At 41.6% G+C, this 72,089-nt stretch overlaps 1 protein-coding gene across 1 annotated transcript; it reads right to left on the bottom strand.

Annotated features, from left to right (window-relative positions):
* Positions 1 to 52,882: 52,882 nt before the first annotated feature.
* LOC138762941 (troponin T, cardiac muscle-like) lies at positions 52,883 to 61,854 on the bottom strand. The gene is made up of 8 exons (XM_069936448.1): positions 61,801 to 61,854; positions 61,266 to 61,382; positions 59,810 to 59,887; positions 59,610 to 59,723; positions 57,350 to 57,462; positions 55,974 to 56,064; positions 54,010 to 54,050; positions 52,883 to 53,173 (listed from the first exon to the last, which is right to left on the bottom strand). Exons 2-8 carry the CDS (start codon positions 61,362 to 61,364, stop codon positions 53,125 to 53,127), a joined length of 585 nt encoding a protein of 194 aa, XP_069792549.1. The 5' UTR covers positions 61,365 to 61,382; positions 61,801 to 61,854; the 3' UTR covers positions 52,883 to 53,124.
* Between the last annotated feature and the right edge of the window lie 10,235 nt (positions 61,855 to 72,089).

The raw sequence follows: 72,089 nt of genomic DNA, 5'->3' as shown, positions 1-72,089 counted from the left end.
ATAGATATGTTTTAAAGGAGATAAATTGTGGCAGGTGTTTTAGTGTACAAACACTTCAAAACAGATCTCATTTAAAATGCCAGAGCTCTGCTCAAGCCAGACAGTCCAGGCTCCGAGTGCCTTTGAAAAAACTTTGAAGAATGCCTATAAGGTCTTCACAAGTACGTGTTAATTGGACATGCTGTGGAGTAAAGGATTATTGTTTTGGAAATCAACAGATGAATGAACTCAAAAGATTAGGTCCGGAAGCAGTCTGTCTGAGTGCAGTTGGCTGTTCTAAGAGGGTAATGTGGTTTGCTCTGAGTGAGAGAGAGAATTCAGATCTACAGTTCAGTAACAGCAGCTGGGACTGGAACATGAGAAGCTAGCAAGCTTGTGGAAAACCCCCATTTTGAAGACAAGTTTTGAGTTCTTCGTTCAGCCTGGTCAAAGTCCTTGTGGTCCATAAAAGAGGAGATGGCTGGCTGTATAATGTTTCACTTGAAATAAAAGAAACAGAAAAGGAACTCTGTGGTGACCTGAAAGAAAGAGGTTCTCATCTGGAAAACCCTGACGGGGAAAGTTTCTTCGCCAAGATACTGAAGCGGCTGATCAACAGGGATTAGTTGTGGGTGTCCAACAAGCAACAAATCTCTCTCTGAAAACCAACAAAACCTTCCTGGTAAAATTCATAAATGTAAAATTCTGTGCACAGTAGAAGAATTGCCTGCAACCAGTGAACTTGGAGGAGTGATAAATGAGATTGGACTGTGAATTAAAGAACTTTTCTGAACTTTTCTGAATATGCACATTACTTTAGTTTAAGTAACAATTTGTTGGGGGAGGCGGAGACGTGGCATCATGACGTAGGAGGAAGACGTGGAAAATGCCTCTCCTGGCAGAATTAATTAATACCCGACCTTTAAAAAAATCTTTTTAAATTTTATTGTTTTTAAGTAACCATCTGTCTTGGTGAATTTCTATTGCTGCTGGGTTTTGGGGTCCTCTGGGCCTGTAACAGTGCAAGCTGTGAGAAGTGGCTGTGAGCCTTACAATTGCAAGGAAGAGGTGGAGCATTTGAACATTAGGTGTACTGATGGACAATTCTAGTTGAATGCCTTAATCCTGGAAATGATTGCCAACACCCAGCAGCCATGATGCCTACCGTGTACTCAACGGGCAAAAATGTATTCCTATATCACCACCTCCACACCATTTACAGGAGCACTTCAGTCAAACCTTCCAGGTCCTTCTATAGAGACCAATAGAGATTGGTTAAAAAGCCAGATAACTAGGATAACTAGGATGGGTGACAAGTGTAAATTTTAAAAAGATGCTAGCTGTTCAAAAAATATGGTTCAATCCCACTGATAGTTGAACCCATGTGGAAAATATTGAGATGGATATATATATATATATATATATCTATATATGTCTAAATTGTTAACATTTAAATCCCGAGTTTCATACAGGTCTATAATATTTTTTTTTGTATCATTGAAGCAGTAATTCCACCCTCCCCTCCCAAGATCTGACATGACATGTTAGTGAAACCTGTTTAGTTTGTTAATTGTTTTTTGGCACTTGCACACCTGATGTGTCATGCTTCCAGCTTCTAAAACAAAAAGTTCATTCTTTCAGCTGTGACTCATCCAGCATTTCTGGGTGTGGCACAGACAGTGGCTGATTAGAAGATGTCTGTTTTGATATAAAGCTGATTCTTGATGGGCATATGACTTTAATCTAAAGAAATATAATTCTCAATCCAAAGTTATTGTGCAACTCTTCCCGACCTCAACATCATAACCCTGCTCTTATATTCTATGCCTCATGAAACAAAAGCCAGCATTGCAATTGTTTTCTTCACCACAGTCTCAACAAGCAAGATTACCTTCAGGCTACCATACACGAGGGCTTCCAGGTCCTTTTGCAATTGGGTATTCTCCATTTAAAAAATAATCTGCTCATTTATTTTTTTCTACTGAAGTGCATGACCATACACTTTCTGACATATTTCATTTGCCGCATCTCTGCCCATTCTTCTAATCTGTCTCAGTCCATCTGCAGCCTCTGTGCTTACTTTACATTACCTGCTCCTCCACCTATAGAGAATTTAGGTTAAAATGGCTTAAGTTAAAATGTGATGATTAATCATAAAAAGGGAAGCCAGAACAGACAGGGAGCTTACTAGCAGCCAAGGACAAAAGGTTCAGCTGGATATGTTTTTTTAAACATATCTTTTCATGGTCATAGTGAGAGACATGCAGGAGACAAAAGATTGATAAGAAGGGTGAGAAACAGAATTTAGTGTATGTAGAGTTCGCAGCGTACGTAACGAACGTGATAATTAAAAATGCAGTTGTACTTAGGATGCTTTTGCAATACTAACCAATTAAAACAGTATTAATAAGAAGGGGAAGGGCAAACAATAAGGGTATAAAAATCAATGCACTGTATGTATCGGGGCTTAACTGGTGAGAAGCCAGTTGAGTCTGTTAGAAATTAAAGTACCTTTAAAGAAATTGCTCGAGACAAAAATTGAGAACAAAGAACATTTATTACTACAACAATGCAAAGTTGGGTGCTTCCCCTTACCCTGGGAATACACACACATACTGGGGCTCACCCAACTTTTATACAGTCAATTTCAGTATCAGAATGCCCTCCCCCTTACATTCTTCTGCCCCCTGGATGGGTTTGGCATAGGTAATCCTTCCTGCCTACGTGCAGTTTCAGTATACTTGGAGAACCAGGGGGGGTATCCTGTCGGTGTCCCTTCATGTCATTGTCCTTATTCACACCTTCCTGATTCTCGGGGCTACAATCTCTTGGTATGCGGAGTTGACTCATTCTATCTAGGGTTGGCTAATTTCATATGTATAAATCTGTGTATGGTTAGCTAATTAGAAATGTATGACTTGGTACTTCTGTCCAGGGCTAGGAGACCCTTATCTGATCCAGACTACCTCAACTTCCTACATTCTATTGTACCTTACCATTCCTTATCTTAGTCTTATGGTCTTGTCACAAAGACTAGAAGATTCTTATGTTAATCGTGCTGACTCTGCTTTCCTGCATCCGAAGCCCCAAGCTTATCCTGTTTGAACTGGTTACAGCCATTTACTGATGAACTTTAGTTTCTGCCATGTTCATAATTTTAGATCAATTTTCCCATCTCTCACAATCCTCACTTTTCTTTTAGATCAGTAATACTGATCTTTCACCATGATCAGTGTTACTGATCTTTGGCTACTAGTGTCAGTGTGACTGATCCCCCCCCCCCTTCCTCACTTTTCTTTTAGATCAGTAATACTGATCTTTCAAGTGTAAGGTGTAGTTTTACCCAGCTGGTCAATAACCGAATTGTAATCTCTGTGTAAAGTCTTTAGGTAGGGGAGCACCATGAAGGTCAGAGTAGCGAGTCCAGCTGCTTATTTGGGTTGCGAGTATCAGGCTCCAGTTCTCAGTAAAGAGTCTAGTCCATCCCACATCAGTCCGAAGTTGCCACGTCTGAACATGGGCATGGGCAGATTCACGTTGAAACATTGAAGCAGTGTCTTTTAACCACCCGACTTTTGTAAGCATTGTCCTGACGAAGTCTGTGAGAGACGCTGCCTTCAGCAGCGAACAAGTAGCAGTAGTCAGGCGGTTCCGTTGAATTGTGGCTAGTATCTGATGTCCTCTTCAGCCCCGAACCCTAGGGCCAGCGATCTCCGAAGGTTGTCTGGAGCCTGATATTAAAGTGTCAAGCAGCGCACGTTGTTGGTAACTGGTGCTCCCCTTCACGGGGTGATGAAAAGAGACCAAGCTGGGGGGGGGGATTGTTTCTTGTGATTTAACTGTGTGTTGCAGCTTGTCTGCTAACATTAGCATATATATCATTGAACTTGTGAGATGCAGCCTGTCTGTGTACATTAGCATATGTATTAACTCTCTCTCTCTCTGTTACATGTACAATCCTGACTACCATTCTGTCTGTCTTTGTCCCACCATGTCCTTTGTGCTATCGCTTCAAAACTCCTGTCTTTAATACCTGTGTAGGCTAAGATACAAATTAGATGTACTCCACTAAAGCTGTTCAGTTCCCCTGGTCCGTATTGGAATCCCTTGTTAACCCATATTCCACTATGACTATACATTAAATCCATGCCCTGTCTACATTCTAAAGGAGCACAATTGTAACCTCTGCTGCCCCTATTCCAGGGGGACTTAAAACATAGCGAGTACTGAAGTGACATATCCATTTAACGAACAATATTCCAAAAAAATGAATAAACAACAATAAAAGTAAAACCCATTGAAAACAGCAATAAAATACAACAATAACTGAATAAACAACGATAAATGTAAAACCCATTAAAATACGGCAATAAAAATACAACAATAACTGTATAAACCATTAAAATATGACAATAAAAAATACAACAATAACTGTATAAACCATTAAAATACGACAATAAAAATACAACAATAACTGTATAAACCATTAAAATAGGACAATAAATGTAACATTACGGCACTTTGTCACGGCGCAGTGTAAGTTTCAGGTCTGAAGGATGAGGGACTGCACGCCAGGTTGAGGGTTGAATCTGTGTGTCGTGATGTTGTGGTTCAGAAGCTGGTTTAATTCTTTGAATGTGGGTCCAGCCTTTCTCTCTTGTTCTTACTGCGGTGTCTGTAATTAAAAGTACACAGAAGGGACCATCCCAGGCAGGTTTTAGTTGATCCTCTTGCCATGCTTTTACATATAACCAATCACTAGATTTTAATAAAATGAATAACAATCTGACTTTCCTTTGTGTTAGTGTAAAAATTGTAAAATGAAACACAAACCATATTTCCATGGGTTTTGAATATGTTAGACCTTATTAAAATGCAGTTGGAGCTGCTTGTCTGTATGGGGCACAACCCTCCAATTTGTTAGAGTACATAACAGACATTGTAGCACAAGAGCCTCTGCAAGAGAACTTGAAACATATTCAACCTTTAGTTCTGCCTTAAGTAAAATGCCTTGTGCCACAGCTCACAGGAGCTGGCCTTATTTAAAACAGTCTGTAAAACAGGCACCAAAAAAAGTGAAAAGATGTTCTTATGAAGATTGCACACACAATCATTTAAGTACAGGCTAGTTTCTATTATATTCCACTTAAAAGTTCTGCTGCATGAATCCTGGAGCTTGTGGAGTCATTATTGAATCAAGAAATATTGGTGCCATGCCAATCTCATTCTAACATGCCAATTTCTCCAGTCCTTAAGTCAAGATGTACTGAATAGCATCTGATACAAGATCTGTGAGTTCTTAATGATATTATTATTCTTATGCACCCAATTGTTCTGAACTATGCCACCAATGTAAATCATATTCCACCTATTGCAGTACTCACACAGCACCATAGACCAGTTCGCAGGTTTATTTCTCCATTAAGCTGAATCCAGTTGCGCAGGGTTTACCTCCGAGATTATTTACAATGTAACTTCCGCACTACCGGATTTAAATATAAACCTGATGAATGGGGGAAAGTTATCATGAATTAAATAACAGCGGCAATACAGAGAAATTGTGCTGAGGCATTAATTTCACTCCGGAGGAAAATGCACCAGAGAAATGAATGATTAAACTTATAGGAATCCCCATAGGAATCCCCAGAGGTATCTTTATTCTCCAGAGGTGGGTGATCTTTAAACTCACGGACCTTGACTGCTGAATGTGTAGAAGAAATACCTCTAACTGCAAGACAAGAGCCTGAAGCCTCAATTTCAAGTGCCACAGTGCACTTAAAGGGACATGCACACTCCTGCTTCAACTGGCTGAACCAGCCACTTTACACATCAGATCCTTTCTTTATCTTACATACACTTAAAATAAGACGTGTAGAACTCACCCTATTTGCGCAAACATTTCTCCCTGCAAATGTTATAACATCACAACTCTCAGGTACTCCCTGTGCAAAATCACATTTGAATACAATTTATTTCATAAATTGGAATTAACTGGTAGTTAAATTTGCTAATTCTACAGTATTGAAAAACAATCATTTATGACATTTAATTTTTAGCATGAATTTTAATCAATATTGGTCAGTGACTGAAGTGGGAAGTCGTGATTTATGAAATTATCTCTGGTCTCTACTCTCTCACTCCCGACGCTTCTCCCAACATTCAGGAGCTGGCACACAGTCCCTGCCTTTTCCATGTTACTCATCTACTATTACTTTAACTGCTTGCATCAAAATGTTAGCCTTTGCTTTCTGCTTATCCTCAGATGTCTGGACAAATGCTTTTTGTGTGATCTGTAGAAGCTGGGTTATTCCCTGCTCATGCCAATTTTCTGTCTTTTGTAATTTTCTCCTAATGTCTTGGGCTGAGTTGGTAACAAAACCTGTTAGTACCAATTGTTCCCCTGCTGGGGATTCTATGTCGAGACCCCCATATTGTATATATATTTGGTCCCAAAAATTGGTCTAACTGTTCGGCACATCCCTGGGGATCTTCTATCAGGGAGGTCAGTTCTTTCTTAAAGTTACGCACTTCAGTACTGGTTAGGGGCACATTTACGAAACCGAGACCCTCTCCCATGGGAACTTCCCGCAGTGGTCTCATCCAATTGGTTTCTGGCTTATTAGGTCTGGGTTCCTGCTCCCTGGGAAATGAATCAAAGGGTTCTGCCCTTTCTTCCTGAAGAGTCTCACGCTGTTCTGAATTAAAGTTACCTCTCTCTCCTGTCAACAGAGGTGGTAATCGAGTGCTTTGTGAGCAAGTTATCATACCACTCCTGCTCTCTTCTCTCTTCTCTAGTGGTGGGGGAGGTGGGGAAGGTGCAGAAGGGTAGGTCATAGGAGGGGAAGGAAAGATAGGAGCCGGCATAGGAGGAACATAAGGTGGAGGGAGGGAATGTAACACATCCCAACCCTGTGATTCAGGGACAAAAGGTTCCTCCTCTCTCTTATCCCTGAATTCTTTCTCATTCAAAACCAGCTGTTCAATGGATCCCTTGAGCCAGCAGGCTGCATATTCCCTGCTCTCAACATTGTTTTTCTGGTTTTGATAGAGCCATAGGTTCAAAGCTTTACACATCCATTCATCCTCGGATCCGAATTTTGGCCAGCACACGGAGCTCCCTTTAACCGGGTATTTAACCCATTCAATACAACAATACCTGACCATCGTCAGTTTGTCTTTACCACGGGTCTTTCCTGTGCCCCACTCAGATAACATCAACCCAAGCGGGCTGTACGTAGCTATCTGGTGGTCACGTCCTGTGTCAGGACTCTCCTCTTTACTGCCCGTTATTCCCATGCTTAGAAACAAGTAAAATACTCTTACCGAGTTCTAGTAGTACTACTCTAGCGCGCTTCCTTCCGCCGTTTGTTCTCAATGCCTCTTCTCGGATATCACTCGCTTCTTCCACTGACCAGCCACCCGTCGCCCGTGAGTCCAGCTGAATCAGCCGGGGTGCACCTACTCTCGTCGTCGGGGTACTCTGTCAGTGGAGGGAGTGTGATCCCGGACGAAGCCCCATTTGTTAGAAATTAAAATACCTTTGTGAGAGATGGGAAAATTGATCTAAAATTATGAACATGGAAGAAACTAAAGTTCATCAGTAAAATGGCTGAAACCAGTTCAAACAGGATAAGTTTGGGGCTTAGGATGCAGGAAAGCAGAGTCAGCACGATTAACATAAGAATCTTCTATCCTTTGTGACAAGACCATAGGACTAAGATAAGGAATGGTAAGGTACAATAGAATGTAGGAAGTTGAGGTAGTCTGGATCAGATAAGGGTCTCCTAGCCCTGGACAGAAGTACCAAGTCATACATTTCTAATTAGCTAACCATACACAGATTTATACATATGAAATTAGCCAACCCTAGATAGAATGAGTCAACTCTGCATATTAAGAGACTGTAGCCCAGAGAATCAGGAAGGTGTGAATAAGGACAATGACATGATGGGGCACCCACAGGATACCCCCTGGTCCTCCAAGTGTACTGAAACTGCACGTAGGCAGGAAGAATTACCTATGCCAAACCCATCCAGGGGGCAGAAGAATGTAAGGGGGAGGGCATTCTGATACTGAAATTGACTGTATAAAAGTTGGGTGAGCCCCAGTATGTGTGTGTATTCCCAGGGTAAGGGGAAGCACCCAACTTTGCATTGTTGTAGTAATAAATGTTCTTTGTTCTCAATTTTTGTCTCGAGCAATTTCTTTAAAGGTACTTTAATTCCTAACAAATGGGGGCTCGTCCGGGATCACACTCCCTCCACTGACAGAGTACCCCGACGACGAGAGTAGGTGCACCCCGGCTGATTCAGCTGGACTCACGGGCGACGGGTGGCTGGTCAGTGGAAGAAGCGAGTGATATCCGAGAAGAGGCATTGAGAACAAACGGCGGAAGGACGCGCGCTAGAGCAGTACTGCCAGAACTCGGTAAGAGTATTTTACTTGTTCCTAAGTATGGGAATAGCGGGCAGTAGAGATGAGAGTCCTGACACAGGACGTGACCACCAGATAGCTACGTACAGCCCGCTTGGGATGATGTTATCTGAGTGGGGCACAGGAAAGACCCGCGGTAAAGACAAACTGACGACGGTCAGGTATTGTTGTAATGAATGGGTGGGATACCCGGTTAAACGGAGCTCCGTGTACTGGCCAAAATTCGGATCCGAGGATGAATGGATGTGTGAAGCTTTGAACTTATGGCTCTATCAAAACCAGAAAGACAATGTTGAGAGCAGGGAATATGCAGCCTGCTGGCTCAAGGGATCCATTGAACAGCTGGTTTTGAATGAGAAAGAATCCAGGGATAAGAGAGAGGAGGAACCTCTTGTCCCTGAATCACAGGGTTGGGATGTGTTACATTCCCTCCCTCCACCCTATGTTCCTCCTATGCCGGCTCCTATCTTTCCTTCCCCTCCTATGACCTACCCTTCTGCACCTTCCCCACCTCCCCCACCACTAGAGAAGAGAGAAGAGAGCAGGAGTGGTATGATAACTTGCTCACAAAGCACTCGATTACCACCTCTGTTGGCAGGAGAGAGAGGTAACTTTAATTCAGAACAGCGTGAGACTCTTCAGGAAGAAAGGGCAGAACCCTTTGATTCATTTCCCAGGGAGCAGGAACCCAGACCTAATAAGCCAGAAACCAATTGGATGAGACCACTGCGGGAAGTTCCCATGGGAGAGGGTCTCGGTTTCGTAAATGTGCCCCTGACCAGTACTGAAGTGTGTAACTTTAAGAAAGAACTGACCTCCCTGATAGAAGATCCCCAGGGATGTGCCGAACAGTTAGACCAATTTTTGGGACCATATATATATATACAATATGGGGGTCTCGACATAGAATCCCCAGCAGGGGAACAATTGGTACTAACAGGTTTTGTTACCAACTCAGCCCCAGACATTAAGAGAAAATTACAAAAGACAGAAAATTGGCATGAGCAGGGAATAACCCAGCTTCTACAGATCACACAAAAAGCATTTGTCCAGACATCTGAGGATAAGCAGAAAGCAAAGGCTAACATTTTGATGCAAGCAGTTAAAGGAATAGTAGATGAGTAACATGAAAAAAGGCAGGGACTGTGTGCCAGCTCCTGAATGTTGGGAGAAGTGCAGGGAGTGGGAGAGTAGAGACCAGAGATAATTTCATAAATCACGACTTCCCACTTCAGTCACTGACCAATATTGATTAAAATTCATGCTAAAAATTAAATGTCATAAATGATCGTTTTTCAATACTGTAGAATTAGCGAATTTAACTAGCAGTTAATTCCAATTTATGAAATAAATTGTATTTAAATGTGATTTTGCACAGGGAGTACCTGAGAGTTGAGTGATGTTATAACATTTGCAGGGAGAAATGTTTGCGCAAATAGGGTGAGTTCTATACATCTTAACTTTAAGTGTATGTGAGATAAAGAAAGGATCTGATGTGTAAAGTGGCTGAATCAGCCAGTTGAAGGGGGAGTGTGCATGTCCCTTTAAGTGCACTGTGGCACTTGAAATTGAGGCTTCAGGCTCTTGTCTTGCAGTTAGAGGTATGGAGCCCTATCAACACATTTAATACATTTCTTCTACACATTCAGCAGTCAAGGTCCGTGAGTTTAAAGATCACCCACCTCTGGAGAATAAAGATACCTCTGGGGATTCCTATGGGGATTCCTATAAGTTTAATCATTCATTTCTCTGGTGCATTTTCCTCTGGAGTGAAATTAATGCCTCAGCACAATTTCTCTGTATTGCCGCTGTTATTTAATTCATGATAACTTTCCCCCATTCATCAGGTTTATATTTAAATCCGGTAGTGCGGAAGTTACATTGTAAATAATCACGGAGGTAAATCCTGCGCAACTGGATTCAGCTTAATGGAGAAATAAACCTGCGAACTGGTCTATGGTGGTGTGTGAGTACTGCAATAGGTGGAATATGATTTAAATTGGTGGCATTGTTCAGAACAATTGGGTGCATAAGAATAATAATATCATTAAGAACTCACAGATCTTGTACCAGATGCTATTCAGTACATCTTGACTTAAGGACTGGAGAAATTGGCATGTTAGAATGAGATTGGCATGGTACCAATATTTCTTGATTCAATAATGACTCCACAAGCTCCAGGATTCATGCAGCAGAACTTTTAAGTGGAATATAATAGAAACTAGCCTGTACTTAAATTATTGTGTGTGCAATCTTCATAAGAACATCTTTTAACTTTTTTTTGGTGCCTGTTTTACAGACTGTTTTAAATAAGGCCAGCTCCTGTGAGCTGTGGCACAAGGCATTTTACTTAAGGCAGAACTAAAGGTTGAATATGTTTCAAGTTCTCTTGCAGGGGCTCTTGTGCTGCAATGTCTGTTATGTACTCACTCTAACAAATTGGAGGGTTGTGCCCCATACAGACAAGCAGCTCCAACTGCATTTTAATAAGGTCTAACATATTCAAAACCCATGCAAATATGGTTTGTGTTTCATTTTACAATTTTTACACTAACACAAAGGAAAGTCAGATTGTTACAAAGTGCCGTAATTTAACATTTTTTTTCGTTTCTTTAATGGTTTATTCAGTTATTGTTGTATTTTACTTGTCTTTTGATTATTCAGTTATTGTTGTATTTTATTGCAGTTTTCAATGAGCTTGACATTTATTGTGGTTTTATTCAGTTCTTATTGTATTTTATTGCAGTTTTCAATGAGCTTTACATTTATTGTGTTTTATTCAGTTCTTATTGTATTTTATTGCAGTTTTCAATGAGCTTTACATTTATTGTGTTTTATTCAGTTCTTATTGTATTTTATTGCAGTTTTCAATGAGCTTTACATTTATTGTGCTTTATTCAGTTCTTATTGTATTTTAATGCTGTTTTTAATGAGCTTTACATGTATTGTTCATTGTTGTTTACTAATTTCTTTGGAATATTGTTCGTTAATGTTTTAAGTCCCCCTGGAATAGGGGCAGCAGAGGTTACAATTGTGCTCCTTTAGAATGTAGACAGGGCATAGATTTAATGTATAGTCATAATGGGATATAAGGGATCCCAATACGGACCAGGGGAATTAAACAGCTTTAGTGGAGTACATCTAATTTGTATCATAGCCTACACAGGTATTAAAGACAGGAGTTTTGAAGCGATAGCACAAAGGACATGGTGGGACAAAGACAGACAGAATGGTAGTCAGGATTGTACATGTAACAGAGAGAGAGAGTTAATACATATGCTAATGTACACAGACAGGCTGCAACTCACAAGTTCAATGATACATATGCTAATGTTAGCAGACAAGCTGCAACACACAGTTAAATCACAAGAAACAATCCCCCCCCAGCTTGGTCACTTTTCATCACCCCATGAAAGGGAGCACCAGTTTCCAACAACGTGAGCTGCTTGACACTTTAATATCAGGCTCCAAACAGCCTTCGGAGATCGGTGGCCCTAGGGTTCGGGGCTGAAGAGGACATCAGATACGAGCCACAATCAAACGGAACCGCCTGACTACTGCTACTCGTTCGCTGCTGAAGGCAGCGCTTCTCATAGACTGCTACTCGTTCGCTGCTGAAGGCAGCGCTTCTCATAGACTGCTACTCGTTCGCTGCTGAAGGCAGCGCTTCTCATAGACTGCTACTCGTTCGCTGCTGAAGGCAGCGCTTCTCATAGACTGCTACTCGTTCGCTGCTGAAGGCAGCGCCTCTCACAGACTTCGTCGGGACAACACTTACAAAGGTCGTGTGCTTCAAATTTTTAATTCCTAACACCTTTAAAGAAATTGCTCGAGACAAAAATTGAGAACAAAGAACATTTATTACTACAACAATGCAAAGTTGGGTGCTTCCCCTTACCCTGGGAATACACACACATACTGGGGCTCACCCAACTTTTATACAGTCAATTTCAGTATCAGAATGCCCTCCCCCTTACATTCTTCTGCCCCCTGGATGGGTTTGGCATAGGTAATCCTTCCTGCCTACGTGCAGTTTCAGTATACTTGGAGAACCAGGGGGGGTATCCTGTCGGTGTCCCTTCATGTCATTGTCCTTATTCACACCTTCCTGATTCTCGGGGCTACAATCTCTTGGTATGCGGAGTTGACTCATTCTATCTAGGGTTGGCTAATTTCATATGTATAAATCTGTGTATGGTTAGCTAATTAGAAATGTATGACTTGGTACTTCTGTCCAGGGCTAGGAGACCCTTATCTGATCCAGACTACCTCAACTTCCTACATTCTATTGTACCTTACCATTCCTTATCTTAGTCTTATGGTCTTGTCACAAAGACTAGAAGATTCTTATGTTAATCGTGCTGACTCTGCTTTCCTGCATCCGAAGCCCCAAGCTTATCCTGTTTGAACTGGTTACAGCCATTTACTGATGAACTTTAGTTTCTTCCATGTTCATAATTTTAGATCAATTTTCCCATCTCTCACAAGTCCAACTCTGCAGACTTGTAAATAAAGCTTGTCGTGTCATCAGTTTTAAAGAGACTCATGTGTGAGAAGTTTTATTTCTGACAAATGGGGGCTCGTCCGGGATCTACATTCCAGCCGTGAGGGGAGGCGAGAAGAGGGACATCGGAGGTGGTGCACCCCGCTGAGTTCAGCGGCTCCTAGTCCCTTGCTCGTCGCTTCGGGCGGCTTGAGCGAGTGGTATCCGGACAAGGTGACACGACAAGACGGAGAGGAGAAGGGTGACAGTTCAATCCCCGAGAAGACACCGGTAAGTGACGACTTACGATTGTGGTGTGGGGATTGGGTAACAGGTGTAACGGGATACACCTGTTTGGATAAAAAAAAACCTAACGTAATAGATCAGGTATAGAGCTTTTGTCGTGGCGTGAGGACCCTGTCGTGGGACTCTAGGATAGACCCCAGGGAAACCTCAGCGGTAACCGAAGGAGGGACAGTACCTCCGACGAGGTGTCTGAGAAGAAGGGAGTAGGGTCCAGAACGAGAGGGTCCTCAGCAACGATAAACGGATCTAGGTGGGAAAATGGGAGGATCAAAATCTAAGGGCTCGTCTGAAAATTCAGGACAATTCCTGGGAGTTCCCCTTGACAGCCCTTTGGGGAGAATGTTTGAAAATTGGGATAGTAAAAGATATCGAGACAAAAACAAGAAAAAGATGGTTCAATATTGTCTCCTTTGGTCGAAACAACCTATTAAAGGTTCCTCGGTCTGGTGGCCGAAATTTGGATCTGATGAGGATTGGGTTAGACAAGCATTAAACATATATGTAAATTCAAGACCAAAGGTGAATCAAGAAGAGTCAGCGTATGCATTTTGTTGGGTTCCCTGGCCAGGATCCTTAACAAAATGTTTTAAATTGAGGGTAGCGGGAGAAAAGAAGTGGGAACCTCTGGACAACCTTCCCCCTCCTTATATTCCCCCGGTGCCTACTGCGCCCGAGGAAAGCTCATTACCGGAGGGGAAAGGTGATGAATCTGATTGCCCCGAAAGGGGCCGGGAAAAAAAGAATGAATTAAGGGAGTCGGACCCTAAACTTCCACCGGTAAACCGACCCTGGACAAGATCCCAGACTGGTCCAGGACCATCAAAGTTTTCAATAAGCCTAAATCCCCTGAGGGAAGTTCCTATGGGAGGACCGGGAGGGGGAATGGGATATGTGAATGTTCCCCTAACTAGTACAGAGGTGCGGGGATTTAAGAAAGAAATGAAAAAGTTATTGGAAGATCCTATAGGACTGGCCGAACAGCTCGACCAATTCCTGGGACCAAACACATATACGTGGGAAGAGATGCAGGCAATAATGGGAACATTATTCTCACCCCAGGAGAGGCAGATGATTCGACGGGCTGCCCTCCTCATGTGGGAATATGAACAACCTGCGGACCCCAGACCCCATGAACAAAAATATCCCTTAAATGAACCCAGGTGGGACAAACGAACACCCGAGGGATTGGCAAGTATGAGACAATATAGAGAGTGGACAATTAAAGGGATACGGGAGGCTGTGCCAAAGGGTCACAATTTCACCAAGGCATTTGGGAACCACCAGGGGAAAGACGAGTCCCCTACTGATTTCTTGGAGAGGGTGAGAAAGAATGTCCAACAGTATGCGGGCGTGGACCCTAGTACACCAATGGGTGAACAGCTTATTCGAATTGAATTTGTTTCCAAATCATGGCAGGACATTAGAAAGAAACTAGAAAAGGAGGACGACTGGAGCGAAAAACCCCTAAGCGACCTGTTAAAAAGGCGCAAAAAGTATATGTGCAGAGAGAAGAAGAAGATCAAAAGAGGGCGACAAAGGTTATGGTACAGACTATCCGACAGATGAATGCCGAATCCAGAGGGGAAAGAAAACAAAACCTTCCTCTAAACAATCCAAGATATCCAAGAGAGGGAAGACCCCAGAGGTTCGTTAAGTGCTATTACTGCAATGAGGAAGGACACTTTAAGAGGGAATGCCCCCGATACAAGAGGGAATTGCGTGCCCTCAAACTTATGGAAGAAGATTAGGGGGGTCAGGGGTTCCAAATGTTAGGGACCAAGTATAAGAGGGAACCCCTGGTAAAACTAAAAATTGGTCCCAAGGGAGAAGAGGTGGTGTTTATGGTGGACACAGGAGCGGAACGAAGTAGTGTAATAACTGTGCCAATCGGGACTGAACCTGTAAAAAGTAATTTGACAATTTCTGGGATAGAAGGGGCTCCCAGAATGGTATCAATAATTCCCCAAGTAACAGTGAAACTGGAAGAAAGAGAAGGGGTACAAGACCTCTTGTTGTTACCGTCGGCTGGATTTAACCTCCTAGGAAGGGACTTACAGGCTCTCCTAGGTTTGGGTGCTCTCCCTGTGGACGGAGAAGTGCGAGTCCACCTCTGTGCTCTAAAGGAAGAGGATGAACGGCAGATTGACGAGAGAGTCTGGTATAAGGAGGGAAATCGAGGAGGTCTGGACATCCCACCTTTACATGTCACATTAATACCAGGTCATCAGCCGGTAAGGAAACGTCAGTATCCTATTTCTTTGGAAGGGAGAAAAGGGCTACAGCCGGTAATTGAGACTCTAATACGAGACGGACTATTAGAAGAATGCATGTCACCTTATAACACCCCTATACTCCCAGTGAAAAAGTCAGATGGATCCTATCGCCTAGTTCAGGATCTAAGAAGTTTGAATGCTATTGTTCAGACCCGCCACCCAGTGGTGCCTAATCCCTATACTATTATGAGTCGGATTCCCCCAGACCATGAGTGGTTTAGTGTTATCGACTTGAAGGATGCCTTCTGGACGTGTCCATTAGAAGAGGAAAGTAGAGATATGTTCGCGTTTGAATTGGAAAATCCATGGACAGGTAGACGGAGACAGCTTCGGTGGACTGTATTGCCCCAACGGTTCACTGAATCTCCGAACCTGTTTGGCTATATACCAGGCCATCAGAGGGGAGATACCCCGACAGCAATTGGAAACACACTGGCTGATGAAGAAGCTAAAAGGGCAGCCATGCAACAAGAAGTCCGTTTGGTGACCTTAATCCCAATAAGACAAGGCATAAAGAAGGCTCCCATTTTCACTGCTAAGGAAGAAAAGGACATGGCTCAGCTGGGCGCAAGCCAGCTGCCTGATGGAACATGGAAGACACCAGATGGAAGAATGGTTCTAAATAAAGAAATAACTCGCAATATTTTAAAACACCTGCATCATCAGAGCCACTGGGGCACCCAAGCCTTATGTGACACAGTGCTTCGAGAATATGTGTGTAAGGGAATCTACACCTTGGCCCAACAGGAGGTGCAGAACTGTCACCTATGCACAAAAATTAATAAGAAGATAATGAGGACAGGGACCATGGGAGGTCAACCATTAGCCATACGCCCTTTTCAAAGTATCCAGATCGACTTCACAGAGTTACCTCAAGTCCAAAGATGGAAGTATCTGTTGGTGGTAATAGATCACTTTACCCGATGGGTGGAAGCCTTCCCAACAGTAAATGCTACAGCCTCTACAGTAGCTCGCCTCCTCCTAGAACAGATAATCCCCAGATATGGTATAATGGATTCTATAGACTCAGACAGGAGTCCACATTTTTGTTCAAAAATCCAGCAATTGATTTGTAATGCATTACAGGTCTCTTGGAAATTGCATACCCCTTTGCATCCACAAAGCTCAGGGAGGGTTGAACGTATGAATGGAACCCTAAAAATGCAATTGACAAAATTAATGGTGGAAACTAAAATGCCTTGGATAAAGTGTCTGCCCCTGGCTTTATTGAGAATTCGTACTGCCCCACGAAAAGATGTAGGGTTGTCCCCTTATGAAATGATGTTTGGGCTTCCCTTCTGGAGTACAGTTGAGGGGTGTCCCACCTTGGGGGAAGGGGATATATTTGTTAGGAACTATTTACAGGCACTGTCACGCTCTCTTACAGATTTACGAAAGAGAGGATTATTGGCACAAACACCGCCTCTAGACTTTTCTTTACACAAAGTGGAACCAGGAGACTGGATTCTCATCAAGACCTGGAAAACTGAAAAACTCCAGCCCCAGTGGGAAGGTCCATACCAAGTTCTCTTAACTACAGAGGCTGCAGCACGAACAAGAGAGAAGGGGTGGACACACGCATCCAGATTTAAGGGACCTGTAGAGGCGCCTCAGGACCCTGATACGAACTCAGATTGGACTTGTGTTCCTGGAGAAAAACCTCTTACCTTGCGATTTCGCAGAAAGACTTGATTCACAATGTTATTGTTATGTTCTTTGATTTTTCTTAGTTTGCCTATGTCTTTATCAGGTGTGAAATGTAAGAAATGCAGAGACACAGTGGTCCTGTTTCAGGACCACATTTGGGGAAGAAAGGAGGGTAATTTTATTTCCCATACCTCAGTTCCTGAGAAATGCTGGGCAGAAAATACCACCCAACATCCATATACCCCTTGTGTGGAAAAAGAAGGAAATAATATGGGTCATTATATACAGATTCCTAATACCACTCCTTTCCCTCTTAACGGTTGGAAGGGTGACTCAGGCCCACCATGCCCTGATGGACTCTGGTTTTGCATACACCAGCGTACTGTTCCAATAAGAAGTTCCATTCCACTCTCGAAAGTGCCTGCCCCTTTAAGACAACCGGACTTAGTTCGAGTCCATCCAAATAACCATGAAAGTTTTGGTCACGCAGTTGGGGGAGATAACCTTTTTGTTGATCTTGCAACTAGAATTGCAGGAACTTTTAATGTAACCAATTGTTGGGTCTGCGGGGGTCCACGGATGTCAGAGCAATGGCCTTGGTGGGGGGAGTCCCTCAATTCATTGACCATGATTTCCCGAATTTGGACAACTAACCGAACGAGATCAAGAGAAACTTGGTCTCTCTCTAACGTCCCCTCTGGTTTTTATTGTCTCTCACGAACCGGCAAATACCCAGTAGGAAAAAGTCCCTGCAAGGCTGTATGGATTCGCATTTCGCCTAGTATTTTCACTTGGTTTCCTAAACCCCTAACTTGGTTCTTATCCACTGTTTTTAAAACTAATTGCCTACCCCTGTCTAATAGCAGTATTCAGCTTTGGAATTGTACCAGTTCCACCATCACAGGACCATACCAATCAAACCCCGTTCTTAAAAGAGTTTGGGAAAGGGGATATGGAGTATCCCCAAATGGATTATTCTGGGTATGTGGTAATAAAGCTTATACTCGTCTCCCCTTACAGTGGAGTGGAACTTGTTTCCTAGGAATAATCCGCCCAGAATTTTTCCTCCTACCCCAAGATCATGGTCATAAATTAGGAGTGAAGGTTTTTGATACATTACACCATCAGCCCCGCTCTAGCACGGTACATTTGGGACAATGGGGAGATGATTGGCCTCCAGAACGCATAATTCAATATTATGGTCCCGCTACGTGGGCTCAAGATGGATCCTGGGGTTATCGTACTCCTATTTATATGTTAAATCGCATTATTCGCTTGCAAGCAGTCCTTGAAATTGTTACAAATCAAACAGCTCTAGCCCTGCAATTACTTGCATCCCAGCAAGGTCAAATGCGCTCTGCTATATATCAGAACCGTCTAGCCCTAGACTATCTCCTAGCCACAGAAGGAGGTGTATGTGGAAAGCTTAATTTGACTAACTGCTGCTTACAGATTGATGATAATGGCCAAGCCATTCGAAATATCGCTGATAATATTCGTACTTTGTCCCATGTACCGGTTCAAACCTGGCATCCTTTTGCAAAATTAAATTGGATGGACAAATGGTTTGGAGGAACCTGGTGGCGTACCTTATTGTGGGTCATCGGAGGTATTTTATTCCTCCTACTTGTTTTGCCCTGTATTATTCCCTGTCTACGCAGCCTGGTGATTTCCATGGTCCAACAGGCTATGCAACCAGGGGGACTGGGAGACCCCGTTAGAATTTTACTTCAGCACGAGATTAATTTATCATGAGACGTTTCTCTTCCCCTAGTTAAAATCCCCATTCATATATATATAATACACACATTTTAAAGAGAGAAAGGGGTGGATTGTTATATATAGAGAATTTAGGTTAAAATGGCTTAAGTTAAAATGTGATGATTAATCATAAAAAGGGAAGCCAGAACGGACAGGGAGCTTACTAGCAGCCAAGGACAAAAGGTTCAGCTGGATATGTTTTTTTAAACATATCTTTTCATGGTCATAGTGAGAGACATGCAGGAGACAAAAGATTGATAAGAAGGGTGAGAAACAGAATTTAGTGTATGTAGAGTTCGCAGCGTACGTAACGAACGTGATAATTAAAAATGCAGTTGTACTTAGGATGCTTTTGCAATACTAACCAATTAAAACAGTATTAATAAGAAGGGGAAGGGCAAACAATAAGGGTATAAAAATCAATGCACTGTATGTATCGGGGCTTAACTGGTGAGAAGCCAGTTGAGTCCAACTCTGCAGACTTGTAAATAAAGCTTGTCGTGTCATCAGTTTTAAAGAGACTCATGTGTGAGAAGTTTTATTTCTGACACGTATTATCGGCAACTTTGGCAACAAAGCAATTAATTCCATAATCCAAATCATTAATATGCAACATAAAAGAAGCGGCATCAACATTGATCCCTCTGTAACACCACTAGCAATTGCAGTTAATCAGAATATGATTCTTGTATTCCAACTCTCTGCTTCCTTCGAATCAGCCAATGTTCCCCCCATTCCAGTTATACCATGTTCTCTTGTTAAGAAGCTTCATGTGCGACATCTTGTCAAATGGCTTCTGAAAATCCAAATACACAATATCCACTGAATCTCCCTTATCCCGCCTGCTCGTCACTTCCTCAAAGAATTCTGATAGGTTTGTATAGCAAGAATATCTCTTAAGGAACCATGCTGGCTTTGTCCTATCCTGTCATGTGTCTCAAAGTACTTCGTAAACTTATCCTTTACAATGATTCCAACATCTTCCCAACCACTGACATCAGGCTAACCAGCCTATAATTTCCTTTCTGCGGTCTTTTGAATAAGGGGTGACATTTGCGACATTCTTGTCCTCTTGAACCATGCCAGGATCTATTAATTCTTGAATAATCATTACCAATGCCTTTACAATCTGTACTGCTGCCTCATTCAGAAATAAGTTTTTGAGAATTTTCAATCAACATGCAGTCAAAATGAAGAATAATTAAAAAGAAAAAAACAATATCAATAATATTAACAAAATAATAAAAATATTGATCTGCATTTTAATATTGAAGAATGTGGGAAAAAAGAAGAGTCAATATGTGATTCAATTATTATAAAGAAAGAGGAATTACAATAATACTACAAAAATGCAAATTCAATGTCCATGTTGAACCAAAGAGAGAAAATAATAGAAAGATAATAGAGAGAATGAAGAACAAAATAAGAGGAACCCTCCCACCACCCCAAGAAACAAGAAGAAAGAAGAACAAGTAAGAAAAGAGAAAGAATAAGGAAAAGAAAAGATTGGCTTCACCTAGGATAAACCCTACTCCCATCAAGGGACAAATAACCTGACGTATCTAGGGTCCTCATCACTGCAAGCCTGGAGGAAGAGACAGGAGGGGTGAATCATTAAAGATTAATCCCAATGTTCCATAGGTATGAATTCCATATTCTTGAAAATGTATCATACCTGTTTCTGAGGTTATAGGTGATCTTCTCCAGGGAACACAATTAAGCATTTCTTTCTTCCAGCGGGCTAAACCTAGTTGGGATTCAGATTTCCAAGTAACTGCTATGCATTTCCTGGCCACTGCTAAAGCAAGGTTAATGAATTTTAATTGATATTTCAACAGCTTCATTAGGTCTTACATTTTCTAAATTCCCCAGTAAAAATAATTCGGGTGCCAGTGGGTATTGAATTCCAGTATTTTTTTTTCCCCAGGAAAATACCCAAATCTTCCCAGAAAGGCCTCACTTTAGGGCATAACCAAGTTGAATGCAAGAAAGTACCTATTTCTTAACCACATTTAAAACATTGGTCTGATATTTCCAATTTAAATTTATGTAACTTTTGTGGAGTAAGGTATAGCTGATTCAAGAAGTTACATTGCACCAGCCAATACCTTACATTCATCGTGTTAATCATACTGTCCCAACATAAGTCAGAACCGCAAAATAGATCAATGTCTATACCCATATCTGATTCCCACCCTTGTCCTATCAAGCCCGTGTTTAGGGGTTCCCTCCTGAAGTAAGGAATACATTTTTGAAATAACATTTTTTGTGCTCTAGGTATATGTGGTAAAGTTTCTATGAAGACAACTTTGTATCAGAATAAACTTGTTCCTTTTACGGAAAATAATCAACTTTTGAAAATATGGGATCCAAAAGGAATTAAATTTGTACAGGATTGTTATGAACCAGGTTAGTTTATTACATTTCAAAGAATGGAGGAAAAAATATGAAATACCATTGAATACTCTTTTTTTTTATCCATTATCAAGTTAGAGCATTGTTGATGGACCAATTTTGGAATACTATGAGGTTGCCTAGACAGACTAATTTTGAAATTTTAATTACAGATGGTAGGAAAAAAAGATTTATATCAGAAATGTATGCATTATTACAGAATGAAATGTTTAAGTCAGAAAAATCTAGGTTAAAATGGGAAAAAGATTTAGGATTACAAATTTAAGATTTAGACTAGTTCATTATAATTTTATACATCAATTATCTTAAATTCCTGGGAAATTAATGAGATATAATTTACTTTCTATGGATTTATATTTTAGATGCCAAAAATAAAAAGGAACATTTTTACATTCAACATGGTTTTGTGAAGTGTTCTGGATGCGATTTAAGGAACTTTTACAAAATATTTTTCAAGTTAAATTCCCAATGGATCCATCAATATTTTTGTCAAGTAATGTTAAAAAAAGATTTGTTTGTAATTAAGATTAAATAAATTTCAAATAGCATTTTTGAGATAAGTAAGAAAATGTATTGTGATTACTTGGAAAAATTATATAGATTTGAATTTACCTCGATGGCATGCAGAATTAAGATCTTGTATACCGTTGGAAAAAATAACATAATTTACGAGATAATTATTTATTTCTCTATCGGAAAGTTTGGAGCCCTTATTTGGACTATATGGGTTCAAAACTTTGAATACTTCTGGCTTGGTGTGGTGAAATGCCTCAACCCATGATATTTATCTGTCATCTCCTTTCTTCTTTTTAGAAGGGATAGTTGGGGATAGTTTAGGGGTGGTTTTAGGTAAGGGGTATACAAAGGCGAGGGTTTTTTGAGTAAGGGGGGTTAGAGGGGCTTTTCTGTTATATGCCATGCATACTTATTAATATTATATTTTGTGTTGTTATTAACTTTATGTATCATGGTTTTTAATTTTTAAATAAAGTATTAAAAAAAAAAATTTGTTCTCCCCTTTGAACTAGGGTGTCTATTATGCTACACTGTAGTAGGTTTAGTGCTGGACTTAATTTGTTCCTTAAATAAGATTTTAACTGAAGAGAGCAGAAAAAAAAAGATGTATTTAAGATTCCTAATTTGCTGAATTGTCCCTGCTCATAACAATCCTCAATACACTTGACCCCTCACTGGGACTGAGTGTCCACTCTTTGAGAAACTTCACTCAGAGTTAAAGGAACCCAGGCAAAATAGGAAGCCAGGGATTTCTTTTGGTTGCCTCTCTGTCATGCATCTTCATTGAAAGCCACATTCTGATTTCCACCCCCCTGCCAAACTAGTTTATATCTTTCCCAACAGCTCCAGCAAACCTGCCCACCAGGATATTGGTCCCACTCCAGTTCAGGTGCAGCCTAGAATAGACCTCAATGATCCATAAATCTGAACCCCTGTCTCCTGCACCAACTCCTCAGTCAAACATTCATTTGCCACATCCTCCTGTTCCTACCCTCTCTGGCACATGGCACAGGCAGCAATCCTGAGATTAGCACCATTGAGGTGCTGCTTTTTAACTTCCTTCCTAACTCCCTGTATTCCCTCTTCCAGACCTCATCCCTTCTCCTCTCTATGTTATTCGTCCTCACATGGACCATGGTATCTGGCCACTCACCAGAATCCTATGAACTTGATCAGAGACATCCCTGACCCTGGCACCTGGGATCCGCGATCTTATTCACAGAACCCCCTATCCACTTGTCTAACCAATGAGTCCCCAATCACTATCACTCTCCTCTTCTTCCCCCTTTCCTGTCTGAACCAAGGGGCCAGCATCTGCACCGGAGACATGACCACCTCAACTTGTCCCTGGTTGGTCGTCCCTGGTTGGTTAATTGTTTTCATCTCTGCAACCTATTGTTCGATCCAAATATTGTGCTGGATATGAAGTTTTGCAATTTTAGATTGTTACAAGCCCAGAGGACCCCAAAGCCCAGCAGCAATAGATATTCACCAAATCAAATGGTTACTTAAACAAAAGTTGCTTTTAATTATCTTTAAACATGAACATAGAATCAAACATTAACTTATCACTATTGACTTACTTAACCTAACAACCCCCTTCTAATTCTAAGTGCACGATATGTAATGTGTGTGCAAGTTCAGAAAAGTTTTTGGTTCATTGTTCAATCTCACTTCTCATTCATCCAAGTTCACTGGTTGCAGGCAATTCTTATACTGTGCACATAATTAAACATTTATAAAGTTCACCAGGCTTTGGTGCTTGAAAGGTAAATGATTACTGCTCAGGAAGGTTCTTGTCAGTTTTCAGAGGGAGATTTGTTGTTCCAGGACATCCACAACTGATATACTTCCATCAGCTACTTCAGTGTCTTGCTGACGAAACTTGCCACTTCTGGTTCTCCAGATGATAACCTCTTTCTTTCGGGTCACCACAGTTCCTTTTTGTTTCTCATATCCCAAGTGAAACTTTAGACAACCAGCCCTCTCCTCTTGCATGAACCATAAGAGCTTTGATCAGGCCGTCTTCCAAATGGGATTTTCCACCAGCTTGCCAGCTTGTCCTTTTCCAGTCCCAGGCTGTAACACTGCAGAAATGATCTCTGTCTCTCTCTCTCACTCTTAGAGAGAAAGCCTATTTGAATCTCTCTGCTTGCAAAACCACATGAACCTCTTAGAACAGCAAGTTCTCTTCCAGACAGAAGGTGGCTCTAACAAGATATTTAATCTGATGCCATTTTGTAAACAACAATCCATTAGTGAAGTGTCTTGGGCACACTCCAAAGCTCTTGAAAAGACAGTTAGCCCTGACAGGTCCAGCAAGGGGCAGAGCTCCAGTATTTTAAATAAGATCTGTTTTAAAGTGTTTTTATGTGACCTATTCCAACAAACCTTTCCTAATTTATCTCCCAAAAACATATCTATATACTCTGTCACAGATGAGGGTGTTAGAATGTATTATATTATAGCACGGTACAGGCCCTTCAACCCACGATGTTGTGCCAAACTATTGCTGTAAACCCACACCACAACAAACCAATCCTTTTCTACTTCACACCCATAATCTATTTTGCTGACATCTATGTTCCTATCTAAGAGTCTTTTAATTGTCCCTTTTATACCAGCATCCACCACCACCCCCAGGAATGCATTCCAGGATTCACCCCTTTCCATGTAACTCTGACATCTTCCCTAATCATTCCCCTACTCTCCTCAACAGATGTCCTCTTGTATTTGCTATTGTCACCCAGGGCAAAAGGTGCTGGCTATCTAAGGCATTTATAACCTTATAAACTGTACATCTGCTGAGTCACCTCTCATCCTTTGTTACGCCGAAGAGATAAACTCAAGCGCTGTCAACCTTGTTGAACTAACGCATAAATTTACGCTCATTTACAAATGCTTTCTTTATATTCTGCACGTGCTCTCTCTGAACTTTTAACTTGGGGATGAACTTGAAACAAGGCTCGACATTTCAGAGTGGGATGCATTCAGAAGTGGCATTCATACGTAACCATTTGCATCATTTGAGGAAATTAATTTTGGGACGAATAAATACTGTTTGTAATGGATGAAATAAAAGGCCAGGCAGTAAAACAACATAAAAAGTAAATCAGCTGTGCTCTTTTCATATTGCTTTGAATTCCATTGGTACGGTTAGGATGGGGTTCGAATCCCATGCTGTTTGTAAGAAGTTAGTATGTTCTCCTGTGTCTGCATGGGTTTCCTCCAGATGCCCCAGTTTCTTCCTTGTCTCAAAATGTACCAGGGACTGTAGGTCAATTGGATGTAATTGGGCAGCACGGACTCATGGGCCGAAAGAGTCTGTTGCCATGCTGGATGTCTAAATTAAGGATACAGACAAGAATTCTCCATTGCACCAGCATACAAAGAAAACATATCACACATTAGTTTCTTTGCATACTGACAGCATCCTTTTAGATTTTAGATTCTGCGACTTTCTCTAGGCTCAGTGAAACATCAGATATTTATATTGTTAGTGTCGGAGGTGGGGGATGTGTTAACATGGGAGTCAGTGCAACACTGTCACCACACCAGCGACCCGTATTAGAATCCACCACTGTCTGTCCATTGTACTCCTGTTTGAAGCTAGTCATGCAAAAGCCTTTGAAATCATAATATAATGCAGCTGGTCAGGAACTGATCCAGGTGTGGTTTCGGTATAGAACAACTACAGTTTTCCCAAGAAAAAGAGAAGAGAATACTTTAATGTACACACACACACACACACACACACACACACACACACACACACACACACACACACACACACACATACACACACACACACACACACACACACACACACACACACACACACACAGCCATGCAATGATTTACATTCTGGAAGTGGGGATACATTCTCCCTGTGCTCTGATGTCCTCGCACATACTAAAGACATACAAGATTAGTACACTTATTGGTCACGTGGATGTAATTGAGTGCCCTGGGATCATGGGGCTGAAGGGTCTATTACCATACTGTGTCTAAATGTAAAGAAAAAAATAAATTAAATCTGGAGGGAAAATTTTGTTTTTCTGACCCTTGTCTCATGTTCAATTACAGCTTGAATCCCAGGCCATAATCTTTGACACGATTTTATGGGAAAAATAAAATGGAAGCATGATTGACTGTGGAACTGGAAAGAAAAATTTCTGGGAGTCAAACTCCATCGCTGTTCTCCCATGCCCAAAAAAAAAAATGTGCTGCAATTGCATTCTTGTGGGTGTGAAATTAAATGAAACATTGATTTTTAAATAAATCTAGATCATTTAAAAACTGCTGCTTCAATATTTTCTTTTAACATACCTAATTAATGTTAAAATAAATAAGGGCATGATCTAAGCTCGAAATAATTTGGATCCTTTGTACTCCTGTCTGGAGCTAGTCATGCAAAAGCCTTTGAAGTCATAAAATAATGCAGCTGGTCAGGAACTGATCCAGGTGTGGTTTCTGTACAGAACAGCTACAGTGGGGATGCAAATCGACTTGGACGTAAGTCAATCAATATAGGTGAAATATACTGTATTGAGACTAGAAAAATATTATACAGTACAGTGTGCATTTTTCATAGTAAATAGAGAGAATACACATTAACATAATAAACACAAAATAAAAATTACAGACATATATTATAGATTTCAATTACATATATACACTGTACTATAATTTAGGTGAATCCTGAGTACCATTATATGGTTGGCAGCGCAATCACTCTATTTTGACTTTTGAACCTATGTGTCAAATGTGTGAGGTGTGAACTGCTAACACCCTGGCGTAATTTTTAAAATTTTTAGTAAGCACATAAGGTAACCTTGGACGTATCAGATGTTACTCGATTGGGCGTAAGTCAAGGTATGGTTGTATATATACGCTTGTGTGTGTGTGTGTGTGTGTGTGTGTGTGTGTGTGTGTGTGTGTGTGTGTGTGTGTGTGTGTGTGTGTGTGTGTGTGTGTGTGTGTGTGTGTGTGTGTGTGTGTGTTTGTGTGTGTGTGTGATGTAGTGATCCCCATTTATTCTTACAATCTGTAGCTTCTTGTTTTGAATATAGTAAGACCCCTGTTATCTGGAATTCAAGCAATGAACAGCCTTAAGCAACTGGAAAAAGAAATCACAGAAAATAAAGAGGTAAAAAATACCGAAGTTTAAAATCGGCGCATCTCGCAATGAGTTCCCCAGTCATGCAAGACGTAGTCTCAAATTTCTAGCATCTACCAATCCCCATGGGTGCCAGATACCAGGGGTTTTACTGTACTTCTTTCAATTCAGAGCCTTTGACTAGGCCCATGGGCAAGATCAGACTACGGACTTAGATGGCCACTAGACAAAGTAGTGTAGTGAGGGCAGAATAAACTCAGGACTTTTGTAACTCACTTCTTACAAAGTGAATAATATCAGATAGTCATGTCTAATCTTCTTCAGATGATGAGCCGACTCCAAGCTTAAGCTACAAACTAGCAAGGAGAAAATGAATACATGAACCTGTAATTAAGTGTTGGTGGTTCCACAGCTGTTCTGTATGTGTTGCAATTCCACTGGAACATCATTCCCCTTACCTAAATGTCTCTAACATTTTTTTTATAATTTTTTATTTTTCACACCATAAATCACATTAACCATGATACACATTTTTTCCTTTTCACACATATACAATGTCATTTTCTCCCCCTCCCGTCCATTTAAGGTATAAATCTAGGATACATTAAACCAGTCAGACAATGTTGTCATTCAATAAAAATACACCAGAAATTCCACTGAGTCCATTCTTTTCATTTCCTTTTCCTTCCGTTAACTTAGGTAGTCTAACTTCAACTGACAGTGAGCGTGAACAGTTGTTCCACCAAGCACATTCTGCAAGGAAACCTTCCAATGAAGGATAATTGGCATTCTGATCCTGTCCATGAAAAAGCCTGGCATTTCCACAACAAGAAAAGAAGTGGGTCACTAGAAATAAGCTTTATAAAATGACGTCCTGCTCTCTTGCTGGCTTAAAATGCTAGTAACATCCATAGTGCCGAGATGAGTGTCAAATCCAATGTCTGATCCTCTATTGCCATCTGGTAATGAATAGAGAGTCCACCAGTCAGAGTGAAAATATTTCTCTCCATCACAGTGTGAAATGGCCTATGTCTTATTATTATTTAGGTTTCCTCTCTTCCAATGCTCCACAGTTTTGATAAACATCCTCCAAGTCTACCAAGAATTTGGTAAGCTTTAATGCAATATCATTTCATCCTTTGAAACTTTAAAAGAGTATAGTTCCAGTCTATTTCATTTCTCCTCACATGGAATTACTTAAACTAATCTAATGAATATTCACTGTGCTCCCTCTATAGCAAGTACAGTAAAATTCTCATTACCCAGAATTCAAGCAACCAGCAAAACAATTGCGGAAAATAAATAGATAAAAAAATACAAAAGTTTAAAAGTGGCACCCCCTCGTGGTTAGTTCACCATTCGCGTAACACACAATCTCAAGCAACTGGCAAATTCACTTATCCAGCATTTACCAATCCCCCATCAGTGCTGGATACTGTGGGTTTTACTGTACATCCTTTCTTTGGCAAAGAAACCAACGTAAACTTTTCATGATATTCCAGATGAGATTACACTAACTGCAATAAGACTACGAATGTTTTGCCCTCCTAAGTGAAATGCTGCACAAATGACTGGTGACTTGTGTACAAACACGGCAAGTTCCCTTTAAAGATCAAAACACCAACTGCTGACCAGCTAACAAACACCCTGCTTTACTAAATCCTGTTAACTTGTCAACAAACATGTCCTAAAATATAAAACTGATGTATGCAACTTGCAACTCTTTCACCCACAAATTCAAAATGTAACTGTGATAGTACAGACCTATCACCAATGTATATAGTTACAGTATCTAGACTGTGCTTACAGAGATTGGCTGAGAGCTAAGCCACGCCTACTGACTGGGCCTTAAAGGGTTGTGTCCCTAGCCAGGTCGGATCATTCCGGACTGGTCGGCCACCTGTGAAGAACTCCTGTCTTTTGCTAATAAAAGCCTTGGTTTGGATCAACAAGTCTTTGGTTCTTTCGACCAGCTCTGCAGTAATTGATTTTGAACTACTGAAAAGAGTTCACTTTTAGAACACAAAGCATTTCATCTTCTCTACTAATCTCATGACAATGTTCAAGTCTCCTTCCTATGTGTGAATTATTTAATTTGTTCTGCTGTTCTTAGAGATGCTAGTTGGTGCAGAGGTCCTTTCCAACTGATGACATTGAACACACAGCATCAAAATAAGAAATCTATGTAATAGATGAAAAGAACAGTACAGAGTGGAGGAGCGGTGTCATCCCTGATCCAGATTCCGGGATTCGGTCCCAATAAGCAGTTTACTCTCCTGAGGAATGAAGGACTCATATTTAGCCAATTCCCTTTATTTGATGCACAGGCCTGTGCAAGGTTCATCACTTCCATAGATAATCAAGGAGCTCTCTTAACATAAAAGGGCATGGTTTTAAATTCTCAAAGCTATATGACTGTAGCGTGAATAAAAGCTCTAACAACTGGTGCGGGAACAAATGCTTTTGCCAGCTTATAACAAAGGGTAGGGTTCAACAGTAGTCTTCAGAAGAGTTCTGGGTTTAGGTGGGAAACCAGTGTTATATGTGGGCGGATGGGGGTGCAACCGGGAGGCAGGGCCAGCCATCAGCACAGCACCCTGCCAGTGAATCCCAGTTCACTGCAATGACATTAACCAATCTCAAAACCGTCACTTCCTCGGCAGCACGCATTATCCCATCAGCATTAAGTTAAGCAATGTTTGTCTACATGATATGCCATATTGTGGACCTATCACACAGACATGACCCCCCCTCCTTCAATTTTGGTTCCTCTAATTCTTGTAAGTCAACATGATCCCAGAGAGAAACAGGACTGTTGGAAATTTATCAGCCAGGCTGTTGACATTAGGCAACTCAAATTTCGGAGCCTCTCGCTGTCCTTGGTCAGGGCTAGTAGAATTTCTGCTGGGCTATTGTTGCCAGGCAACACACATCCTACCCTCACTGACCTTAATTATCTGCAACTGCCCCAAAATAAGCATTAACCAAATTTTATTTTTGTATTAACATTTTTATTAATGAATTAATGTGTTGATGTATTTGAAGTATTATCAACAGTAATCTAAACTAGACGACCCTTACTTCTACAACAGATCCTTTGACCCATGATGTTGTGCTGACCTTTATAAACCTACTCAACATCTAAACTTTCCCTACCTTAGACCCATAACTCTCTATTTTTCTTGCATTCATTCGCCTGTCTAAGAGACTTTAAAATATCCCTGTTACACCAGCCTCCAGCACCACCCCTGCCAATGCATTCCAGGAATGCAATACTATCTGTTTCCCCTAAGGTTTCCTCCCGTAAGTTTAAACAGGTGTCCTCTTGTATTTGCTACTCTCACCCTGGGGAAAAGGTGTTCACTGTGCACCCTATCTTTGCCTCTCATAATGTTGTAGAGCTCTATTAAGTCACCTCTCGTCCTTCTTCGATCCAAAGATAAAAGCCCTAGCTCTGTTAACCTTGTTGTGAAACACGGAAGCCTCCAGACACCGTGAATGTAGTTAAAAGACCGAGAGCACCTGCAAATTGGAGGAACAACACCTCAAATTCTAACTGGGCACCTGTTCTGGGAAAACTTGTACCTCTCACTTTGTTCGTTTTAGATTGGTCACAGTGTTTGAGCTACTGAAAGAAAACAGAGACACACACCGAGAGCACTTCAATTTACACAAATCTTTATTACAAAGTCTTAAGCAGATTTCAAACTACAATATGCAAGCCCTCCCTAAACATACTTAACAACGCCTGGACTGGTCCCAACTGCCAAAGCGAGGCAATGACGGCACACTTGTAGTAGGTTGCTGGCGCGCCGGTAGCGGTTTCTTCACCTCCCCCGACCGGGACGTTGCTCGGACTCTGGCTGTTCTTCCTTCTTGACAAGGGGTGTTCCCACCCCTCGGAGAGTCTAAACTTCAGCAGCAGGACCACAGGCTTATATACCCCAAAAACAATTAATCATAGGCCTACTCCTTCTAACATTTGTCAGTCAAAATCAAAACTGAACATACTATTCTACAATTTAGAAGATGAATTATTATGGAACCAGGACGCTATGATTTCCTGGTTTATCTCGTAGATACAAAGACTTATTAAAACTTCTCAGGCTTTGAAATGCCATGCTATCCTACATTTAGGAAAGAACAATTATTCATGTGCCTACTCCTTTTAACATTTGTTAGTCAAAATCAAAGCTGAACCTACTATCCTACAATTTAGAAGATTAATTATTATTGAACCAGGATGCTATGATTTCCTGGTTTATCTCGTAGATACAAAGACTTAATAAAACTTCTCGAGCAAGACAGGTTGTGACCAATTCGTCAATTTCAGAGTGTCGCATTTGACAACTGCTTTCCCTGGGCCTCACAGTGGAATTCCATTTCAAAGTGTATCTTCAGATAAATCCCCATGGCTGAGTCTAATTACATCTGCTAGTTCTGACAGTAAGGTGGCCTGAGTGTGGCCCCAGTGTTGTCAGTTCCACATAAGCAAAAAGCATCTGGGCACATGGTTTTAATCCTCCATTACATTCCACCCCTTGGTCACAATCTGTCATTTACGAGGCCTAACCAGTATTTGAGTACAGAGGGAGCGAAAAAGAGAAATCAAAACAACAACAATTACAAAGATAAGCAATGACGCGAGCAACCAACGGAGGATAGTGTGGCACACTCCCCCAAATGTAGCAGTTAGCCATGAGAAAGGATTCCACCCAAAGCTCATACTGTCCTTATGGGCCGCTGTACCCAGACGCTGAAGCTCACGAACAGATTTGGAAACATGCTTAACAATATCAGATATATTAGTGGATACATCGGGCCGTGTCCCCCACGGGTAACTCCCTTGGAACGTCCTCGACATTACAAATCCAATTGCTGGCATCAAAGCAGCGGTTAAGCCAGATCAGCAGGAGCGCAAGACGGATGACCTGGAACAAAGAAGCCTGACATATGTCACTCACGATGCCATAAGCATTCAGTATTTAAACAAACTAAACCATCCTGTCCATCAATAGCTACCCACAGAGTGTTAAACTGGGCAGGTGTCACTATTTCCCCTTTTACAGGAGGGCCACTACCTGGTGGTGCCACCCATACTTTTTGTCCGGCATTCTCTGGCTCGGGAATGGGGGGCAATGACTGTTTTTCCTCTGGAATAGGCTGTAGTTCAGAAGCGTGAAGAAGTCGGTGGAAAGGTGTACCTCCCTTTAAAGGGCGATGATTCAAATTGTCGACTGCCTGCTGCAGCACATGGCACCACCTCTTCAGAGTCCCCAGTGGTGTTAGCAAACAAATTTGTTCCTTCAGTAAGCCATTCATTAGTTTAACTAACCCGGCAGCCTGCGGGTAATAAGGAATATGGTGCACCCATAAAATACTGTTGTCAGCTGCCCAATCACAGATTGCCTTCCCGGAGAAGTGCAAGCCATTATCAGACTGAATTTCTTCTGGTACATCATAACGACAAATTAAATGGTTTAGTCCTTGGATAGTGCTAGCTTGGTCAGCCGTCTTGGTGGGTAAAGCAAAAATCAGGCCCGAAAAGGTGTCAACCATTACTAGGATGTAACGTTTACCCATACAGTCTGGCATAGGGCCTATGTAATCAATTTGCGAGACCGCAGCTGAGCGAGCTCCCCATCTTATTTGGCCATGCGGACCAGGAGGAACGGTGCGAGACTTCACAAGCTGGCATGCTGGGTGTGTCCGCACGACCATGCAGACATTGTTCGGATGGATGGGTAAGGCATGTGCACGGGCCCACATAGCTGATCCCTTCTCCCCCAAATGGCCACTCTGTTCATGTGCCCATCGAGCCAGGGGGATGGATTCAGCGTGGCTGATAGAGGCAAGCTGATCTGCTACTGCATTATGTTGTGCCATGTTCGACATCGCGTTGGTATGGGTGTCAACGTGATATACGGTTATCTCATGATGATGGGAAGCATCCCAAAACAGCTGCCACAACTGTTTTCCCCATACTGGGCAGTCATGTATCAGCCAGTCATTATTTTGCCAATCATGTATCCATACCACTAGTCGATTAGCCACAGCCCAGGAATCAGTAAACAAGTGAAGAGGGTGATCATGGCGGTCTAGTGTTATAGTGACCGCCTTCAACTCAGCATACTGACTGGAGCCACCATCCCCCTCCTCCAATAAGTGAGTTCCTGACCTAGGATGGTAAGCCACCGCCTTCCACTTCTGCATTCCTTGCACACACCGGCTGCTACCATCAGTAAACCAGGCGTCCTCTTGTTCTGCTTCCTGTACCATCTCTTCCGTGGCCCCTTGGATCATCACATCATCAATATAACGGTGAATTGAGAGGGAAGGCGATACTTGCAGCGTCTCCAAATCACGGGCAATTAGGCTGTGGCAAATAGTGGGAGAGTGTACATAGCCCTGAGGGAGGTGGGTGAAGGTATACTGGCGCCCCTTCCAGCTAAAGGCAAACTGATCCTGTGAGACCTCAGCTATAAGAATACTGAAGAAGGCATTAGCGAGAAGTTCCCAGTAGCAATGTTTTCAATAAGGGTAACAATGTCCGGAAATGCCGAAGCAAATGGTGGGGCATGTTTGTTCAAAAAACGATACTCATCTGTTAATCTCTAGGAGCCATCCGGCTTCTGGACAGGCCAAACAGGGCTATTAAAGGGCGATGTTGCGGGCCTCACTATCCCTTCTTCTTGCAAAGCATCGATGGTGGCAGTAATCTCTTCCTTCCCCCCAGGGAGGCGATATTGTTTAATGCATACTGGTTTCGGGGGGGGTGGGGGGTAGGCACCATCACAGGATCCCACTTAGCCTGACCCACCACTAGTCTTTTAGTAATAATCCGAATTCCAAATGCAAATCCCCCTTGGCTAGTATTAAGGGCCGTACCGGCCAACATATTAATACCCAGGATACACTCGTTAGTGGCAGCCACCAGGGCATGTAACCATATAGGGGAAGGGCCATCACCCACCGTGGCGTGGATTTTTATTTCCTTTGCCAGGGTGATCGCTCTTCCAATCCCCTCTATTCGAAATGTCGGTCCTGTCCAGAGGTCAGGGTTACCTGGAATCACCGAGTGCTCCGCACCGGTATCGACCAAGGCCAAATATTGGCAGTCATTACCCCCACCCCAATGGATTGTTAATGGCATGTAGGGCCGCGGGTCCCCGTGTATCCTCTGTGTCTCAATAAAGTAGAGACGGGGGCCCGGACCACGCCCTCATGCTTTAGTAGGGTTCGGGGGCTTCCAGGCCCACATGCCACTATGATCCATAAGAGCCTTTTTAACCATGTGTTGTATCTCATCACGGATAACTGGAGCAAGAAAAGCTGGCTCGATGGGAGCAGCGGTGGCAGCAGAAGGCACAGCTGGGCCAGGAGGACTCAACAGCTGGGGATGATGTTCCCCTGCCTTCTTCTTATAAAGGGCATAAAGGACTGCAGTAGGTTTCCCATCAATATCACTTTTAGGTACGCCTAACTTTAACAAAGTTAGAAAAAGGTCCTTTCTTGTCGGTCCGTTATTACCAGCAGTCCCTCTCTTTTTATCTGATTTAACCTGGGTTGTACGTGAGTGGATTTTACTTCCCAACTCTAATTCTCTAAGCCCAGATAAGGCATGCACCGCCTCAGATACAGGGTGCCCAATTAGCGGACTAGTTACGGACAGAACCAGTCCCCGTACAGTGGGTTGGGCGGAACGAACCAATCGGGTGTGCATTCCGGCTGTGAATATCTCTTCATCAGGGCTCCCCCCATGTACCAACAGCCTCAAACGCCCTGCATACAAGGCAGAGGCCAGGGCCTGCTGACGAATTACTGCTATACCCTCCTCTGGGGTGCCCCAATTGTTCTGAAAATGTAAATCCGAATCTACTGGTGATGGGTATACTCGTAGCAGGGCATCCCCTAGAGTGGCAAGTAAGTAATCCATCTCTCTTCCTCTACCCCGCAGCTCAGCAGTGAACCAGATATCAGTAGTCAATGTTCCTAATCCCAACAATTCCTCAGGGGTTAAATATACATTTCCCCCTCCTTGCTCCCAAACACGCAGGAGCCAGGCTGCCAGTGTTTCTCCCGCCTTTTGCCTAAATCGATCACCAATGGCAGCCAGCTCTTTTATAGAGAAGTCACGTATCATTGAATGCCTTTGACCTCTTTTCCCACTTTGGCCCACAGGGTCCTTTGCCCAGTGGACAAGACGAGGCCTAGGCCATCCCGTAGAGGGAGTAGGCCATAGAGCATAAGCAGGGGTTCGGGTATTTTCCCCTGGGTCAGTTTGGGAGATCGGGGTATCTATCCCTTCAGTCTCTACCCTTACATCATCCCCTCTTCCATCTGTTTGGGAAGTCTGCTGCTTTCTGGGGCGGGCGTGAACACCAGGTGGAGAGGGCAGTATGTTAGGCACATGCTGCGGAGTTTCTGCATTATTACCATGGTCATCATTCCAGATATTCCCGTCCCATTCATCAATTACATTAGGATTGTTGCCATTCCTTATCATGGCACAAATATGATGTGGATCGGGTTCTACTCCATACCTTTCTTTATCTGCACTGAACTGCTGCCGGAGTTTAATATTACAGCAGATCGTTTGGACATGCTTATCCTCCCATTCTTTGGCTTGGCTCTGACTGGTGCAAACAATCTCACTCATCATGGAACAGCGTTGTCGCAGGGCTTCTAGCTCCTCCTCTAGTTGCTCTCTCTTACGCTGAGATTCTACTTCTCGCTGAACTGATTCTGCTTCACGCTGAACAGAGTGGCGTAAGGCTGTGGCCAGCAGCCAAAAACCATCCGTCAGTGTCCCCCTTTTACCAGGAAATTTACTTTCTCGAAGGAGAGTGGCAACCTGCTCTCCCAAAGGTGCACTTGATGGGTCTAACTTCTCATCCCAACTAATGGGTGGTCCCAACAAAGACAGGGTATTGGCCAACATGCCAAACCCATCGTCTTTGGAAGTCCATCCCGGAATCAAGAACTGCTCAGGGCTCACCTCTTTCTTTCGGCGAAACATCTTGAGACCAATCCTGCTCACAGCACCAATTGTTCTGGGTAAACTTGTACCTCTCACTTTGTTCGTTTTAGATTGGTCACAGTGTTTGAGCTACCGAAGGAAAACAGAGACACACACCGAGAGCACTTCAGTTTACACAAATCTTTATTACAAGGTCTTAAGCAGATTTCAAACTACAACATGCAAGCCCTCCCTAATCATACTTAACAACGCCTGGACTGGTCCCAACTGCCAAAGCGAGGTTGCCGGCGCGCTGGTAGCAGCTTCTTCACCTCCTCCGATCGGGACGTTACTTGGACTCTGGCTGTTCTTCCTTCTTGACAAGGGGTGTTCCCACCCCTCGGAGAGTCTGAACTTCAGCAGCAGGACCACAGGCTTATATACACCAAAAACAATTAATCATGCGCCTACTCCTTTTAACATTTGTCAGTCAAAATCAAAGCTGAACCTACTATCCTACAGTTTAGAAGATTAATTATTATGGAACCAGGATGCTATGATTTCCTGGTTTATCTCGTAGATACAAAGACTTAATAAAACTTCTCGAGCAAGACAGGTTGTGACCAATTCGTCAATTTCAGAGTGTTGCATTTGACAACTGCTTTTCCTGGGCCTCACAGTGGAATTCCATTTCAAAGTGTATCTTCAGATAAATCCCCATGGCTGAGTTTAATTACATCTGCTAGTTCTGACAGTAAGGTGACCTGAGTGTGACCCCAGTGTCGTCAGTTCCACATAAGCAAAAAGCATCTGGGCACATGGTTTTAATCCTCCATTACATTCCACCCCTTGGTCACAATCTATCATTTGTGAGGCCTAACCAGTATTTGAGTACAGAGGGAGCGAAAAAGAGAAATCAAAACAACAACTATTACAAAGATAAGCAATGACGCGAGCAACCAACGGAGGATAGTGTGGCACACTCCCCCAAATGTAGCAGTTAGCCATGAGAAAGGATTCCATCCAAAGCTCATACTGTCCTGGTCCGCAGTACCCAGACGCTGAAGCTCACGAACAGATTTGGAAACATGCTTAAGAATATCAGATATATTAGTGGATACATCGGGCCGTGTCCCCCACGGGTAACTCCCTTGGAATGTCCTCGACATTACAAATCCAATTGCTGGCATCAAAGCAGCGGTTAAGCCAGATCAGCTGAAGCACAAGTTGGAGGACTGGAACAAAGAAACCTGACATATGTCACTCACGATGCTGTAAGCGTTCAGTATTTAAACAAACTAAACCATCCTGTCCATCAATAGCTACCCACCGAGTGTTAAGCTGGGAAGATGTCACTATTTCCCCTTTTACAGGAGGGCCATTACCTGGTGGTGCCACCCATACCTTTTGTCCGGCATTCTCTGGCTCAGGAATGGGGGGCAATGACTGTTTTTCCTCTGGAATAGGCTGTAGTTCAGAAGTGTGAAGAAGTCGGCGGAAAGTTGTACCTCCCTTTAAAGGGCGATGATTCAAATTGTAGACTGCCTGCTGCAGCACATGGCACCACCAGTGTCCCCAGTGGTGTTAACAAACTAATTTGTTCCTTCAGTAAGCCATTCATTTGTTTAACTAACCCGGCAGCCTGCGGGTAATAAGGAATATGGTGGACCCATAAAATACTGTTGTCAGCTGGCCAATCACAGATTGCCTTCCCGGAGAAGTGCGAGCCATTATCAGACTGAATTTCCTCTGGTACATCATAACGAGAATTTAAATGGTTTAGTCCTTGGATAGTGCTAGCTTGGTCAGCCGTCTTGGTGGGTAAAGCAAAAACAAGGCCCGAAAAGGTGTCAACCATTACTAGGACGTAACGTTTACCCATACAGTCTGGCATAGGGCCTATGTAATCAATTTGCCAGACCGCAGCTGAGCGAGCACCCCATCTTATTCGGCCATGCAGACCAGGAGGAACGGTGCGGGACTTCACAAGCTGGCATGCTGGGTACGTCTGCACGACCATGCAGACATTGTTCTGATGGATGGGTAAGGCATGTGTACGGGCCCACATAGCTGATCCTTTCTCCCCCAAATGACCACTCTGTCCGTGTGCCCATCGAGCCAGGGGGACGGTATCGGCATGGCTGATAGTGGCAAGCTGATCTGCTACTGCATTATGTTGTGCTATGTTTGACTTCGCATTGGTATGGATGTCAACGTGATATACGGTTATCTCACGATGATTGGAAGCATCCCACAACAGCTGCCACAACTGTTTTCCCCATACTGGGCGGTCATGTATCAGCCAGTCATTATTTTGCCAATCATGTATCCATACCACTAGTCGATTAGCCACAGCCAGGATCAGTAAACAAGCGAAGTGTGTGATCATGTAGGTCTAGTGGTAAAGTGACCGCCCCGCCTTCAACTCAGCATACTGACTGGAGCCACCATCCCCCTCCTCCAATAAGTGAGTTCCTGACCTAGGATGGTAAGCCACCGTCTTCCACTTCTGCTTTCCTTGCACACACCGGCTGCGACCATCAGTAAACCAGGCGTCCTCTTGTTCTGCTTCCTGTACCATCTCTTCCGTGGCCCCTTGGATCATCACATCATCAATATAACGGTGAATTGAGAGGGAAGGCGATACTGGCAGCGTCTCCAAATCACGGGCAATTAGGCTGTGGCAAATAGTGGGAGAGTGTACATAGCCCTGAGGGAGGTGGGTGAAGGTATACTGGCGCCCCTTCCAGTTAAAGGCAAACTGATCCTGTGAGACCTCAGTTATAAGAATACTGAAGAAGGCATTAGCGAGATCAATGAGAGCATACCATGTTCCTGAGTTCCCAGTAGCAATGTTTTCAATAAGGGTAACAATGTCCAGAACTGCCGAAGCAAGTGGTGGGGCATGTTTATTCAAAAAACGATAGTCAACTGTCATTCTCCAGGAGCCATCCGTCTTCTGGACTGGCTAAACAGGGCTATTAAAGGGCGACGTTGCGGTCCTCACTACCCTTTCTTCTTGCAAAGCATCGATGGTGGCAGTAATCTCTTCCTGACCCCCCCAGGGAGGCGATATTGTGGAATTCATACTGGTTTTGGGGGAGGGGGGGAGGCACCACCACAGGATCCCACTTAGCCTGACCCACCACTAGTCTTTTAGTAATAATCTGAATTCCAAATGCAAATCCCCCTTGGCTAGTATTAAGGGCCATACCGGCCAACATATTAATAGCCAGGATACACTCGTCAGTGGCAGCCACCAGGGCATGTAACCATATAGGGGAAGGGCCATCACCCACCGTGGCGTGGACTTTTATTTCCTCCGCCAGGGTGATCGCTCCTCCCATCCCCTCTTTTTGAAATGTCAGTCCTGTCCAGAGGTCAGGGTTACCCGGATTCACCGAATGCTCCGCACCTGTATCGACCATGGTAAATATTGGCGGTCATTACCCCCACCCCAATGGATTGCTAACGGCATGTAGGGCTGCGGGTCCTCATGTATCCTCCGTGTCTCAATAGAGTAGACACAGGGGCCCTGCCCACACCCTCATGCTTTAGTAGGGTTCAGGGGCTTCCAAACGCACATGCTAGTATGATCCATAAGTGCCTTTTTAACCATTTGTTGTATCTCATCACGGATAACTGGAGCAAGAGAAGCTGGCTCGATGGGAGCAGCGGTGGCAGCAGAAGGCACAGCTGGGCCAGGAGGACTCAACAGCTGGGGATGATGTTCCCCTGCCTTCTTCTTATAAAGGGCATAAAGGACTGCAGTAGGTTACCCATCAATATCACTTTTAGGTACGCCTAACTTTAACAAAGTTAGAAAAAGGTCCTTTCTTGTCGGTCCGTTATTACCAGCAGTCCCTCTCTTTTTATCTGATTTAACCTGGGCTGTACGTGAGTGGATTTTACTTCTCAACTCTAATTCTCTAAGCCCAGATAAGGCATGCACCGCCTCAGACACAGGGTGCCCAATTAGCGGTCTAGTTACGGACAGAACCAGTCCCCGTACAGTGGGTTGGGCAGAATGAACCAATCGGGTGCGCATTCCGGCTGTGAATATCTCTTCATCAGGGCTCCCCCGCCCCCATGTACCAACAGCCTCAAATGCCCTGCATACAAGGCAGAGGCCAGGGCCTGTTGATGAATTACTGCTATACCCTCCTCTGGGGTGCCCCAATTGTTCTGAAAATGTAAATCCGAATCTACTGGTGATGGGTATACTCGTAGCAGGGGATCCCCTAGAGTGGCAAGTAAGCAATCCATCTCTCTTCCTCTACCCCGCAGCTCAGCAGTGAACCAGATATCAGTAGTCAATGTTCCTAATCCCAACAATTCCTCAGGGGTTAAATATACATTACCCCCTCCTTGCTCCCAAACACGCAAGAGCCAGGCTGCCAGTGTTTCTCCCGCCTTTTGCCTAAATCAATCTCCAATGGCAGCCAGCTCTTTTATAGAGAAGTCACGTATCATTGAATGCTCTTCACCTCTGCTCCCACTTTGGCCCACAGGGTCCTTTGCCCAGTGGACTGGACGAGGCCTAGGCCATCCCGTAGAGGGAGTAGGCCATAGAGCATAAGCAGGGATTCGGGCATTTTCCCTGGGTCCGTTTGGGAGATCGGGGTATCTATCCCTTCAATCTCTACCCTTACATCATCCCCTCTTCCATCTGTTTGGGAAGTCTGCTGCTTTCTGGGGCGGGCGTGAACACCAGGTGGAGAGGGCAGTATGTTAGGCACATGCTGAGGAGTTTCTGCATTATTACCATGGTCATCATTCCAGATATTCCCGTCCCATTCGTCAATTACATTACGATCGTCGCCATTCCTTATCATGGCACGAATACGATGTTGATTTGGTTCTACTCCATGCCTTTCGTTATCTGCACAGAGCTGCTGCCAGAGTTTAATATTACGGCACATTGTTTGGACATGCTTATCCTCCCATTCTTTGGCTCAGTCCTGACTGGTGCAAACAATCTCACTCATCATGAAACAGCATTGTCGCAGGGCTTCTAGCTCCTCCTCTAGTTGCTCTCTCTTACGCTGAGATTCTACTTCTCGCTGAACTGATTCTGCTTCACGCTGAACAGAGTGGCGTAAGGCTGAACCAGCAGCCATAAACCGTCCGTCAGTGTCCCCTTTGTACCAGGAAATTTATTTTCTCGAAGGAGAGTGGCAACCCGCTCTCCCAAAGGTGCACTTGATGGGTCTAACTTCTCATCCCAACTAATGGGTGGTCCCAACAAAGACAGGGTATTGGCCAACATGCCAAACATATTGTCTTTGGAAGTCCATCCCGGAATCAAGAGCTGCTCAGGGCTCACCTCTTTCTTTCGGCGAAACATCTTGAGACCTATCCTGCTCGCAGCGCCAATTGTTCTGGGTAAACTTGTACCTCTCACTTTGTTCGTTTTAGATTGGTCACAGTGTTTGAGGTACCGAAGGAAAACAGAGACACACACCGAGAGCACTTCAGTTTACACAAATCTTTATTACAAAGTCTTAAGCAGATTTCAAACTACAATATGCAAGCCCTCCCTAATCATACTTAACAACGCCTGGACCGGTCCCAACTGCCAAAGCGAGACAATGACGGCACACTTGTAGTAGGTTGCCGAGGCACCGGTAGCAGCTTCTTCACCTCCCCCGACCGGGACGTTGCTCGGACTCTGGCTGTTTTTCCTTCTTGACAAGGGGTGTTCCCACCCCTCGGAGAGTCTAAACTTCAGCAGCAGGACCACAGGCTTATATACACCAAAAACAATTAATCATGCGCCTACTCCTTCTAACATTTGTCAGTCAAAATCAAAACTGAGCATACTATTCTACAATTTAGAAGATGAATTATTATGGAACCGGGATGCTTTGATTTCCTGGTTTATCTTGTAGATACAGAGACTTATTAAAACTTCTCAGGCTTTGAAATGCCATGCTATCCTACATTTAGGAAAGAACAATTAATCATGCGCCTACTCCTTTTAACATTTGTCAGTCAAAATCAAAGCTGAACCTACTATCCTACAATTTAGAAGATTAATTATTATGGAACCAGGATGTTATGATTTCCTGGTTTATCTCGTAGATACAAAGACTTAATAAAACTTCTCGAGCAAGACAGGTTGTGACCAATTCGTCAATTTCAGAGTGTCGCATTTGACAACTGCTTTCCCTGGGCCTCACAGTGGAATTCCATTTCAAAGTGTATCTTTAGATAAATCCCCATGGCTGAGTTTAATTATATCTGCAAGTTCTGACAGTAAGGTGACCTGAGTGTGGCCCCAGTGTCGTCAGTTCCACATAAGCAAAAAGCATCTGGGCACATGGTTTTAATCCTCCATTACAGCACCCTCCATTTTGATGGTATTAACATCAACTTCTACGCTTTCCATTAGCAAACCCCCACTCCCACCCTGTCATCCCCCCCCCCCCCACACATGCACAACTTTATTTCCCTATTTCTACTTTCCTCTAGCTCTGTCTCTCTCTTGCCTTTTCCCTCTGTCTCCTTTCCTCTAGATCTGCATTCATGGAACCAACCCCTCCCCCAATCAATTCTCACCAATTCTCTTGTCTTCCTATCCATGTCCGATGATGTCCAAAGATGTTTCCTTCCTATGGAAGGTCCTGCTATGAATGTAGGGGGAAGAATCATTTTGCAAAGTGCTGCAAAGCAGAGGATACCAAGAGACAGCCATCACAGTGGACGAAGAAATGGAGGAAACCTGCACGGATTCATCATAGACTAATGCTGGCAAAATGGAATGGATGGTTCCAGTGACTGTGAATGAGAAATAATTCCATTTTAGCTCAACACCGGAGACCAGATGAATCTGTTATCTATGGATGCTTACAAGACCTGTAGCAGCAGCTAAGCGGAGTCAGGAAGAACGAGGACCAGTAGTCGGTGGGCTCGTTTGTACACCAGATGTTTATTGAAACTTCCCACGCTGCGCCTCGTAAGGTTTCAGGCAAGACCTTTCCCTGCACCGGAAACGACATCATGACGTTGCCCCGCATGTAGGCGGACCTGACCCAGTTGGCAGAAAAGACAACCCCGGCAGCGCCACCTTGAAGCGGATGCTCTGCTGCCGCGACCGTAATACGCGAAGCCAGTTCACCTGCCATCAGTGATGTGCACCTGCCACAACCCTCACTATAAAAAAAAATGCAAGATTTATCCTGTGAAATTAAATTCAGTGGCTACACTGGAGAGAACATTCCAGTAAAAGGGTGCCGTCTAAAGTCACAGCAACAGATTGTAGAGAGTCCAGCCAATATTAGGTCTGAGAGTATTAGAAGAGCTCGACCTGCTGAAAAGAATTTTCATAATGGCTTCACAGACTGAAGATAAGCACACAACACTCACTGGAGAAGTGCTACCTTAATGTACAGAGAAAATCAATCTCATTACATGATATAAATTACAAACTTACACCAGCTAGAAGACAAAAATAGACAAAAATGTCTGGAATTGGCTGAACAGAAACTGTAGCAGTCAATGAAGTGAGCAGAAATGTTATCAAAAGTAGAAGCTGCGCATGCCCAGTGAACTGCTGCTCTGACAATGGCTGAAGAGCGGCATGGCAGCATAGAAGAACGTTGGAGAGATTTAAAGACTCAACTTGACTCTGATGAGTGACTTCAATTGCATTTAAATGAAAATGGCTGCATTAGAGGATAAGAATATATTGATACAAGAATCGGAACTCTTAAGAAAACAAGAGTCTCTTCATGATAAAGAATTGAAAAATGTAAACAATCTTCTATCAACTACAAATCTTAAAGAAGCCACCACACTGCCAGAAGAGGAACAGGGAGCCATGTCGCCCACTTCAGCAGCTGTGGCCAAGATTGTGAAGCCTGAAATGAAACTCACAAGAGTTATATAATGGATATGTTGAAGCCCAAGATCAATTGCTATTGGCAAAACAGGAAAAAAAAGAGAGTGAATAAATATTTTGATGAAATTGTGAAAGAAGGGGAGATGAACCTCTGCTTCTGAAGTGCCAGCGTGAAGAATATGAATGTGTGCAAAAATCTGCGGTAGATCTCTCAGCTAAATTAGAAGATCCCATGGAGGAAATTCACTGTTTACAAAAATGCACTGATGAGGTGAATAAGCAGGCTTCATTACTCAACAGGGAGAATAAGAGATACAAAATGTGTCTGATCTTTCACAGCAGAATAGAGTGCTTTTGATGAAACTAGAAGATGCTCGAGGAAATTATATTTTACATGAAGATGAAGTTAGTTTTGCTGACATAAGCAGTTCCTCAATGTCACCAAAGAAATTAAAATGGGTGGCCACTAGGAGATCCACGCTATTGTGGCAGACAGAACTGAGGTGCTCAACAAAGCGATCTTCCAGTTGTTGAAAACATAGCCCTTCTTGTTGCAAGGAAGCAAAAGATTTGATGTTAAAAAGCAGTTTATGCAGGGGCAGGGGGGGGATAAAGAAATCTCAGATAACCTGACATACTGTTTGGCTTCTTGGTGAGTCCAACAGCTATATAGCAGATTGCAACAGGGCTTTTTATCTGAAGGCTGTACCTGGCAATTGGAGTCAGGTGACTCAGGAGTTGAAGTTGGAGTCGAAAAGCTCAGATCAGCAGGAAGCTGATTGGGCAATAGAGATCAAGTGATCTTGTGACACAGGTATTAATTAACTTCAACTCAGCAGTCTAGGTAGTTGGTACTGTTCCATGCAGCAGAGAGTAGGAAATTTGCAACTAATTAGTTTTTTTTCCCCTACAGTTATGTTGGACTGGTTTTCTTTAAAGGGGAGTGGTGGGCAGTTGTGACAAACTTGTCTGTGATGAGTTTGTTTGTCACTTGACCTTTGAGATAAGAGGTAAGTTGGTCAGTGTCATTAATGTGCTTGTATAACTTGTCTATCATTGATGAGTAGCTGGTATTGGATATGGGTTTTGACAGGGCAAATGCATTGTAGGAATTCAGCCTTTTGTATGTTAGTAATAGGTCAATGACAGGGGTGTTCCAGACTAGTTATGCAGCTGAACTCGAGATGGCAGAGGTCGACAGCATCGAGTCCACGCTGCTGAAGATCCAGCTGCGCTGGATGGGTCACGTCTCCAGAATGGAGGACCATCGCCTTCCCAAGATCGTGTTTATGGCGAGCTCTCCACTGGCCACCGTGACAGAGGTGCACCAAAGAAAAGGTACAAGGACTGCCTAAAGAAATCTCTTGGTGCCTGCCACATTGACCACTGCCAGTGGGCTGATAACGCCTCAAACCGTGCATCTTGGTGCCTCACAGTTTGGCGGGCAGCAACCTCCTTTGAAGAAGACCGCAGAGCCCACCTCACTGACAAAAGGCAAAGGAGGAAAAACCCAACACCCAAACCCAACCCACCAATTTTCCCCTGCAACCGCTGCAACTGTGTCTGCCTGTCCCGCATCGGACTTGTCAGTCACAAACGAGCCTGCAGCTGACGTGGTCTTTTTACCCCCTCCATAAATCTTCGTCCGCGAAGCCAAGCCAAAGAAAAAAAAATGCAGCTGAAGCAATTGGAATTTGTAAACCTTGAATGTGTATTTGCAGTTTTCAGTCATCTGGAATTGTATTCAGGTCCTCACAGCTTTCTTTACAATTTCAAAACCAGTCTCTCCCATCACCCTCTAAGTTGAGTTGACAATGGTGAACCCAATTAGTGTGGTGTTGTGGAAATTGCAGCACATTAAGTGTTGAAACCCCCTCGATCAGCTCTATGGAAGAATGAGCAAGCAGAAAATTTTAACTGAATTTGCTGTAGAATAAACAAATAAGAACATTGCTACTGAAGATGGAATCTTAACAGAAACACCCATTGCTTAGATAAGGAAATGGAAAATAAACTTTAACTAACATTTTGATTGATGTGATATTTTTGATCAGTGTCTGATTTTTTTATGTATATGTAATTGGTGCTCTTAGTTTAATTATTATTGACTCTGCATACCTTCAACTGGTGGTATTTTCCATGCAAAGGGGAATTTGATGACCTATACATTTTCTGATATACAATAGGAATGGTATGTGACTGTAATTACCTAACAGAAAGACCAGTCTGTCTGGATTGGTAGCAGAACGTTGAGTATGGTCATGCTGAGGACTGATGCACCTCAGGGTTGTGTGGTCAGCCCACTCCTGTTTACACTGCTGACCCAAAACTGCATCACCAGATCCAGCTCCAAGTGTCATTATTTTTGCAGATTACCTGATAGTAGTTGGTCTTATCAGCAACCATTGATGAATTGCATCACAGAGAAGAGGTAGAAAATCTCTTGAGTTTTAATGTGGACAAGATGAAGGAAATGATCTTGGACTTCAGGAGGAACAAGAATGACCATCCTCCATTACACATCAACAATTCTGAAGTAGAGAGTTATCAGGTTCCTTAGAGTTCACTTAACTAGTGACCTATCATGGACTATCAACATCTCCTCACTTGTCAGGAAGGCATAATGGTGGGTGCACTTCCTGAAATGACTGAAGTGGGCAAGGCTACTGGCCACCATTATGTCAACCATCTATAGGAGCTCTATCGAGAGTATTGTGGCCAGCTGCATCACAGTGTGAATCCTGATGCAATGCAAGGTGAAGCCCAATGTAAAAGGCACCTCTCATGACCATCCCATCTGCCACCGTGATCCATCTGTGGAAGGGTCTGTCATTCCCACCTTTTAGAATCTCAGACTGGAGGGGAAGAAATTGTCCTTGATCTCCAGGAACGTTCTAAAGTGTAGAAGGCAGAGGATTAGTGTGCAGTGAAGCCTATGCCTGTTCCAGCTATCTCACTGATCACTAGGATTGGAGATGTCACATGATGCCATGAGAGACAATGTGCAACTTAATGACTCCTGTGGGATTTAGTAAAAAAAAGTGCCTTACTTTAAAGTATTTTGACTTACAAACTTTACTAAATAATTGTTAAACCCCTAACTATTTTTTAACAATGTCACCAAAGAAAGAAAAAGCCTCAGAATTACCAACTACTATAACACTCAAAGAAGAGAAGAAGGAGAAAGAAACTGGGCCTACCTTGATGCCAAAGCAGGCTGCTGAATTATCTTCTGGATCCGCCGGTGAAGACCTTGGTGAGGGAATGTTCTCCAGAGCTGTCTTCATGTCAACAGGCAAAGATGGCGCCAGTGGGAAAACTTAAAACTGTTTTGCGCACAGGCGATACAGATGAACATCAAGCCACAGATCACTAAGCTTTTCAAAAGGTCCTAGAAGGAGATCTGGTGTGGAATCGAGGAGAGTGGGGAGTGGACCTACAGGCTTTAAACAACTCATCAAATGAGCCAACGATGGTTTATTTAAAAGTCGCGCAACTGTGGGGTCTAGCCCAAGATGTGCCTTTTAATTGGCAGCGGCCCAGAGGTGCTGCAGACTCGGAAAGTGCAGGGCTGGCACAGGACACCAGAAAATGGGGAGACATCCTCCCCCCCACCCCATTTGAGAAGGAAAAGCAGAGGTGACGACCCACAGGACGGTGACCAATGAGAGGCTCTGAGGCTGAAGAATGCACAGGTGACAGGCTGATACGGAGTAGTCTGTGGGCAACTGCGAACGAGGTATTCACACCAGGCTTCAGAATGCTTGAGACTGACTGAAGGGGTACCAGGTATCAGAAATGGGATGTGAGAGGATGCTGGAGACTTCCTGATTGTGTCAGAGGTGTGCATCTTGAGCTCGGGTCGCTAAGGTTTGGACTGAAGGCTGTGTAAAATTACCTTTCAGTTTTGTTGCATGACAATAAAATAACCTTGAAACTTCATACTGAAAATGGAAAAAATTGGCACCAGCTTTGAGAAAGCAATGAATTTAAATCTGGTTCAATATTCACCCATCAGCTGGAAGCTCCCGCTAAATAAAGGATTGCTTTGGATTTGGATTCTTTTCCCCTCTATCAAAATAAAATTCAGTAGAGAATCAGTGCTCAATTGGGTTTGACTCCTCCCTTTTATTTCCCTTCAGTCAAACCCTCAGTAATGTTGTATTGAAAGACGGACGTCAAAAAGTACTGCAAAAAATTATGTACTGTGATCTCACACTACAAGGACAGCAGTCCATAAAGATGGGCCACAAGCCAGCAATATAACTCTGATTCATCAATGGAGAGATTTTGGACACTTTTGATGGTTTAGCTTTGGACTTGTAGTTTCTGTACAGCCATATAATTTTTTGAATGACTGTTCGTCTCTGGATTGCTAGACCACTAGTAAATTGATTCTTAATTTTACAAATGTTCTTCATTCTTTTTAGCTTGATTGGAAAATATTATCTTTAACTCACCACATTAGTTATTTTTAAAGTAGAATTCAGAATTTTAATTTAGAATTGATTTGTCATGAGCATGTGTCACTAAGTTCATTGTTTTGCAGTAGCATTACTGATGCAAAAATATTTCTATGAATTACATTTTAAAAATAAATAAATTAGTGCAAAAGAGAAAAGGTGAGGCAGTGTCTATGCTTCATTGTCTATTCAGATCTCTGGTGGTGGAGGGGAAGAAGCTGTTTGTGTATCATTGGGTATAGGCTCCTTTCTGAGGGCATGGCCTGGGTGGTGAGGGTCCTTGATGTTGGTCTGCTTTCTTGATACACCACTTCTTGTAGTTGTCCTGAAGACTAATGTCCATGATGGTGATGGACGAGCGCACAACTCGCCGTAGCCTCTTCCAGCCCTGTGCATTGGCACCTCCTTACCAGACAGTAACACAACCAGTCAGAGTGCTCTCCATGGTACACCTGTAGAAATTTGCATGAGTCTTTGTTGACGTACCAAATCTCCTCAAACTCCTTACAAAGTATAGCGGCTGACGAGCCTTCTTCACGATTGCATCGACATGGTGGCCCCACGATTGATCTTTAGAGATGTTGACACCCAGGAATTTGAATTTCTTTTCCATTTCCTTTGCTGATCACTCTGTTCTCCTGACTTTTTTCCTTCCTTCTTGAAGCCCACAATCCCTAATTTTTTTTTGCAAATGTTGAGTGCAAGGTTGTTGTTGTGACACCACTCAACTAGCTGATCTATCTCACACCTGAACGGTTCCTCATTGCTGTCTTTGACTCTGGCGATGACCATGGTGTCATCAGCAAATTTATAGATGGCATTTGAGTTGTGCATAGCCGTACAGTCATGGGTATGGAGAGAATAGAGTAGTGGAATAGGCATGCACTCTTGAGATGTGCTGATGGCAGTTGGACTGGGCGGTGGGACCCTATAGGGGACTGTTGTCTCTCTGCTTCCCACCCTCCTCGGGTCCACACTAGATCTCCTACTGGGACCTTTCTGAAATCCTAATGATCTGTGAGGTAGCTGTGATTATAAATAGGCCTCCGTATGTACTAATGCTCCTAATTCTACACTTGGCAGTTACTTGGGATCAAGGACAACTTGCTTCCCCTCTGGTTTTATAGATTATAAAATGGCTAATGAAGCAAATCTGGGAATGACAGACCCTTTCACAGGTGAGGTATGGGACCGATGGGACGGCCCTGTGAGGTGCCTTTTACAATGGGCTTCACCTTGCATTTGGTCAGGATTCTCAATATCATCCGAAATGTTCCTTCTTCACTTTTATTATTCTTACATTTCTCGGGGATCAGTGGGGATGTTACATTAAGTACATCTTGGAATCTTTTACCATGGACCTGGTAACCCATTGAGGACCAGGAGAGGAGATTGTCAATGAGGAGGAGATGTTACCAATTTGCAAGGATCCAATTGTAGATGGAGGTGCAGAAGCCCAGGTTTTGAAGCTTGCTGACCAGTACTGAGGGGGTGATGGTGTTCAAAGCTGAGCTGCAATAGATGAAAAGCAGCCTGATATAGGTGTTGCTGTTGTCCTTGTGATCCAGCGCTGAGTACAGTGGAGAGAATCCAGGCAAAAATCTGATGTAACCCTGAGCAGGTCCTGATGAGGGGCCAAAATAATTTTAGCGAGCAATGTCATTTGTGAATCCAACATGATATATCTAAAACTATGTCCACTATTGATAATCAACCAAATTATAACAAATCCCCACCCCCCCCCCCTTAATATGAGTATGACGGCATCCGAATTCCTGGTTTGTTTCTTTTCTGTCATCATGCATGAGTTGGCTATCAGTAAGAATTTAGCACTCCCTGAGCAATAGTGTTTATGTGGGCAATATATTTAGCATATCAGTTAGTGCAATGCTATTGCACTGCCAGTCACTGGTGTTTGAATCCAACCCTGCTTGTAAGCAGTTTGTATATTCACCCTGTGTTTGTGTGGGTTTCATTCAGGTGCTTCCTCTTCACCCACCCTTCAAATTATACAGGGATTGTAGGTTAATTGGTGTTTTTGGACAGCATGGGCTTGTAGGCCAGAAGGGCCTGAAACCATGCTGTATGTAAAAGAAAAAAAACTTCTAGGTAAGGCATCACACCCGTTACTTCATGCTGCCCTTGGAGTTTACTCTCATCAGAATCGTCCATGTCCTCGTTTCACACGAGGTCCCTGATGCCATCAGGTGATTTGTCGGTAGGAGCTGAGAAAGTCCATGGAAGTCGAGGTGTCCAAACAGGTGTCATGCTTGAGGAAGTGGAGCAGCAGAAACATCAGGAGCAAGGGCATGTGGCCCTTGGAAGCAGAAGGAATCCAGAACTAATTAACTTAATATTAAACTAAATAAATTCTATAAAGGGGTATTTGGCTCTTCGTTTTCACCATGTTAAAGTGAACTTACTTACATTATAGACTGGAGAACATAATTGCAGAGTAGCTATAAATACTTAAAAGTATGTTGTAGAGGAACCGTAAAACTTAGGAAAACACCAGCAGCCAAAGGTGTCTTGTAGCTCCTGAAGCACTTCAATTCCAGTGGTAGTTTACAGCACCAACTATGATTGCTTCGTTCGCCACCACTCATGATCAGCCTTCTCTCCTGATTATAACTGCTGAGTGCCCTTTATTGGCTTAAAAAAAGGACATTGTCACCAAGGTAGCAGTTGTATCCTCAAGCCTTTCTTTCCAAGGGGCTGAATGGGAAAGAACACTTTTTGAAAAGTGTTTTTGAACTTGTTTTCTTTGGGTTCTCCAGATTTGCCCACATCACAAAGCTGTGCAGGTTGGTGGGTTAATTAGCTATTGTAAATTGACCGTGTGTGACAGAATCTGGGAGAGGTCAATGGGTACGTGAGATGGAATGGGTTTCGGGGAACAGTAATGCGGGGATGGGGGGGGTGTGGTGGAAGACGAGGTCTGCGCACACTTGCTTCCTCAAAATGGCATTCTCTTGGGGAAGTAACATTAGAAATCGGAGCAGGAGTAGGCCATTCAGCCTGTCATGCCTGCTACACCATTCAATGAGATCATGGCTGATCTGACGATCGGCTCATCTCTACCTACCTGCCTTTTCCCCACATCCCTCAATTCCCCTACTAGATATTTTTTTAATCCAACCATTTCTTAAATAAATTCACTGAGGTAGCCTCCATTACTTCAATGGGCAGCAAATTCCATAGATTCATCACCCTTCTCCTCTCTGTCCTAAACCTACTACCCTAACCCTTAAGGCTATGTCCCCTAGTTCTAGTCTGCCCCACAAAGAGAAACATCTTAACTTCCTCCACCTTACCCATGTCCTTCATAATTTTGTATGTTTCAAAAAGATCCTTTCTCATTCTTCTAAATTTCAGTGAGTACAGACCCACATGACTCGATTTCTTTTCATCAGCTAACCTCCATCTCTGGAATCAACCTGGTGAACCTCCTCTGCACTGCTTCCAAAGCCAATACCTCCTCAAGTAAGGAGACCAGAACTCCAGGTGTGGCCACACCATCTTTGTACAGTAGCAGCTTAACCTCCCTGCTACTAAATTCAATCCCTCTACCAATGAATGTCAGCATTCTATTTGCCTTTTTGATAGCCTGATGCTCCTGCGAAACCCACCTTTCATGATTTGTGCACGAGCACTCCCAATTCCTTTTACATGACGGCATGCTTCAATTGCTTGCCATTTAAATAACTATCTGATTTTTTTTTTTCCATTTTCCTTCCAAAGTGGATAACCTTAAATTTACCATCATTGTACTTACTCACTTAACCCATCTCGATCTATCCATAGATTCTCCATATGCTCTGCACAATTTCCATTTCCATTTAATTTAGTGTCATCAGCAAAATTATATACACAGCACTCTCACCTCTTCCAGATTGTTAATATATTTCATTAATAGTTGTGTGCGCAGCACTGGCCCCTGGGGCACCCTGCTCACCAATGTTTGCCAACCAGTATCTCAACTCTCTATTTCTGTTGATTAACAGAAAGAATGGTTAACTTTGTGAGTTTTTTTTAACCACTTGTTGAGAACATGAGATGCAATTTATGTTTGTAACACTGATGGCTATAAGGCAATTGGAAATTTAAGGCTTAAAAAAATTGGAATTTTAGCTGAAAGAATAAACAGGTTATAAAAGGAAAAAAAAATGGAACTACTGAGCATGTCAGGCAGCAACTACAGGCAAATAAAGTCTCTTCAGAAGAAGTGTGCATTTCTGAAACGGGCAAGGACTGAGGGAGTGTGGTGTCTGTGTTCTAAGTTTCAACAGAAGTTTATCAATTGTAAGCATGAACCATATTCCTCTCAGCTGGCCCACAGTGTAGTTTTGGGAATTCTGTTTATATTTCAGGTTAATAACAATTGTCAGTGGTTTTTTTTTGGCTTTTTCATTAAGGTGGTAAAACAACTCAATGGAGTTGCAGCATTGAAGGTTAACTTTGCAAAAAAAAATGGAATAAATTGCAATAAGGATTAAAGCTGCTTATTCAATAAGGAAACACATGAAGTCAACATTTCAACTGCTGGATATTGACTTTATTTTCACTTAATTAGATGTTGTATCCACATAAATCAGATTTATCCACATTCTGATCCTTATCGAAGCAGAAATTCTTGGCAGATTACAAAAGTGGCATGACCATTTGTAATATAACATTCTGCCTTTGACACATCTTAATTTATGCATAAAGAAACAACAGGCTTGCCAAATGCTCTAAGCTGTTCATGAGGATATAATGCCTGAATAAAAGCTTTTGTTGTTGAAAGACACCAAAGCATTGAAAGGTATGATGACTACAAAATAGGAAAATTGAGTGAGAAATGCATGATTCACTTTAATTGATGATATTAAAGATGGTTTCACAGATAGATATGGAACTGGTTGGCCACAACATCTTGATGCTTTGCTTACTTCCATCTTCCAGAGACCTTCCCTTTGCCACGGTGACCCTTCGAGCTAAGGCAGGGAAATTGTAGCTGATTATTGCTCAAGCTTCAATTTGCAATCACAAACAGACCACCTGGCCCAGTCGCACTCCGCCTATGATAATCAAGGCTTGTTTGAACTTTATTTCCTCTTTTCCATCACCTCATTCTTCTATTCCTTAATGCATTAATATTATTTGCTTGCAAATATTTCATTTTCATCATTCAATAAGGCATTCATACTGAGGAAATAAGGGATTTATAAAATGGGAGAAATAGTAATAAACATGAGGAAGGTTCCACAATTGATGAGGGATGAACTCCGTTATGAAACTATTCAGTGCCTTCATAGGCAATCACATGGAAGCAAGATTTCATATCATGAAATTCATGCCCACGAGTATTTTGAAGTAGCAGGTGTAGTTGTAGGTAACTTCTCGGGGAATGAACACTGAGCAAGGGCCCACAAATAACTGAATTAGTAAACATTTTTTTTTGAGATATGGATTGAGGGATGGATATCATCCAAGACCATAAGAACATCTTCCCGGCTCATTTGGGAACTGGTTCCATGGGGTAGGTAATACCATCGGAGTGATCAGTCATGGCCTCCATTTAAAGTGCCCTTTAAATCAAGTTCTTTGAATACCATCCATGCATGTCAGACTGGACTTATTGCAAATGACAATAATCAAGAACAACTATTTTTCAAGAATGTTTTGAGAGACTTGCAAACTGAGGCCAATTTGATCAATCAAGAAGCAGGTCAAATTAAAACCACAGACTTTTTTTGGTTGGTATGAAGACTATGATGGATTGGTCAAAAGGCTTCAATGTGTTGCACGTGTGTGAGTTTCAAATACTTACACCTTCTGATGATCACTGACTCTATTTCGTAGTACATTAATCTGAAAGACAGGAAAACCTTGCCTTTTAATTGCTCTTTTTGGATCATTTCAAGATGATGATATTTTATTGACTTCAACTCAAAACCAAATTTTAGCTTTTACTTCATTGATGGCCAGACGGGCAATTTTAATTAAAATTGAAAGATAACACTCCACCTACTCATACACAATGGTTAAATTATATTATGTCTTGTTTAATTTTAGAAAAAAATTAGATGTGCCATTAAAGATTCAAATACTAATTTACAAAAGACATGGGGCCCTTTTATTGACCATTACCACAATCTAAAGTTTTAGGATTGTTATAAGCTTTGATGCTGTGCTGCCTATTTCCAAGTTGTCGCCACTTGGTACCCAAATGTTAGGCTTTTTTCTAACCTTGTATAATGGTCGAGGTTTTGAACTAATGGGCTTTTTTTTTTCTTGTAATTTGTATTTCAATCTATAATTGTATTGTTTAATTTGTTGTATTGTTGCAAACTTCAATAAAAATATCAAAATGAAAGCCAGGAAGAGAATTTCAGCTCAAGCCATCAGGGAGAATTGGATGTGGTACATTGGTCCTTGTTGAAATAAATGGAATAAGATGAAGTGATAATGTACAGCACAGAAACAGGCCATTTTCCAACCTATGCTAATCCCATCTATCAGCATAGAAGCAAATGTGAAAGGGAGAGGGCAGCATAAGGATGAAGCAGTCCTGGATTGTGAGGAGCAGGGTGGTGATTCGCTGTCCTGAAAAGGAGAAGGTTGTCTGGTAATGAAGCAGAAATTAGGCTGTCCTGAAATGGGGAGAGGGCTGTGTAGTGACCTGGTCTTGAAAGGAGTAAAGTGGCCTGGTGATGAGGTGGACTTGAAATGGGGAGAACGGCATGGCACTGAGGTGGGTCTGGAAAAGTAGTGATGGAGGGAATGAGGACCTGAAGCAAACATGGCAGCATGGTGATGAGGCAGACTGGGAGTGGAGATTATAGCTTTATCATGAGGTGGAGCTGAAACAGCGAGAGCAGTGTGGTACTGAGGCAAACCAGGAAGGGAAAAGCCATGGTGAAGCCTCTCAATAGGGTGCATGGCTGCGAGGTGAAGTGATTCTGAAAGGGGTACAACAACCTGCTAATGAGGCGATTCCCTAAAGGGAGAGCACTGCACATTGTTGAGGTGGACGTGGTTGGGAGAGAACCGCCTGGAGTTAGGTGGACCTGAAAGGAAGAGGAGTGGTGATGAGGAAGGCCTGGATGTGAAGAGATCTGTGCAATGAGGTGGAGCTGAAAAAAAGGGGAGTGGAGGGAGAGGGAAGGAGAGAGAAAAAGGTGGGGGGGGGGGGAAGCCTGCTGATGCCACGGACCTGAATTGGGACAGGGCTGTACATTGAAGTGGGCCTGAAAGGGAGACGGCAGTGAATCACACAAGAAGTTCAAAGGCAGTTTCTTCTGAAATTAATCTCGCATTAATTATCTAATGCTGCCCTTAGATAATGGACTAACAGATAGGTTCAGTGGAACACTGTGTAATAGCTCTTGCTCTTGCTCTTCTGATTTGTGCAGCTGTATTCGCTGAGTGGTGGCCTTGCTGGACCTGCTTATGAAAACCTTTCTCACTGTACATGGTATAATGTGGCAATAAACTTGAATGAATAAATTATAATGCTGAGAGTAGCATTGTGAGGTAGCTAAACTGTGAGTTCAAGAATGATGGGGAAGAAGTGTTGAAGTCTACGTTAGATTTGTTTATCATAGCTGATTTGTTTTTGATGTGGTGGAAGATGCTAGGATTTTTAAATCTTGAAGTCAAACATTGAGTGTGTGTATGGTCCTAGCACTTAATCTAGCATCATTACATATACCAACTTTGCCAGAAGGCTAAACATTGCAAATATTATGCAAGGCTCGAGAAACTCGTATTTTTAAACCCATTTCTACGTACTTCATATTTCTGGTGTTTCATTTTTTCCTGCAAGTCATATTTTTCTGCTTCCAGTTGGTACATCCATTGCCACAGCTCCTTGGTCTTCTCCCTGTTCATTCAAGAAAATAATTGCTGGATTTTGCTTGAGAATTGGAGCAACATTGCTTTTGAAAATAGGTCCGAGATTCACATAGAAACCTGAGTTATACACAGTCGTAGTTATAATTGATTCAAGCTCAAGGGGTTCTCTGTTATTCTTCTAATTCTTCTGGGTGCTACCCAGAGTACTAATCAACAGATCAGACAGAAAACTGCTCTGAATGAATTAATCCATGTGCTTGCTCCTGGAGAGACATATGACCAGGCAAGTCAGAAGTCACCTCCCCTGCCAATCAAGGCTCAGCCTGTCCATAGGTAAGTGTACACTTTGCTATTGGCTCCTTTGAAAGTATACAAACCTTGCCACTGGCTCCTTTAATCACTTTTCCCAATTTTGGGCAAACTTGAACTGGGCCCTCCAGCCGGCTGCTATATAGCATCCAAAATGTGGAGCAGCAGCTCCTCTATTCTCTGAGGGTCGAATTTTAGCTCCACTCCAGGTGGCGAGTCATGGGCGACACTGGAGAGACAATTACCATTGTAAGGTGTGTGCCATTAAATGGTGGGGAATTATAGTTGGTGCCTGCCCATGGGACTGTTGTAATTTATCATTGTCTTCTGTAGTGCCATGTCTGCTGGTTTTCAAGGGGAGCCAGGTACTGTTTTATACTGCTTTTCTATTCTATCACAGATTATAATGTATATTGGTTGTTTAGTTGCGTCGTATGTGTGTCCAGCTCCTGCTGTGACTTCCCCCACGTCTGCATTCAGTCTCATTATTTCTCGGACCTGCTGTATTTGTTCCTCGCATCACACTGGGTCACTGGACGAATCAACAGCAAAATGGAAAACTGCCATCATCAGTTCCCAGTAATATTTTTTTAAACCATCTCCCTTTGGAATTCGAGCAGGGGATCAATGGAATCCTCACAGAAATTCAGAGTTGTGATCTTTAACTGATTCTGGGCCTTCAGCTCTAAGCTCTTGCTTTCCTCAGTCATGTTTTATGGGTGAGCTCAGCTCACGAGTATAATTACAATGGTTAGGGGAGAAAATGCTTTCTCCACATTTATGTGAGTTGGCATGAACAATATTTATGAAGGGTTGAGATGAAGAGAAAAGGAAGAAGTAGGAAAAAGAAACTACATTGTACATGGCCTTGCATTTTGGAGGAAATTATTAATTCAACACCTTTCCCCACTGCCTTATCTCTGGTCAAGGAGGAAGATACTGTGTCAGGAGAGTGAATATGAAATGCTGACAGACAAAGCAACAATAAGCATGTTTATCCTTACTTCAGTTCATTCTCATTCAGACTGTCGATGTCCAGAGATCTGCGTCTTTCTGACAGGATCTTCTTTTTCTTTTCCCTTTCCGTTTGCTTCTTCCCACCTCTGCGGCTATCAGGCTGGTGGAAATCAAGTTGTGAACATGAAAACACCTCGGCTTTTGATGAGTTGGAGAAATCCAGAGACATCGAATTTGTGGGGTGTTTTTGTTTGGAGGTAGTGGAGGAAGGGGTGGGCTGCAGGCCAACAAAATTATTTGCAAACACGCTCCAGTGAACAGATGTAACTAAATGAGGAGACTGGTTTTGAAAGACGGAATTAATGAACACAAAGGGGAAAAAGGTCACCATTTGATGCTTGGACTGTGCTGATTTTAACTGATCAAAAAGAGACCTTCTAAATTAGCCTGAAGCAGTGAAGAAAGCACTGTATATATTTTTATCAAAGTGCTTATGAGGCTATAAGGATGGAGACTCAATTGGGCAAAAGGAATTCGCTGTGATGAACTTCATGAACAATTATTAAATAGTCTTTAAATGCTAATGGCCGAAGTGGTAGCAATGGTGGAAGTAAACGCAAGATCATTGTTTCTGTGCATTAAAAATGTGACCCACTAATTGAAGAAACCAAATCATGTGTTTATATTCTTTAATATTTTGTTTATAATTTTTAAATCATTCCATCAATCATAATATATTCATACAGAAAGTGTATGATTGAATTTAAAAAAATATATCAACCTCCCCACTAACACCCACCCTCCTTGCCCTTCTACCCAAGAAACATTCAACTTTTTAGCTGTGGAAATGGAGACACCTCACTGGAACGGACTGAGAGATTAAATCTTCAAACTAAGAATTTTTAGGTATGGGCTCCATACTTTAACAAAAAATGATATTTCATGCATTTATATTCAATTCAAAATTATTCAATTCAATCCCACAAAAGGATTGTAATCATTGGGCCAATATTGTACAGAAATTTACCATTATTCTAATGCAAATACCATATATACTCATGTAAACGTCCACTTCATTGCCCACCCCCCCCCCCCCCCCAACCTACTTTTTAGCCAAAGATCAGGTACTGTAAAACCCAGGGTACAAGCAACCAGCAAAAAAAAGAGGAAAATAAATGTTAAAAAATTAAAATAAATAAGAATAAAATATTAGGTAAAAACATGCAAGTTTAAAATTGTAAAAGTAAATGTTCTCAGAAGTAGCAAGTAAACCTTTTGCTGAAGATGGGAGCAAATATTCAGCCAGTGAAGTGCCCTGGTCATACTTTTCCCATGGCAGCTGTTTGAATGAAGTTGTGGGAAACCACAATGGTGTCACCCAGCATGAAGAGCTGGTTGATGCCGCTCTCCATTGGGGTGAGTCTCAGTGTCCCCTTATCCTTACTTTGTAGGAGTTGCCCAGTCAGAGGCTTTATCTGTAAACTAGTGTTAATTATCTATAATTCATCTTGTAGATGGCTCCATGGAGGGGAAGGAACCTACAGATGCAGTGATGGCTAAATGTTTTCAATGAATGTGATGGAAAATAAAGTAAAATGCTTTAAGATTTATATATTCATGCAAGTGATGTTGTTCAGTACAAGTACTTTATGGTATTTTTGTCTTTTATATCGTTTATTCTTAATGAAGGTGTATTATGTAGGCTTTGTAAGGGTGGATCTCAAGCAACTAGAAGATGCATTTATCTGGCATTTACCAATCCCCATTGATGCCAGATACCAGGGGTTATACTGTATTTTACATATTTTGCATGTAAAAAGTCAACCCTGGTCTCTCTCCTCAGGCCGGAGCTCCCGACGCCTCGGTTGTGAACTCGTGTCTTGGACCCGGCTGACGCCCATCAGAGCTCCCGATGCCTCAAGCGCAGTTTGACCACCTGGTCCTGGCCGCCTGCCCATCAGAGCTCCTGACATCTTGAACTCTGATGTCACAAGCTCCGGATGCCTCAAACATTAGTTCGTACCTTGACTGTCCATTTATCGGAACTTCAGAACCTCTGACACTGTAGATACTCACCGTGGTTAAAAAAGTAGTAGTGGTTAACCCCATAAATTTAACGTTACAAAATATCTTAAAATTTTGACTTTTACACAGTATTATACAGTAAAACCTGTGCTAAACTAATTAAAAAAAAAACAATGGAAAGATCAATGAACTTGTTGAATCTGTCTAAACAGAAATTGGTATCACATAAACAAAGCATATTTCAGATGATGTTCCAAATCTAAATGTTGAACTAATGGTTACCTTGTGCATGTAGCCTCCGAAGTGCAAGGACATGTTTGACATGGTTTTCATTTTTTTTGCTTCTTCCTCTGCTCTCTTTCTTGATTCTTCCTCTTCTTTTCTGGCTCTTTCTTCCTATTAAAATATAAATCAAAAGCTACCCTTCATTTTTCATTTCTTTTGATGCACAACACATGGCTTCTGTCAAGGTTATGACTTACAGCAATCCTTGACTGACGTTCCTTCTCCCGCTCAGCGTGAATGCGATACTGCTCTGCTCTTTCCGCTCTGCGCTTTTCCTGCATTGAAAATGTGTTTGTCACACATTATACAATATACACGTGGAATGAGACACAGAAGTCGGCAGACACTGTGATTTAAAAAAAAACACACAGAAATGCTGGAGGAACTCAGCTGGTCTTGCAGTGTCCATAGGAGGTAAAGATACATTACTGATGTTTAGTGCCAGAACTCTTCAAGAAGGGCTCAGCCATGAAATGTTGATGTATCTTTATTTCCATTAAATCAAAGTGAAAATAGATAATAAATACTAAAGCTCGATAAATGATAATAATATTATTCAGTTACAAAATGCGCAAGTGGTCTTGTATAGTGCAGTCAATCCTTGGATGATATCAGAGCAATTAGGTGATTAGTGTAATCAGGAAAGGCTCAAGTGCCTAAAAGACATTGGAATGAAACTGTTCTTGAACCTAGAGGCTTTAAACTGAAGGTAGCATTGAGAAGAAGAAGTGACCAGATGATGGGATCTTTTATGATGTTGGCTGCCTTATGGAGGAAGAACTTTACACCTGAAAAAATAAGTGTGTGCCTCTCTAGGGAAAATAAATCATTTGACCTCTGGTATAAGTAAAATACAGATATTGTGGTTCAAAGGAAAATCATTAACCTAACTACTTTCTGGACATTAAGCTCTCGCTGTCTCTTCAGCTTTGTTTTTGCAATTCTCACCGTTGTGTGATGAATCAGTCAGATGATATTCAAGAGGTGTGAGTTGGTCCCTCTGGTAGAAGGCATGGGTACAGTTTAGAACTCTCTTGATTTTTTTTTTTGGTCTGTTCATTTAGTATGATTGTGTTTGGTGAAATGTCGTGAAAGGTTCTCAGTGACGGTACTTGAGGAATGTCCTTGGAGATGCCAAATGAACACCAAAAACTAGTGAGATGGTGGGACTGGTAAATGTCTGAGTTGTGCATTCACCTGCCACAAGCAGATGAGGTTTCTCGCTGCTGGGTTTGTGCTCTCAGTCAGAACCAGGCCTAGTAGTCACATGCAGCTGCCAGTCAAGTTCACCTGTGAACAGTTGAGAGTTCTCTGTCATTACCTTTCAAGATTTTTTTTCTTTCCCATTGATTTTGGACTACAGAGTTAATAAGGATTGTTGCAATGTTAAATATTTAAGTGGAGTAAAATACAAATTTGGTGGCATATTTTAGGACTGGAAGGCAATTAGTTTACTTTGATATCCTCCTGCGCAATCCAGTTATAGGTTGCTCTGGATGACTGGGAACCTTAGATATGTCCTTGGTTGTATCACTCATAGGCTGAGAACTGCACGGCCCACCCTCAACTATGGAAATAGGAACCAAGTGGCAGATCCCAGAATGTGTTCTGGGTGTCTTGTAGAATCAACCCTGGAAAAAAATTGCAACTCACAATTCTTTCCTTCAAAGCAATAATCTCCTCTTCATCTCTCTTTCTATTCTCAAAGTGGACTTCAATTAGTGTCTGCAGCTCTAAAAGATCCTTCTCCATGCGCTTCCGATGGATGTCCTGCAAAATAGAAACCATGCACACAAGCTCCATCACATTTAATGATCTTGTCAACCTTTTGAACGCAAGAGATCAGCATAGTCTCGGCCATGGCCACGTGCGGCATTCTGGAATTCACTTCAGAGTTCCCTGTTTGCAAGATCAACGTTCTGCAGAAGTGTTGGTTCATTCTGCTAGAAAAGCATCAGATTGTCTGTATCTCATTCAAATATAGCTACATATTTAACAGAAAGAGAATGTTTACTCTGGTACAGAAATTTGGAGCAAAGGTCATAATCTTAAAAATAGACCCAGGTGAAATCCAGAAGCATGCTTTCACAAAAAGGCAATGAGCATAATCAGTCTAAATGTGTTTTTTTTTAAAAAAGCTAAATGATTTAAAAAAAAAATGAAGGAAACTAGTAACTTAGATGCTTACATCAAAGTCGACTCTTTCTCCATCTGGAATTTTAGGCGGCACAAGGTTTGGCAAAAAAAGCCTGCAAAATTAAAAGTAAATAATTAAACTCTGTTGCCTCACCTTTGTGGCTCAAGTAGTCACTGAACTTGATTGTTACAGATGTCACATTTTGAAAGGAATAAAATAATTGTCATGCTTCTATAATTTTACTCTAGATATTTCCTTTGTTTACTTCCCAAGGTATTGCTTTTAATTGACCTCATCTGGCCAGACATGGCACATGTTTAGTGACCTGCTCCAATAAACCAGACAGGTTCAAATCTCACCAAGGAGCTTAAATTTATCAAATAATTCCAGGATAAGAAGCTTGCAACAGTCTTGATGATTGAGATTGGTGGATTTTGGTGATCACCATACTGTTTAGGAAATGAGATTGATTACCTCTTCTCAGTCTGCACTCCATGTTATTCTGAGCATGAAGTTTTGGCAGTCCTCTAGACTGAGAACCATCCCTTGAAATACCTCCTAAACCACTCAAGTTCATTGGCAATAATTTTGGGCTTTCCACAAATGCCAACATCCAATGAACACATCATCAAAACCAGCCACTGCTTTTTGGCTTTTAGAAATAACAGAGCATTGGTCACCTCTCTCATTGAATACTAATTCAGCTAAAGTGAATATTCTACCAAAATTTTTGTATCTCTTTTAATCACTGCCGATATTTATTCCTAAGTCCTTTTCAATTATTTTTATATATCGAGCAAGACAAGGAACCTACATTGAATAAAAGGTTTCTTCGGAACATTGGAAATAATGGGGGATTAGCCCTACCTAATTTCTGTTTTTAACTACTGGGCTATAAATGTAAGAAATGTGTTACTTTTGTTGGATTGTGAATTACCCTAATTGAATTGAGATGGAGTTGAAATCCTTCAGAAGTGTGGTATTGGAGTCATTTTTACCTATCTCTCGTCAAAAATTGACAAAGAACTTAAAATGACACATCGATTGAAGATCTGAAATCAATTCAGAAAAATGTTTTGGACTTGCGGGTTTTATAGTTACAAGTCCTATAATATCTAATTATTTATTTCAACCAGTTATTTTATATGGGTTTTCAAGAATGGATTTTTTTTTAGGAATTAATAGTTTTAAAGATTTTTATAAACAACATTTTATATCTTTCAACAATTGGGAATGATATTTAACCTATCAAATAGACATTATTTCAGATACTATCAAATTCGACATTTTGTTTGCTCTAACCTTTTAACATTTCCTACTCTTCCTGACCCAAATTATTTCAATGAATTCTTTCAGTTACAATTTACTCGTAAAGGCATGATATTTGCTTTATATTATAAGCAATTGAATATGAAAGCAATTTCTTCAAGTGGAATTAAAACTGAGTGGGAGAATGACTTGAATATCTTTTGAACCTTGTTATCACTCATTCCCATTTACTTGAACTCAGAATCTCAAATCCAGTTCTGCAAAACCAGAACTTGGTTCGAGACCCAATTCCTCATCTGAAGATGTGTAACTTCAGTTATAATTAAGAGAAATTAATCAATTAAATTTTAAATTTAGACATACAGCACAATAACAGGCCATTTTGGCCTGTACTGCCCAATTAACCTACAACCCCCAGTACACTTCGAACGGTGGGCGGAAATCGGAACCCAAGGAAAACCCACGCAGACATGGGGAGAACATACCAACTCCTTACAGAGAGTGCAGGATTATGTCCAGGGCCCCTCACAGAAATGAGGCCCCAGCAAGGAACAAACTTTTGACCCCTGGTCTACGAGGCCAGTGCTCTAACCACTGAGCTATCAGAACCTTTGATTTTGCTTCCCCTAGCAACAGGATTGTAAGTTTTTGTTACCTCAGCTTGGATCTCTGCTTTCCTGGAGAATGTTCCACGGGTACCTGACTGACACATCATTCACTGGGCATCATCAACATTTGAAACAAGTTAGTAAGGAAATCATTCAAAACTATGAACGAAATTGATCATTAGAATTAAACTTACTTTGGCCTGGGCTTTTCTTCTTTGATGTGGAACACAGGGAGAAAATGAAATTTGATGTTAGTAAAAGATTTTAAAGTAAATAGCACTCATTGCCTAGTACTGAGGGAAATCTGTCAAATTAATTGAATAAACACATTTAAAATTTTGGATGAATTAACCAAGGGAAAATGTGTGAAGCCACTTTTGCCAATTAAGGAACTTTTGCACAAATAACATTTATGGAAACTGCTGTCAAACTAGTTGTGGAAACAGCAGTCAAATTAATGTTTTATTTTAGATATATGCTTAATTTCTTCAGACACTGGGCCTTTACGCACTATGTCCAATTATAGAAAAATTATAAAAACAACCCAAATGATCAAGCTTTTATCAATGTTCAGACTGCATGGCTCAACCAATCATTGATTTTCTTTCTGTTGATGACCATCACTACATAAAATGTGTTCCATTGCCAAAAATTGGCACTCATCTCTCCTCTTCCCTTTGACTTAGTACCGGCTCCCCACAAGGATGTATATTGAGTCCCATCCTCTACTCTCTTTATACCCATGATCGTGCCTCCATGTATTCTACCAGCACTATTAAGTTTGCGGACAACACAATGTGGTTGGACTTGTATTAAGAGGAGATGAGACAGCCTGCAGGGGTGAAGTTCAAAGACTGTCAGAGAACAATCTCGTCTTGAACTCCTCAAAAACAAAAGAACTTATAACAGACTTCAGGTGGAACAGTATAGTATACTGAATTTACTTAAAAGCCAGTTATAGGGAATGATTGGATTGGCTAGATCTGTTTTCCTTGCAGTCATTGTCATCTGATTGTTCAAGTACAACCTGATGAAACAGCGTTCTCCAATCCTTGCTGCAAAGCACGCAGACACACAGTGAAGTACGCTAAGAAGTGGTATAATAGAGGTATATAAAATTATGAAAGACATGGATAGGATAGATAGGTACCTTTCAATCCAATCTTTCCCTATAACTGGCTTTTAAGTAAATTCAGTATTCTGTATTTTATTTAACTATTTGCCTTTTTAAAAATTGTTTTCAAACATTTCTAATCATCAGAAACTTTTAAAAGCAGCAGCTTTTAAACAGTCTGAGTAAATCTGTAAGCAGAATCTTAGTATTTATCTCATGAGACCCAATTCCCAAAGAAAGGCCATCTTCGTTTGAGAAAAGTCCTTGACAGAAAGGGCTCAAGGATGAGTCAGATTCATTATGATTAACTATTAAATATTATTTTCTATGTTTAGCCTGAGAAATACATGAACAATTCAAGTTAACAAGCAATGTAGGAAGTGATTTGTAAAACATCTATTATGGAGAAACAAATGATAGCATGCAGAACAATGGTTTTTTTTAATTGTATCTTGATATAAGTGGCAATAGACAGTTTAATTCAATGAATGTTTATATATTTCATACCTTGAGTATCTTCGGTCGTTTTATCTTCTAAGATTTAAAATGATAAAAAAAATGGGGGCAATTATCTGAATTTTATTTACTATCAAATGTGGTACATTTAAAAAGTGAAATTTGGGGAAACTTTAGGACATTATTAACAGCAACAATTGAAGCTTCTAAAATTTCTGTTAATTGAACTTTTCCAGTTTAGTGTCATAGAGTGTGGAAACAGGCTCTGTGGTCCAACTTGCTCATGCCAAAGAAAATGTCCCACCTGCCTTCATTTGTCCCCATTCCTCGAAACGTATCCTATCCATGTATTTGCGATGTTTAAAATAAATTTGCAATAGTACCTACCTCAGCTTCCTTTTATGGCAGCCTGTCCCATGAGCTCTCCACCCTCTGTGCAATAGAGCATAGTTACCCCTCAGATTCCTATTAAGTTACTCCAGGTTCAGGAACAGCTGCCATCCCTCCACCATAAGACTTCTCAAAGACAAACTCAGTCACAAACTCTTTTAATCACTTTACTGATTTTATTTTTGTTCTCTCTTTATTGCAGTCAGTTTGTTTACATTTTATATCTGTTCATAGTTCTTTGTTTACTTGTTTTACGCTGTGTACAGTTTATTTTTGTACTACTAATCAGTAGTAATTCTACCTTGCCTGCAGGGAAAAAAAAAGAGTCTCCGGGTTGTATGTGATATCATGCATGAACTCTGACAATGTAGGTCACTACCACTAGCCGCAAAGACAAGCTGAGGGAACGATAGGCTTTAATACAGAGAAGAACCTTGATGGCCTGGATCCCAGGAGAGAAATGGCGGCAAGGGAGAGGTGGCTCGACTTTTATGGCCCAGGTCCATGAGGGAGAAGTCATAGGGTATGAGTCATCTGTGGGCAGGCCAGCTCCACATATACAACAGGCAATGTTAACTATATACAATGGAGGAAACATATCTCCACAGACAATAAATCTGAAATCTAAAATTTCTCCCTCTCGACTTAAACCTATGTGCTCTTGTTATTGATTACTGCAAAAAAAAAAACTCAGTGCATTCTCCTGATCTATTCCACTTGTGATTCTTTCTATCTATTTATTTATTAATTTTTCACCCACACAGTTTTTTGAATTTGTTTATTGCTTCATTTTTGGTGATCTTTATTTCTAATCATCAATAGCTGGAGAATGATTTCTTTACCTTGTAATGAACAGGAAAAAGCCCAGTAAGTCTTTCAAATGATATGATAACTTAAAAAAAATCAATAACTTTTGCAAAATTGAACGTGAATAGAAATTAAAAACAGTGCGAGAATTGCTTGACAAGTTGAATAGTATGCATGGAGAGAGAAATGGCAATGCTTCACAATGATGACATTTCATCAAGACTGGGAAATGGAGCAAATTTCAGAGAGTGGTGAAAGGAGAGACCGAATGATGCAGAAGGCCTTTGATGGGGCAGAGAGTGCAAGGGAGACTTGAGGTGGCCAATTAAAAGTGAATGGTCAAGGCATGTGTGGAGGCGGTATAAATATCAAAAGATCAAAGAAATCTGAAAATATAAGAGAAGGAATGAAAATTAATCTTGGAATTGTGAGATACAAGACTGAAATGAGAAAGCTTCTAAAATTGATAATCGGACCTTTAAGTGGTAAATTAGAAGGTATAATGAACTCATTGTACAATGTACATATGCACCAAAATTCTTACTTGCTGAAGCCAAATAGGAACTTCATTTATAAATATATATATATTTTTTAAATTGCAATGCTATACCCTGATTATACTGAGAAATAAGCATCATCCTCAGAATAATAGTGGAAAGTGGGGAAGAAAAAGAGAAGACTAGTGTGGCTTATTGTTTTCATCACATTACTTTTCTCATTTAAGCATTTGGAATGCAAAATTTGACTCATACAGTGAAACCTTTTTACTGAAGGCACTGCTTGATATAAGTTGTATAACTTACCCTCATCACCTTCTTCCTCTTCAGCAGCTGAAATAAGCATTCAAGCAACACAGTTTTGATGAAAACAAGTTTGCAGAGATAAAATCAATGCTATCATTTACTTAATGAAGTAACATGACACTATTTATGTTCGACCCAACAGTGGAAATGTTACGTTAATCAACAGATGAACTTCAGGATTCAGGTTAGAACATGGCAATGAGATGTTATATAATAAGTAATAATAACATTAATTTTAAGGTAAAATTTATTACTGATGGGAACTATTTGTAATAAAAGATATTCCTTCCATTTTTGCCCACTCAGTGAACTCTGCTAAGGATGACATTTTTGATAGGCAAAGTTGCTGTTTAAATATGTCCAGCAGTCCCTGAGAACTTGAGTTTTCTGTGTTTCTCATGCAAATTGCATTAATAGATGCTGTAATAGCAATTGATAAATGATAACGTGTGTCTTAATGACACAGTTTTGCAGAATTAATAAGGAGATGCTGGAAGAACTCCAACCTGAAATGTCAACTGACAATTTCTGCCTGACCCCATTGAATTCCTCCATCTTATGAGTGTTTGCTCAAGATTCCAGAATCTGCAGCTTTCATGTTCCTCCATTTTAATATCATCTTGGTTTAAAGAGATTAAATACAAAATCAAACTAAGGAAATTTAAAAACAATTTACCTTGTTCCGTTTCCACTTCTACCACATTGAGCATTAAAACAACATAAAAACGATGATTAGTGATCTGAATCCAATGGAGTAGATTTTTAATTCTGTAGTCTTTGGGGAAACAAGCATATTTTTCTATTTCTAATCAGTGATAAAACTGACAAAGCATGAAAAGAGCTATAAACCTTGAAAACCTTTTCGACCTAGGATTGTTGGAGTGTGGGTTGCATTTACAATTTTAACATTGATGATTATAACTTGTTCTGTTCATCAAACACACCAAAGGATGTAAAAATAGCCTATTGATAAATATGAAGGAAAAGATAGACTGATATGGAAATAGTTTATTTTCTGTACTGTGACACATTATATATTTTGTATGTTTTTGAAGGAGATAGGTTGTGCAAGTAGGGTAGGTCAGGAACAAACACAAACACTTCACAAAGCAGATCTCATTTAAAATGCTCAGGCCAGATAGTCCAGGCTCTGAGTACCTTTATATAAACTTTGAAGAATGCCTATAGAGACATCACAAGTAGGTGTTAATTGGACATGCTGTGGAGTAATGGATTATTGCTTTGGAAAGCAACAGATGAATGGACTCAGAAATTTGGGTTTGCTGCCACAATCTGTCTGGTTGCAGTTCGCTGTTCTAGGAAGATCATGTGGTTTTTGCAAGCAAAGAGAGAGAAGAGACCCATCAGGCTTTATCTAAGGGAGAGAGAGAAATGGTTTCTGCAGTCATAGCAAGCTGGCAGCTTGTTAAAACACCAATTTGAGGATGGGCTGAGAGTTCAGCATATTGAAAACCCTTGTAGTCCATACAAGAGGAAATGGCTGGCTAGAGTGTTTCACCTGAAATAAGGGAAACAAAAGGAACTCTGTGGTGCCCAGCAGAAGAAACCTTTGTGAAACCTTTATCATTTGTGAAACCCTGATGGGACATGTTTCTTTGGCAAGACACTGAAGTGGCTGATCAATGAGCAACAAATCTCTCTCTGAACCTTCCTGAGCAGTAATCAAAAACCTTTAAGCACCAGAATTTGGTGAAAATTCATAAATGTTAAATTCTGGGTACAGTATAAGAATTTCCTGATACCGGTGAACCTGGAGAATTGAGAAGTGAGATTGGACTGTGAATCAAAAAAACTTTTCTGAACTTGTACACATTACATACATGTGTGTTTAGAATTAGAAGGGGGTTAAGTTAACAGTAATAAGTTAGTTTGATCCTGTTTTTATGATTAAAGAAAATTTAAAAATTACCTTTTTTTTAAGTAATTATTTGTCTTGGTGAATTTCTATTGATGCTGGGTTTTGGGGTCCTCTGGGCCCGTAACAATACTCAATAGCTTTCAAACAGTAGTGAGGACAAGTACTGACTGAACTATCAACAAATATTCCACTTGAGGTGATACTGCAGCAAATTCTGCAGATGTGAATGCTAAATGCAAAAATCTGGCAGCAGCTACCAGAGATATCAATTACATAGCTGTAGAAACCCTCAATAATTGAAATACCTTTTAAATGACTAAATAGGTAATGTAGATAAGGGGCTGCATGGTTAGCGCAATGCTGTTACAGCACCAGTGTTCGAATCCGGCGCTATCTGCAAGAAATTTGCAAGTTTTCCCCTTGTCTGTGAGCATTTCCTCCGGATGCTCCAGTTTCCTTCCCCTGTTCAAAATATACCTGGGTTGCTGGCCAATTGGATGTAATTGGGTAGCACAGGCTTGAGGGCCGATAGGGTCTGTTACCATGCTGTATGTATAAATTTAATTAAAATTCTATCTTATTTTGCAGTATTTTTACAATGAATTGAGCCTCATAAAATTTTGAGTTTTAATAGATAGGGCAGCCAGTCTTTTTCACAGGGTATGGGAACTAAAACTAGAGGTCAAAGAAGTTTAAGATGAGAGGGGAAAGATATGAAAGGAATCAAGAGGGACAAGACTTTAAGAAGGTGGTATGGAATGAGCAGCCAGATGGTAGAGGATGGGAAGTCAGGTACAATTACAATGTTTAGAATATATTTTGACATGGGAAAGGTCTGGAAGGATATCAGCCAAATGGGATTAGTGCAGATGGACATTTTGTTCAGAATGGATCAGATGGGCTCAAGGGCCTGATTCTGTGCTGTGTAACTAAGTTATAAGATGTACTGTGCTTTTAAATGGTATATTAACCCATAATTCCTGATGAAATGCCTCTGGACTGAAAATATTATTTTTGGTTGTAGTCCAGTTCCTTCAAGATTCTATTTTACTATTTTTTTTTTAAGTTGATTGTTACCACTTTTACATCTCTTTTTTTGTTGTTGAAAGTTTGACGTTTTGGTATGTGTGAATTTATCAGTGCACTTCAGCCCTGTTTGATGACAGCACAGTTGGCGTAGCGGTTAGCGCAACATTTTACGGCGCCAGCAATTGGGACCAGACTGGGGTTCGAATCCCAAGCCGTCTGTCCGTGTCTGCATGGGTTTCCTCAAAAATGCACCGGGGTGTAGGTTAATGGGGTGTAAATAGAATGGCATGGACTTGTGGGCCGAAATGGCCTGTAACCATGCTGCATGTTTAAATTTTTTAAAAATCACAGGTGCTGATGTCAGAATGAAACAAACAGAGTAATTGGTCATCTGCTCCACAGGGGGCCCAACATTTTTATGCAGTGTTGTCTTCTTTGTTTAGCAGTGAGAACCATCACTTTACTGGTGACCACAAAATACAGAACCATGTTATTGTTGTCCTCTGCTTCAACTTTGCCTTCTCCAATTCTCCATAGCATGAAGCCACAATGTTATCGAAATTTCCATTTTCCAGGAGTCAGTCTACACAAAGTTTGTGATCATTCATGAGTTTGAGCTGTCCTTGGAACTGCTTCCCATATAGTCATTGGATAAATAACATTATTGCGTTGTTCTAGCACTAAATTATGATGTTTATTCATTAATTTCATAACTTTAATATTAAACTTTGTAGATTATCTTCACCTGCAACGAAGGAATTTCACCACTTCTTGCCTCATTTGTCATTCCCACCTTTTATTGCACTAACGTCAACTGCTACAAACCAGAATTAGATACTCAATTTTCTGAGTCCACATGGAACAATGTTTAACCATTAAGTTTCTGGCATGGATTGGGTGTCTAAACAACAGTAATTTTTTGTGTGAATTCACTTTGGATATTAAGATGAGTAAATCATTTTTATTTACCATTTTCTTCCTGTTCCTCTTCTGTAATAGAAGTAATTATAAATGGAAAATTAGTCAATGCTGTAAAGTAACAAGATTCGGTATATACTGACACAAAAGTGGAAATCACAGTAAAAGCCAAAAGAAAATTTTAAAAATAATAAATTTTAATTCACCATTACTTCACCAGAAATTTAGACATGCAGTTGTCTCTGTGGGAATGTGCCTTACTCAATTGGAATAAATATTCAATGGTACCCTCCAAAATAAAGCTTTGCGTTTGTTTTCCCTTTGAAAGAATTAATATGAAAATTTCACATGGTGTTCGATTTTTCTCTGAGTGTGTGTTGCGCATTCTGCTTTGCTTCTAAAATTATATTCCAATGAAAAGTGAAATCACAATTTTGCAGCATGTGACCTGCTACTGATTGGGGATAAATTTGTAAAATGACAAGATTACAGATTGTTACATTATTACTAATGGACGTGTTATTATAAAATGATCAACATCATGATCAATTTCTCATGGTTGTGTCTCTTCTTAGATGAGGCAAAATTTCCAAGTGATATCAATGAGTTGCTTGTGAAGTGATGAGGAAGGGCCTGCAGAAACAAGTTAATTACTGCTTGCAGAATTTAACAACAAACAACAGATGGACCATTGCCAGGTGTGCTCCACATGCTTATTTTATTTCTCCTGTGACTGAAGAGCTGTCAGAAATTATGGATATTCAGATTAAATTCATGAGATTTGATATAGAGAAAAGAGAAAATATTTTGCACCAAGCTGTGGAATGCAAGACTCGTATTGTTGACATGAATAAACATAAGCCCTTTTTTCACTGGCATCCCAGTTATTTGGCCATGCAGTGTCCTGGGATAGGAAGCTGGTTTTTTTTTTGTTTCCACTGGGCCACCTGTAACTGAGTCACTGACTGCTTTTCCACTCCTCACAGCTCATCACTGGGGACCGGAGAGTCTATCTTTGAATTAAATGGATGGAAGTTGTCCTTTTCCCACTGGTTTAATCAGCATGC

The sequence above is a fragment of the Narcine bancroftii genome, chromosome 5 (assembly GCF_036971445.1).
Source record: "Narcine bancroftii isolate sNarBan1 chromosome 5, sNarBan1.hap1, whole genome shotgun sequence".
In the NCBI taxonomy this organism is placed as follows: Eukaryota; Metazoa; Chordata; class Chondrichthyes; order Torpediniformes; family Narcinidae; genus Narcine; species Narcine bancroftii.
This window is presented reverse-complemented; position numbering and strand designations above follow the sequence as displayed.

Bases quoted from the DNA above. Each gene is read 5' to 3' on its own strand.
- LOC138762941 (XM_069936448.1), bottom strand. From the start codon at position 61,364: ATGGAGAAGGATCTTTTAGAGCTGCAGACACTAATTGAAGTCCACTTT. The intron at 56,065-57,349 runs GTAAGGATAAAC...TTGAATGAACAG, and splicing joins CTGAATGAGAATGAACTGAA to GGAGAAGACCAAGGAGCTGT. The intron at 54,051-55,973 runs GTACGTAGAAAT...CCTGTCTTTCAG, and splicing joins TGAAACACCAGAAATATGAA to ATTAATGTACTACGAAATAG.